Source organism: Geotrypetes seraphini, chromosome 3, assembly GCF_902459505.1.
Source record: "Geotrypetes seraphini chromosome 3, aGeoSer1.1, whole genome shotgun sequence".
Classification (NCBI taxonomy): domain Eukaryota; kingdom Metazoa; phylum Chordata; class Amphibia; order Gymnophiona; family Dermophiidae; genus Geotrypetes; species Geotrypetes seraphini.
In genome coordinates this window covers 213,674,625-213,746,713 of record NC_047086.1, presented here as the reverse complement: position 1 = coordinate 213,746,713, position 72,089 = coordinate 213,674,625, and the positions used below count along the sequence as shown (strand labels likewise).

Here is a 72,089-nt window from a genome sequence, read left to right as displayed (position 1 = left end):
CGTGACTTTTTATCACGCATTAACCTCTGCGCTGGCCAAAAACTACCATCTGCTCAAGTGGAGGCGGTAGTGGCCAGTGCGGCTGGCGGTTTAGCGTGTGCTATTATGCACGCTAAACTGCTAGCGCAGCTTGATAAAAGGAGCCCTAAGTTAGAGAATGACACAGGGAAAAATTCTGTTCTCGTCACTGCCCCGTCCCCGGACCACCATCCTCTTCACTGCCCCGTCCCCACCATCCCCTTCACCGCCCTGTCCCCATCTCTGCCGTCCCCTTCACCGCCCCGTCACAGTCCCTCTATGGCATTCTGGTATGCCTGGGGTTGGGGGGGAGCTATTCTGATGGGGGGAGATGGGAATGGTTATTTGTAGGGGATGAGGGTGGTAGAGAGAGAAGGAGGATATTTAGGGTAGAGGGTTGCTTGTTGGGGGAGGAGGGTTCTTGTCAAAGGGATGGGAGGTGGTGGGACATTGAATGCTGTGCTAGCTGGTCCCAAAAGTTATGTGGGTGGGCTTTCTGCATTTTATGCAGTCCTACATGCCTGGATACCACTAAATATTCCCAGCACCCACATAACTCCTGGCCCCACCCCCTGTACTGCCCCTGACCTGACCACTTGGGTCAAAGCTGGTGGGTGTCAATAGCACAGGCCAACAAAAAAATTTTTTTTCTTTGTGTCTTGGGTATTTTGACCTGTTCCTGGAGTTATTTGGGGCCTTGATTCAGAAAATTGCATTGGATATAAAGCATTAGCTCTATTTTCTAAGATATGGTTTAAAAAGACTTTGAATAAAGATGGTTCGTACATTGAATACGTAGCACATACAGTATGTTACCTGGACTTACCATGGAAAAACTGAATGCATGAATTTTTAAGATGGTCCACAGATCAGACAACTTATAAATGACCCACATTTCATAGCATCAATGAATGAAATTGAATCATGTGCCTGGTCTTCATTTGTTCTTGTGGTGAAAAACTTCCTTGGCAACAAGAAGGTAGACAACTACACACAATTAGTAGAGGATATGCTCTTTCATTTCAACAGGCTTAGTTGTAACATGAGTTTTAAAGTCCATTATCTGCAAAGTCACTTAAATCGCTTTCCAGAGAACTTTGGTGACTTAAGCGAAGAGCAAGGTGAAAGATTTCACCAAGACATAAAAACAATGGAAGCCAGATACCAAGGAAGATGGGATGCACATAAAAAAAAAAAAAATAACATAAAATCCTTTTATATACTGCGATACCCTTCAGTTCTAAGTGGTTTAAAAGGAATTAAGAAAACTGTACATACACAGTAGATCATAAGCTCATTTATAAAATTTATCAAATAAGTAAGTCTTCAAAATCTTTCTAAAAACCTGATAATGCTTTCCACAGTTTTGCTGCTTGATACGCCCTGGGCAGAAGGGAAAAAAAATCCCTCTTCAGTAGAAAGTATGTTCTCACCTGATGTATCTCTTGCCATCCATTTCCATCCTTGCAGCCTACTGTTGCGTGTTCATAAAGTAACAATTCACAGCAGAAGGGATCTTCTCCCACCATAGCAGTGTGATATAGAGGCGTCAGCCCATGGCTGTCTTTGTAGTCAGGGGAAGCGCCAAGTTCTAAAATAGTCTGGAATTAAAGTAGAAGCAATTACAGTTTAATAGCTAAACCATCACCAAATTAGTAAGTTCCTACTGTTTATGGCACCGTCGTCATCCTGCCTCACCATTTAATCTTTCTGTGCACACATGATGGCAGACTATTGTTGGAATCTTATGTGGGATTATCCTGGCAGATCCTACTCTTGGAAGTCTTACAAAAGGAGCTTCTTGTGTGTTGAATGACTGGAAAGTTTGTATTATAAACTTGTGCTTTTGGTATGAAATCAGTAGATTTTCATGTTGTACACTTTTTTTTAAATCTTTAATATGTTTCCTTCATGCTTAAAAGATATTAATTTAAACACTACATTAAAATATCCTGATTTTTTAATGGGCGAGCAGAGTGAAGAGTGGTATCTCAAAAACTAGAGCTGATAGGAGAAAACTGGTTTCATTTTCGGAATCAGCAGGCTAAATATACCCAGAAACAGGTCCAACATTTGAAGCATCAAAATGAATGTTGGCCAGTGTAATCACATACCCAGTGTCCTGGATCCCTGAGGAAGGCTATTACAGCCGAAACACAGACCGTGTTGGGTCTGCGCATATTTGCATTAAGAACTTTACAATCGTTTATATGAGAAAAGTGTGTTTGGTGGCAAATTATTTAACCATGAGACTAAGTGACTGAGACTATTGTTCAGTTGTATGAACTTACAAAGAATGGAGATTTTGATATATTTAGTTATTTGCATTTTGATTATGAGTGTGGATGAGTGTGTATTTTACAAGACTTCTACTCATATTTACATCAAGAACATCAATTCCACAGCTTGTTTTGGGGCTCTCTTTTTACTGTGGAATTACTGGGTTTCTATTGTGTACTACACTGTAAAACTACCATTATGTGAAACCCCCCCCCCCCCAAGAAACAGGTTACTAGTTCACTATTAATAATGTCTCATCTGGTTAAGCCTCCGGTGGTTACACTAGAGAGTATATGGGAAACTCTCCAGGCTGAACGACACAGTAACCAGATCTTCTTAAGAGGTCGCAGTTCTAGGAAGTACAGTGGGACTTAAACTAGATGGGACCAAAGAAGAATTTACTAATAATTTAAAACAGGTTGCTGAAAAGGTAGAAAATCTTCAAGAATTATCCTCTGGACTTATAAGGGATAAAAATCAGTTAAATAGAAAAGTGGAGCAACTAGAGAACTTTAATCGTCGCCTGAATATACGACTTGAATTTTCCTAGATCACAGGGGATTTCTCCCATTGAAATGTTTATAAAGTATCTTACTGAAGTTTTGAAATTCTCCCCAGAAGGTATACCACCAATAAACAGAATATATTATTTGCCATCAAAAAAGGAGTAGGAGTAAATCCAGAGACTGAACAACTGAATTTAAATGTTGGTGGACCTTTACATGTTACGGATCTCCTAGAAACTACAGTATCTGAGACTTCAGAATGAATGACGTTACCAGTCTAGTTTTTGAACAAGACGTAAATGCTATTTTTTTATTATACTTTCAAACCTCACAAATATTATTCTATGGAAAAAGTGTACATATACACTGATGTAGCTAGACAGATGCAGGAGCATAGAAAATTGTTTCTTATAATGAGACCTGAAATAGTGTCTTTGGGGGGTACATTTTTGCTAGCCTACCCCTGTGAATGTCTAGTTAAATATCTAGGGGTTAAATATGTGTTTTATGTTCCTGAACAGCTGCGAGCCTTCTTAGATCTGAAGAAGCTGGTGACAGGGAACGTTTAGTTAGAACCGTAATTAGAAATAATGAGATTCAATGCTGTTAAGCCAATTCCTGCTCCACTATATGAAAATTAAGTTTCCCGTCACTTTTGTTGGAATTTCTCCCTCCGTGATAGGGGTCTAAGAAGCTAAAAATTTGTTTTCTTATATTATATTGTATTATGATTTCTTTGTTTATTTCCTGCTGTATTACTGGCGCAAGAGCAAATTCTTGTAATATAATTTGAAATTTGATAAATAAAAGATTAAAAAAAATAATGTCACAGTGATATAGACTTTTGTCTGGGGAGCAATGTTTTGGGTCTATCATAAGCTCCACCCAAAGCTGCAAAACAGTTGTCAAACTCAAGGAAGTGCTGCAGATGATCTGAGACAGCCTGCCACAAGACCTGATTGACAACATTGTTAAGAACTTCTTAAAATGATTGAAGGCCTGTGTTAAAACGGGGGTGGGGGTGGGGGAGTGATGGACACTTTGGACCAAATTCTGTAAAGGACATCTAAAATTTAGGTATGATTTAGATGTCCAGCAGGAAAATGCTGAGCGCGATTCTATAATGCATAGACGCACTATAGAGAATCACGCTCAGCACCGCTCAGTGAGTCTAAACACGTCTAAATAGATAAACATCCTTTACAGAATTGCCTTTTAGGCGTCACATAGACATCTATGCAACGTCTATAATATTATCACATCTCATTATTAAGATGTCATTAGAGTGGTGATTTTATGCTGTTTTTCATTAAAATTGTTTGCAGTGAAATGCTGGCACTACTATTATATTTTATTTATCTTTAAATCCTTCCCTTTTTTTTTTCTAGTTTGCTTCTGTCACAGGGAGCAGAGAGTGATTTGAACCAACAATGTCAGGTTGCTAAGGCTGTAGCTTTAACCATTGCACCACATACACTCAGATAGTAAACTGCATGTCAATTCCAAAGCCAAGCTTATATCCTTTTGATTTATAAGCAGTCATTTCTCTAGGATAAATATCAAACATGTACTTTCAATACTTGTCCAGTTCTTCCTTTGGCCTCCATGTTCCTCAGAGTACATGAAAAAAAAATCTATTGCATTCTAAATCCTATATTTTTTAGTAAGATGACTGCTTGCAAAAGCAGGTCTAATTTTGAGTGTCAGTTGGGCGCTAGATAGGCTTCAGTTAGGTGGATGTGATTTAGGCATCACTTAGGCATGCTTGAGGCATCTTCATATAGGTAAATGGGGCTTCTATTTTTTATGTTTAATAATGCATTACTTAAGCAAAGCACATGAAAAAAAAAAATATATTGCATATTAAACCTCATTTCCAAAAGGTTAAGAAAAGGAAATACACTACTCACAATGGCTGCAGTAGTTCAGAGCTAGAAGATGTTCTGGTGCACAATCTTGACATCATTGTGACATCATCAAGATGTACCTAGATGGTAGAATGCCACAAAAAAAATAGTGCTGGGGCATCTGACCATCCTTGGGATTTGACCTCATGACCTTTGGAAGATGGAAGCAGTGTTCTTAACCATTGAGCCATAGGTGCTTCCTTTTAGGCAAGGGTTCCTGCTATGTGATACGATAAGTTTCTCTCTGGACCCTGGAAAGGACAGAGTGCAAATGTAAATGGCAAAGTCCACAATCCATACTCTCTTATGAGAGCAAATAAGAAGCTGTGAAGGTACTGGAGAGGGGAGTCTTAGGTGCTTCCTTTTAGACAGGTGTTCCTGCATGTGATATGATAGCTTAGGAGATCCTAGCCATCTCAGGATAAAAATAATCTTCCCTCTGGACCCTGGAAAGGACAGAGTGCAAATGTAAATGGCAAAGTACACAATCCATAGGCATGTGAGTACTCTCATAAGAGAGTACACAATCCATACTCTCTTATGAGACCAAAATGAAGCTGTTAACATATTAAGAAGGGGGAGGGGGGTGTTGTGTGGATTTGAACTGATAACCTTTGGAGGATATAAAATGTGCCTTTAACCATAGAGCCACAGGTGCTTTCGTCTAAGTAAGGGCTCCTAAGGTTTTTTTTTCTTTTTTGTGTCAGTCTGCCATCTAGATGCATGTTGATGATGTCACAATGATGTCAAGATTGTGCAACAGACACATCCACTTGCTCTGAAGGATAGCTATTGTGTGAGTAATGTATTTCCTTTTATGTTCTTAACCTTTTAGAAATGAGGTTTAGTATGCAATATTTATACTGTATATTTTTTCATGTGCTTTGTTTTAGTAATGCATTATTAAACATTTTTTTTCCTATTATTATCAAATAGGAGTCCTCTTTAGCCCATAAATAGAAGTTTAGTATGCAATATATATATATTTTTGATGTGCTTTGCTTATATAATGCATTATTAAACATATTTTGAGCTTAATATCAACCTGGAGTCCTCTATACCCCCCCAAATAAAAGCTCCGTTCATCTATAAAAGGACGCCTATGGCACGGCAAACTGACACATAAGTCACATACACCTAATTTGCATCTACCTAGCGTCTACCTAGCACCCAGTTCACGCTCAAAAGTAGACCTGGTTTTGCAACGCCTACATTTTAGGCATTAGGTAGATGGATTCAGGCATTGAGCGGCATGCGATTCTCTAAATAAATGTCCACATCGAAGCCACTCCCATGCCAAGCCTACTCCATACTCCTTTGGGCCAGATTGTCTAAACAGTGCCCTAATTGGGGATGTTCAGCCAATTTCTGCACATAACTCAAAATTGAATAATGAGCTTAATTGGCGTGGAATTGACCATGCCATTAAAAGCTCAAAAAAAAAAAAAAATTAAGATAGAGTTACAAGATTTCTTAATGAAAAAAAAAGGACACATGTCTTTGCCCCATTCCGCCCCCAGCCCCACCCACACAAACCTTGTCTCTTCTTCTCTGAGTATGGACAGCAGATGCAACGTGTGACATCATCATATTGCATCTGTGCGTGCTCAGAGGCCCTCGAGATGTGGTCCTGAGCTTGGGGCCTTCCAAGACCCAGACAAACTGCCAGGTTTTGGAAATCTGTCCAGACACCTGGACAGACCTCCAAAAAGAAGACATATCCAGTTTTTCCCAGACATCTGGTAACCCTAAATTAATAATTCTGCATGGAACTCAGAGCATCACCTTCTAACATCTAAGTCGAGGTGCCTACTCAAAAATGGGCATGGCTAGGGGCAGAGAATAGGTGTGGTATGATAATCGTCTGTCTTAGGCACTGGTAACTTAGGCCAGGAAAACCTTGGCCTAATTTATTTATATACAGGGCAGGATTAACCAATAGGCCCAGTAGGCACATGCCTAGGGCCCAAAATGGTCAGGGGGGCCCAATGAAAGAGGGCATCAACATTGTTTTTTCCAAACAGCGATGGGCCCCTCCAATCAGCAACGCACCCCCCCATCGACGGAAAGTAATACAAGCAAGCAACGCGGGTAAGAAAGGCAACAGGAATTGTAATTTTGCAAGTGGTGCTGCTTGCCCAAAGCTTCTCTCTGACGCAGCTTCCTGTTTCCGCCTGGGCGCATAGTGGGGTGAGGCGTGGCAGGGGGGCCCAGTGTACTTGTGTGCCTAGGGGTCCTCAACGAATTAATCCTGCCCTGTTTATATACCACTAAGTGGGTTTTATATTCAGGTATTTCATCATATTTCCCTATCTGTCCTGGTGGGCTTAAATTCTATCTAGTGTACCTAGAGCAATGTGTGTGGGGGGGGATTAAGTGACTTGCCCAGTGATTTCCTCCTATTGGTTTTAAAAGTATTACTCTGTAACTTCATTAAGTGTCTTCTAGTCTTTGTAAATCTTGATGCAGTAAAAAAAAATCAATCCACTTGTACCCATTCTACACCACTCAGGATTTTGTAGACATACTTTTGCATACATTCTTCTCCTCATCTTTCCTGTGCATTCTCCTTCCTTCCATCTCATCTATTCTTTGCTTTAAGTTTTTGCCCTTTCTTCCCACCTATCACTATGTCGTCCTCTGTACTGATTAGAGAGGCTACCTCACTTTCACAGAGTGGGTGATGGTGACAGTGGCAGCAGATTCAGGCCAGCACTAGAGCAGGAAGCTGGTCTTTGCATAAGCTATTTCTTAGGGTTCTGTGGTCCAGCCCTGTTTCTGTGGGGAAAAGGCCGATTCCGTGGCCATTGCAGCAGTCACAGAGCTGCAGAAAAGTAGGAGCTCCTGGTGCAGAGACTGTACTTAATGGAGAAATATCATATACTGGGATAGTAGCTGGTATCTAAAATTTCAATTTCTCTAAGAGGGATAATAATGCTAGCTGTCCTGCCAGTTGCTCTATGCCAGTCTTAGAAATCCTTATTCTTGACCTAGGATTTGTCTTCCATCCCAGTCCAAGAGTCCTGTCGTAGCACCGGTTTCTTCCCAAGGCTGCTCAGAGCATGAGTTGTGCTGCAGGGACTTGAGTAAACAACTGCATTCCTTTGGTTCTGTGGGACTGTGGTGTCCTTTGATTCCTGATTCCACACAGCTGCAGCAGTTCCCAATTCAGTTTTGATATTATCAAGGACAAATTCATAGCATGTACTTCCTCTCCTTCTGTTTATAAATCCAAAACTCACCCTATCAGTCTTCTTTATTTCATTTCTCCCTAATGACTGAACAAACAATAAAAAAGCATTAACAAAGAGAGAAGGAAAAAGGCTAAGTTGACCTGGCTTGGTGGCAGTGCTGTGCCCTACCATCCAGAGAGATTCCCATCTCAGGTTCAGTGCCAGGCTGGAGACTTTTTGGCCAGTTCTGTTTTTGTAGTTCCCAATCTTCCCCATGGAAATCAAAGCTCCAGGTCCCATAATTTATTTATTGAAAAGACTTATAGCCTGCTTAAAACCTAAGCGGGTTCTGAAAATACATGCATAGTTGGTTCTGAGGCTTATCCCATGATATCTCGGACAGATAAACTCATTTAACCTGTTACCTATAAACTTACAGTTCAGATGATCTTAAGGATTGAAAGCAATGGAAGTAAAACCCAGATGGATCAATCCATCCTCCTTTTTCTGGAGCCATATGATAACCCTACAACTAGCCTTTATTGGGTCAATAAAGACAAATCCCTGCTCATTGTGCTTTTTGGCTGTATTGTGTTTGGTGTGCTCTGTCCCTTTCTGTGCTGGTCAACCCTAGATCTAGGTCAGGGCACTGAGGAAAAGGGTGCTAAAATCCCAGTCTAACATCCATCCCTCTAGACATTTGAAGGTAGACTGAACTGGGATTTTGGCACCCTTTATCACTGGTATCCTGAGCCAGGGCCTTACCCGTTCCATAGGTTGAGCCAACCTTTGCTGAAGTCTACAAGGAAAGAGGGGTGGGGGGTCCCCAGCAGTGTGTGGAACAAAGGATCAAACCTCAGTTCTGTTATGTATTGGTATTATGAGATCTTAGAGAAACAGAAGACGACAACTTCCCAAACAATGGAAAGAAAGAACAAATAGTGAAGGAGACTCTGGTGTCCAATCACCTTTATTGTATCTCAAGACTCTGTCCAATCACCTTTATTGTATCTCAAGACCCCGACATGATCGTGTTTTGGCCCCAACTGGATCTGCCTCAGATTGCGGAGCTATATTTCAGAGGACTGCATATGGTATAGGCGTTCCATTTTTGTCAAAGGATTGGTGAAGGTATAATACATTGAAAAAACTTTCAGACTCCTGAGGCAGGTCCAGCTGGGGCCAAAACATGATCATGTCAGAGTCTTCAGATACAATAAAGGTGATAGGACACCAGAGAATCTCCTTCACTGTTTGTTCTTTCTTGGTATTATGAGATGCCACTTTGCCTGATATCATATGCAGTATTTTGTTTAAAAGAACCTGTATCCAGTAAATACTTTTATGTTAGAATACCATTGTCTTGCGTCTCCTTGAACTAGTAATAATGTATTTTGGGCTCTGAAATGGAAAAACTGCTTTTTTAAGTTCCCACTGTTTAAGTGGTAACTCAAAGTACGTTGCATTCAAGCACATTAGTGGCCAGGTTTAGGATCCAAGCTTGCAGCGTATGAAAGGAGCCACGAGGCATGTTCCACATCCCGAACGCCTGCCCCTCCAAACCAGCTGAGGACTGTTGCTGCAGCGAGTGAACTCAGTAAATCTGAAAAGGATAAGGGAAAGTTTTTCCTGGTAATTGTAAGAGAAGGTTTATTGTGCCACATCCCAGCCCTGGGCCTAATTAAACTGGGAGCTAAAATCAGGTAGAAACTACCAGGTCCAAAAGATGAGATTTCATGGGCAGTTGTAGGAATTTGCTCAGAAGCACTAGATGAGTTTTCAGATATTGTGAAGAAGGTGCCAGAAAAGTGAAGGCGTTAAAAAAAAATGGCAGCAAAATCTGAATATCAGAAAATTCCTGGGCCTTTTTTCACTGTGAAGTGTGCCAGTTTTCTCTGCGCTTTGTTTTCACTCCAGACTGGTGGTTTAAGAAAAAAAAAAAAAAAAAAATTATGTGGATTTGGAGGAGGCGTGTAAGTTAACTTATTCTATTCAGACTTTGCCAGTCGTAGCTGAGTGAATTAGCTTCGAGGAGGGTTGAAGTGCAGCTCTGACTGCATCAAGGACGAAATCAGGACATTGCTTTAACACTCTTGCAGTTTCTTACGGGTTGTAGCAGCCAGTCCTGGAATATGTATGAATCAAATGAGATGCGCTATTTGCAGGGTTGCTGACACCTGTCTAGGAGGAATTCACTGATATTGTGACTTTATTCTTGGTTTTCACTGGCAACAGCGCTGTAGCATAAGAATAGCCTTACTGGGTCAGACCAACGGTCCATCAAGTCCAGTAGCCCGTTCTTTCGGTGACCAGTCCAGATCAATAGTACCTGGCCAAAACCCAAGGAGTAGCAATATTTCATGCTCCCGATCCAGGGCAAGCAGTGGCTTCCCCCATGTCTTTCTCAATAACCGACTATGGACTTTTCCTCCAGAAAATTGTTCAAACCTTTCTTAAAACCAGCTACGCTATCTGCTTTTACCACAACCTCTGGCAATGCGTTCCAGAGCTTAACTATTCTCTGAGTGAAAAAATATTTCCTCCTATTGGTTTTAAAAGTATTTCCCTGTAACTTCATTGAGTGTCCCCCTAGTCTTTGTCATTTTTGACGGAGTGAAATATCAATCCACTTGTACCCGTTCTATTCCACTCAGGATTTTGTAGACTTCAATCATATCTCCCCTCAGCTGTCTCTTTTCCAAGCTGAAGAGCCCTAACCGTTTTAGTCTTTCCTCATACGAGAGGAGTTCCATCCCCTTTACCATCTTGGTCGCTGTTCTTTGAACCTTTTCTAGCGCCACTATATCTTTCTTGAGATAAGGAGACCAGAACTGAATGCAATACTCCAGATGAAGTCGCACCATGGAGCAATACAGGGGCATTATAACATTCTCAGTCTTGTTAAATTATTCCTAGCATCCTGTTTGCTTTTTTGTTTTCATTTTATTTTTGTCTGCCCATACACAAGACCAAATAGAAGATCCCAGAGAGCAGGAATTCAGGTTGGGGGAGAGAAGAGGGCTGTCAGGGATCCCAAAGATTGGCCATCCTGAAGAGGCACAGATAGGGTTACTAGATATCTGGGGAAACTCAGACATCTCGTCTTTTTAGAGGACTGTCTGGGTGCCCAGATGGACTTTCCAAAACCTGGTAGTTTGTCGGGTTTTGGAAAGCCCCAACCTGCTGGCTGCATCTGGAGGATCGCTGAACATGTGCGGCTGACATCACATGCATCCACACAGGCTCAGAGGCCCTCCAGACGCAGCCTGGAGGTTGGAAAAAAGACGAGGCTTTGTGGGGGCGGGCTGGGGGTAGAATGGGTGGGACTGAAGGAAGAGTGGGGTGGAGCTGGGGTCGAAACAGGGTAGGCTGAGAGCGGAATGGGGTGGGGCCATGTGTCCAGGTTTCTCTGTGGAAAAATCTAGTAACCCTAGGCATAGAGGAAGGCCATAGTGCCAAAGGCCCCTTTGAACATAAGCATCACGTAAACATAGCCATAAAGGAAGCAGGGTGAAAATTCCTTTTGGCCTGGGTTTTTGGGACCTGATTCTATAAATGGTGTCTAGATTGGAGGTACCTACTCGATTTCTGCATGGAACTTAACATTTTTTAATTGGCTTAACTGGCGTGATAATTGAAAATGCCATTAAAAGCCAATTAAAAAAAACAATTAAATTAATTTTAAGTTCTGTGTGAAAATAGGCAAGGTGCCTCTGGTGCCTACATGGTTAGGTTTGGAGTTTGGGTGTGGAAAGCTTTAGGTGCCTAACTTGATTTAGGCATCGGCAGGCATGATTCTACAAATGGTGCCTAAATGTGAATGACTTGGTAGGCACTATTTCCCTGGGTGCCTACAGATTTAAGCCCAATTTATAGAATCCTAGGCCAGAGCTCAACAAATTCCAGGTGTTAAGATATCACGGTAACTAGAAATTTGCTTTTGGTGCCTTAGATTTTATTTATTTATTTTTAAAAAGCTATTTTGCATAGTTACTGCTGCAAGTAAAATAGGGGCATCTTCATCTCTGCACTGTGTGGCTCGGAGTTACATGGTAAAGGATACAGAAACTTATGGGAAGGCCTCGCGATACTTGAGAACTCAAGACTAATACAATAGTTTCTGCATCCTGTAGCTCAAACTGGAAGCTCTTGCTCTGGCAGCCCCCTAAAGCAGAGCGAGTGGCTCTGCGCAGGATGCAGTGGCGTAGTAACAGGAAGCGGGGAGCAGACTGTCCCAGGCACTGTCTTGCTGGGGGCACTGGAACCTCTCCAACCCCCCTCCCCCCGCCATGTTCGCACTCTTCCCTTCCCCGTCCCTCATACCTCTTTAAAATCTTCATCAGCGCAATCAACTACTCTAGCCTGCTGCTTGCATTGGCATGGCTCCTTCTGAAATCATTTCCAGGTCACAGGACCAGGAAGTGATGTCAGAGGGAAAGCCGATGCCAGCACCAGCAGCAGGCCAGGGAAGCTGCTTGCGCAGGCGAAGATTTAAAGAGGGGCGGGAGTGTAGAGTGGGTGGAGCAGAAGGAGCAGGAGGGGGGTTGGTGTGGAAGGAGCGGAGGGCACAAGGGGGCGCCACCACCTCAGGTGCCTCCCACCTTTGCTATGCCACTGGCAGGATGCACAAAGCTCTGGCAACCTAGTAAAAAATACTGGGTTGGGAATGATTTTGTTTTGCCAGGCTATGCACAGTGTAGGGGAATCCCACCAGCAAACACACACAATGACTTAACCAGGGAGACATGAAGTGGAAGAAGGTTCACATGAAGAATAGGAGTGATTTTACTCTGTAGCCCATAGTGACTGAGCAACAGTAGCCAGTGGAAATTCTAGCAAATCTAGCATGTGTGATCGATTCACCTTTGAATGCTCCTGTATGCAGGACACTTTTCTATTAAGGCCCCTTGGCTGTCTTTAAATTCTGAGTTGTACTGTGTTGCACGTTCTTCCGGTTTGCCCAGCTGTTGGACTGCATTGTTATTATTTGTATGAAGGGGTGCCATAGCAGGGTAATTAATCAAAGAAGCCAATTAGCCAGGGCACTTATTTTCCAGCCTTAGCTGGCATGATCAAGGAGATGTGCTGAGTTGCATGAACAGCAGAAGGAGCAGACCAATCACTCAGAGCTTTGCTGACTGTGTTGTATTTTGACCTCGGAAAAGCTGTGCCACCATACGGCATATCGGACATTTGGGTTGCCAGCTGGCTTCATTTTTTTTCCATGACAGTTTGAACCAGTTCTGAATTTGGGCCTCTGTAGTTCCCTCTTTTCCGATCTTTGGACGAAGGGGTTACCTTCGAAAGCAAATTGTAAACTACATTAAGTTAGTCCAACAAAAAAGGTATTATTTTTTTCCTTTATGTTTTTATTTCTACAAATACTCAAAATGAGAAATCAGAACACAATTCCAGGCCTATAATGGGGTAAAAAACACTAGGGCATTCTCAGCCTCTCTGTAACATCTGGAAGTCAGTTTCTTAACCCTTGCTACCATGAGTATCTCCTGCAGCATCTCCCTTTGCAGCCCCTGTCTCTCACGGTCAGGTACCCTGCAATGTGGGAAACGGGAAGCTCTGCAGATCTGAGGTCATGTAGTCTCGGACGCTTTCTGTGCTATGGGAAATCTCGGACATCATCAAAGCCCATAAGTGCTTGCTTCCTTTTATTTAAAACAAAAACAAAAAATCAGAGGATATAAGTAGAAACTAGTCCCTCTGTGAGCAGCTGCTGAAGGACACATGAGGATCAGAATTATGTCAGGGGCTCCAGATGTGAAAAAAACTAGAAGCTTTAATCAAACTGCCCTTTTCCTCTCTCCCTCTGTCTTTATTTCTCTGTGTAACCACTGATTTATCTGATAAATAGCTTGGCTTCTGCACGTTAACCTTAGGCCAGCTATGATTTGAGAACTTCCATCCCAGTGGATAAATGTGCCTCCAGGAAAGGGCTGGGAAATACTGGAATGACACGAGGTAGGAGAGGATATTTAAAACAATTTCAATAAAATATGGCCTAGGTCATCCGCTATAATAAAACCCTTAGCGCGCATGCGCACTTCAAACTCCGTGCATCTGTGCTCCGTGCCACCCCATGCGCAGTACAGTAGAACTCTGCCTCTGGCGGTTTCATCATTGCCCTCCTTTGGCGACGCTGTGAGGCCAGATTCAGTGATGACCGGGCCTATCAAAGGGGGGGAGGGAGGGCGGATCGCCCTGGGTGGAAGCATGAAGGTGGTTTTGCGATCCCAAGACAGGCAGGAAGTTTAATCGTGGCTCTGCAGCAATCCCTCGCAGGCTCCTGGCAGCGCTGAAGATGAGGCAGCAGACCGAGAAGAGTAGAAGAGGCTTGGAAGAGCGGGGCTGGGAAGAACAGTAGAGGCCAGGAAGAGCAGAAGAAGCTGGGAAGAGCAGGGCTGGGAAGAGCAGAAGAGGGTCCAGGGAACGAGTTAGAAGACAGCGGGACAGACCCCAGCTAGATAGGCAGGTAGGAGAGAGAGAGTACACGGATGGTGTGGGCCACCACCACCTCGGCGAGCGAGGGCTAAAGGAGCCCTCCCCCCTGCCCCAAAGAAAGTGAAAGCGTGGAGGAGTGCAGAAGTGCGCGCTGGAGCTCAGTATCAGGTGGCGATCCAGCACCAAGGGTAAGAGAATGGGGTCCGGAGGGGAGACGGGACGCATTTGCCCGTTGTGTAGTTGGACAGGTGTGTGCAGGCAGCTGGCCACAGCTTGATTAAGGAAAGGGCAAGGGATCCCTTAGCTGGCATAGGTGGAAGGCGGCTTCAGTGAGTGTCTGGGCAGGGAGAAAGAAAGAAAGAAAGATAGACAGCGGGAGGGAGAGAGACAGAAAGAAAGAAAGATAGACATTGGGAGGGAGAGAGACAGAAAGAAAGAAAGAAAGATAGATGGTGCAGGGAGAGAAAAAGATGGACAGGAGCAGCGAGAGAGAAAGAAAGAAAGATAGACGAGGCAGGGAGACAGAAAAAAGAAAGAAAAAAAAATAGACGGGGCAGGGAGAGAGATAGAAAGAAAGAAAGAACGGGAGGGAGAGAGACAGAAAGAAAGGAAGAAAGAGACAAGGGGCAGGGAGAGAGAAAAAGACAGAAAGAAAGAAAGAAAGAAAAAAAAAGATGAGGCAGGGAGAGAGACAGAATGAGAAAAAAAGATAGATGGGGACAGGGAGAGAAAGAGAAAAAATATAGACAGGGGCAGGGAGAGAGAAAGAAAGATAGATGGGGAAGGGAGACAGAAAGAAAAAAAGAAAAAAGATAGACAGAGCAGGGAGAGAGACAGAAAGAAAGATATAAAGACAGCGGGAGGGAGAGAGACAGAAAGAAAGTAAGAGACAGGGGCAGGGAGAGAGAGAAAAAGAAGGAAAGAAAAAAAGACGGGGCAGGGAGAGAGACAGAAAGAAAGAAAAAAAGATAGATGGGGCAGGGAGAGAGAAAGAAAGAAAGATAGATGGGGCAGGGAGACAGAAAGAAAGAAAGAAAAAAAGATAGACAGGGCAGGGAGAGAGACATAAAGAAAGAAAGATGGACAGTGGGAGGGAGAAAGACAGAAAGAAAGGAAGAAAGAGACAGGGGCAAGGAAAGAGACAGAAAGACAGACAGACAGACAGACATCTATTCTAGCACCCGTTAATGTAACGGGCTTAAACACTAGTCCTTAATCATTTGCAATAACCTCAGACTTTTACCGGCCACCTCACCTAAACAATTTCACTTCACTACAAGGTTCTTCAGTGGGAACTGATTGGACCCTACTGCTTACTGAATGGTGATCAGTTCAGCCTGTTTTTCACAATTTCTTCAAAACATATTCTACACTTATCCTCTTCTACCCTGTTTCTGGAAACTTGCACCAGTCTATAAGAACCATGACCTTTAGCCAGATATATATTTTTATTAAGGATCAGATCCTCATGACTGAAAACCATGGTAACTGTTAATGTTTTAAAGCCAAATGGTATATATCATGCAAAATATATGCAAAATGCATATATCATGACAATAATTGCAAGGTGCAATCATTTAGATGTCATAGCTATTGTGAGTGTAGGCTTATTGCAAATTTATTCAGGATGATCTATTACAAATTTTATTGAAATTGGTCAAGATTTGACAGTTACGCTAAAAAAGCTTTGCATAGCTTTTTTTAAACATATACAGTATACAGTATATATCTCCCTGTGCATGCTTCAGGCTCCAAGTGTCTGCTAATCCAGAACATAGACACATCTCACTGTACCCTATTGCCTTAGTCTTTTGTTCTTTGTTGTTAATTGTTATGTGTCTTGTTTGCTGTTATGTATGTTACCTAGTAACCCGTTCTAGGCTCCTTGGGGAGGACGGGATCTAAATCAAACTAAACAATTAAATATATATCTATATCTATACTGTATATGTATATATATCAGTCTAAAGCAGGGTGGACAACCTCGGTCCTTGAGTGCCACAACCCAGTTGGGTTTTCAGGATTTTTCCCAATGAATATACATTGCTTTCATTGTATGCAAATAGATCTTATGCATATTCATTGAGAAAAATCCTGAAAACCTGCCTGGGTTGTGGCCCTCAACGACTGAGGCTGCCTGCCTCTGGTCTAAAGTTTCCTTCCAGAGACCAGGCAGCACAGATGGAGCTGCCAAGTTACTCAGTCCCAAGAAGGAGATTTTAGGCCTGTCCTGGCTTTCTTACAACCTCACTCTGATGTATTATAGAATCTACAGCAGTGATTTGGCTTGGGGAAATCCACTGCTTATTCTTAGGTTAAGCAGCATAAAACTGTTTTACAACTTGGGATCTAGCTAGGTACTTGGGACCTGAGCCAGATATGGGCCATTGTGACATCACTGATGAGGTTGGCTCTTGGGTGCTGGTGGAATGAGGCGTTGTGACATCACAACATGAGCTCTGGAATGTTGCTACTCTTTGGGTTTCTGACCTGGGTTGGCCACTGTTGGAAACAGGTTACTGGGCTTGATGGACCTTTGGTCTGTCCCAGTATGGTAATTCTTATGTTCTTATGATTTCAATGGGCAGAATCAGGGCCTAAAAATCCCACATTGTTTTGGGGTGGAAGTCCAGCACCAGAAGTGACTAAAAAAATCTTGTCTCCCTCCTGGAACTGGGTAACTTGGCATCTCTGCACTGATATGAATCTAGGCTAGATAGGTGTAGAAATCTCAAACATAAACTTTTTGTAAGGTGACATCTCTGTGGGTGGGCATTTTTCAGGACTAGGACACCAGAGATGCTTGGAGGAGCGTGTGGCGCAGTGGTTGGCTCTACAGCCTCAGCACTCTGGGGTTGTGGGTTCTAACCCCGCGCTGCTCCTTGTGACCCTGGGCAAGTCACTTAGTCCTCCATAGCCCCAGGTATGTTAGATAGATTGTGAGCCCACCGGGACAGAGAGGGAAAATGCTTGAGTACCTGATTGCTAAACCGCTTAGATAACCTTGATAGGCGGTATATAAAAAAAACCTAATAATAATAATAATAATAAAAGAGGTTGTAAAACCAAAATAATGACAGATAGAGTGGGCAACCTTACAGTCAAAACATTGAGGGGTACAGATAAGAATAGACGTGGGTTATAGGGATAGGAGTAGAGGTAGGTTATAGAAATAGTCCAGGGACCACTGCTCAGGCAAAGGGCCTGATGGGCCGCCGCGGGGAGCGGACCACTGGGCGAGATGGACCTCTGGTCTGCCTCAGCAGAGGCAATTTCTTATGTTCTTACGTCCAAAAACATATCAGGAGTTAAACCTTTTTTAGATGCATATAAGTGCCCCACAAGTGATCAAACTGACAAGTTGACCAGGAGAGCTCAGAACGGTATACACTAACTTATTCAGGTACTCAAGCATTTTTCCCTGTCTGTCCTGGCAGGCTCACAATCTATTTAATGTACCTGGGGCTGGGGTGGGGGATTAAGTGACTTGCCCAGGGTCACAAGGAGCAATGTGGATTTGAACCCACCACCTCAGGGTGCTTAGGTTGTAGCTTTAACCAATGTGCCACACTCCAGAGTGAGAGGGAATAGGATGAAGTTAAGAGGTGGTAGGCTCAGGAATCAGCTAAAGAAGTACTTTTTTTTTATTACAGTGCAATCAAATCTCTCTCATGAATATTCATTATGGATATCCTAAAGCCTGACTGGCTGGAGTGCCTCCAGGACCAGGTTTGGAAACCACTGATTTAACTCCTGGGTACAAGAATGCAAAAACAGAAAGATATTTAACTAGGCAGCAGATGAAACCACATTCCTGCTGCCTGTCTATATTACTGTGGCAATAGTAACACCTCCTAATGCCCTGCAAAGTCTTTCCACTTTTGGCAAAAATATTTCTTTCTTTTTTTAAGTTCAAATAATTTTTATTATGTTTGAAGCACACAAGAAACAAAAACAATAACAAAATCTCTACAGAATAATTGGAAACAAGAACAATTAGTAATAAAATCACATGTATCCAATCAACAGGCAAAAGTATTCCTAATTTTTGTCTTGGGTTTGGGGGGCAGCTAAAGTTTTGTAATAGAATGTGTGTGTTTTCACTTGAATCTAGGTGCAGTGGCTGACCGACTCCATCCGCATCGGTAGTACAACGACACAAAATCAAAGGCGTTGAAAACCAGTGAGGGAAGGCTTAAAAATAAATAACAATCCCCGCTTGCCTATTTCTTGACTCCAGTTTCCTCTTCAGTCTTATTTAAGTCTGCTTTCATTTTCAATCTAATTTCTTTCTTATCTTGTCATACCTTTCTCTGTAGAATTAAAGGAGCACACCTTTTGTTAAAGTCATAATCCTTTATTTTTTTTAAAAAAGTGCCTTCCTCAGATCCATTCTTCATCATCAGCCATCCTGCCTTACATTTCTCAGAGCTGCCATATTACCCAGTTACAGCAGGGAGATCTTTTTGCTCTTACATTCCAAAGCAGTGTGGTGTCCACATTTTAGAATGTGTTCCCCGAATTCTATAAATGGTGCCCAAAATTAGGTGTGTAACTGGCTGCACGGTTATAGAATAGGGTCAATTACCAGGAGCGGCTGAAAAGTTCTTAGCCCAACCAGCAAAGTTGGGGCAGTCACCATCGAGGGTTGTAAACTTAGTCCGATGATTTTCCACTTTATTTGTTCCGTATTTTTCCTACGGAACGAATAAAAGTGGAAAACTGCTGGACTAAGTGTATAGTCTTTGATGGAGACAGCCCCAACTTTATTGGTTGGCCTGAGAACTTTTTAGCGGCCCCTCGCATGTGCGCAACTTAATTTGCCAAGTAGCGCAAAATTGGCACTTAATTGATGGGTATTAATAATTGGCCTTCATGAGCGCTAACTGGTAATATTTTGTAGTTACATGCATAAATAATTTACACTTCTGTAAACCGAGCGCCTTATTTCTGTGGTATGCAACTCCAAAGGGGGTGTGGACCTGGGAGGATCATGGGTAGATCAGGTGTGGGCCATGCAATTAGACACAATATTACATAAAATACTGTCATTTATACGCTTAATTCCTACTGCATAGGCACAAGCATTTACACCTGTTGTGAGCTGGCGTAGATGCTCAGCGCAAGAATCCAGACTTACACTAGTATTCTATAACAGCAACTTTGCTTAGCGTGCATCATTCCAACGCCATTTCTTGAATTTAGACCTGTGTGTGGTAATAGTACAAACTGCACGTACGTGTGATGAGTGTTTCCCAAGTCAGTCCTGGAGTACCCCCTTGCCAGTCAGATTTTCAGGATATCAATGATCAATTTGCATGAGTGAGATTTGTATAAAATGGAGGCAGTATATGCCAATCAATCTCATGCATATTCAGTGTGGATACCCTGAAAGCCTAACTGGCAAGGGGGTTCTCCAGGACCGACTTGAGAAACACTGGAAAGTGATGTACATTTGGGTATTCTTCTGTCCCTGGACGGCTCACAATCTAATCTAATCTTCTATTTCTGTGTCACACATACCTAAGCAGGCTCAAGGCGACTTCCAAAGAGAAGAGAGAGGAGTGAAGAGATTAGGGAAGGAGAAAGGGGGAAACATGGGGCAAGGGAAGATCTGAGAAGTTTAAGTGTGAATGAGGCTGGTTTTCAGTTTTTTACGGAATGTGGTGTAGTTGGGTTCTGTTCTGGTCATTTCAGCGAGGTCATTCCAGGTTTTCACTTCAAGGAAGGTGAGCATGGAGTGAAAGATTTGCTTGTATTGGAGATTCTTTGTTGAAAGGAGGTTCAGTAGTATCATGTTAAGGGTTCTGTGGGAAGTAGACCATGCTTTTGAGAAAAGTTGGATGAGTGGAGCCACTGAGTTTCTGTGAATTATTTGATATATGATACACAAAGTTTTACATTTTATTCGTGATGGAATGGGTGGCCAGTGTAGTTGCCTGATTAAGGCTGATATCAAGTCGTATTTTTTCAGGTTGAAAATTAGTCTTACAGCTGTATTTTGTATGAGTTGCATTTTGTGGGTCAGTGCGCTGTTGATAACCATGTAGGCAGAGTTACAGTAGTCCAGCTGTGTTGGGATCATCGGCTGTACAATCAGATCAAAGTGATGTTGATGAAAGTACGGCCTGATGAGTCTTAGTTACTTCATGGTGAAGAGAGACTTTTTCAGAATATTAGAGATTTGGGTTTCCATGGTTGGTGTAGAGTCAAGAACGCAGCCTAGGATTTTGGAGGTTTTATTGACTGTAAGGGTGCGGCCCGTTCAGAGAGTGATGCTTGTCGGTGCTGTCTGTTGGGCTGTGTGGAAGAATAAGGTTTTGGTTTGGATTAGTTTTAGCTTGTTGAATATTGCCCAATTTTGGATTCTTTCAGTATTGGTTGCTACTTTGTTGGTGACATCTGACTGGTTGTTGTTTGTGGGGATGAGGAGCCGAATGTCATCTGCATAGGACATTATGCTTTCATCATCGAATTTGATATTTCCGAGGGAACTCATGAAAAGGTTAAACAGGATGGGGGAAAGTGGAGAACCTTGAGGCACCCCACAGAAGGCTTTCCAGGGTTTGGAGATCTCTTCATTCTTTTTAACGATGTATTCTCTGTTTTGTAGGAAGTCAGAGAACCATTTTAGCACTGTTCCAGTTATACCAATTTCTGACAGTTTTGTTAATAGAAGGTGATGATCCACAGAGTCAAAGGCAGCTGAAATGTCAAATTGCAGGAGTATTGCCTGACGTCCCGTACTGAGTAGTTGTTTGGTTTTTGTGATTAAAGTGAGGATGAGAAGTTCAGTGCTGTGTTGTTGAAGGAAACCCAATTGGGTCGGATGGAGACATGAATGTTGTTCGATGTAGATTTCAAGTTGTTTACGTACGTGGGTCTTGATGATTTTTGTAAGAATAGATATGCCAGCGATGGGTGTGTAGTTGGAGGTCATGGAGAGATCTGCCTTTGGATTTTTTGGCATGGGAGTATGTGCTATTTTTCCCCATTGTTTCTGGTAATTGACCTTGGTTTAGGGAGGTATTGAGAAGGTTTGTAACTATGGCAATAGAGCAGTGCATCACAAACTGTGTGCCGCATGAGATTTCAGATGTACCCCCAGATGCTGGGGAAGAGGAGATAGAATATAACGATATGGATAACATGGAACCGGCAATCTAAAGGGGGATTTCCTTGAAACAGCCTGTGGCGAAACATAGTCCTATGTTGGAATATGTACCGCTAGCCGTGTTTATAAAGATGAGTATTTATTAAAACTTTAAAAGCACTATTAAGCTCTTTACAAGAAGAATGAAATAATTTGAAATAATTTAAAAAGAATATTAGACTGATGAAGAGACTGGTGTTGTTGATCTGTGTGTGGAGATTGCTATACACACAGTAGCACCGCTGAGGTCTATGAATAGATTATTTTAGGTATTTATTCAACCGATGACTTATAAAGATAGACCTTAAATTAATTGATTTTGAGTGTTGAAGCCTTTTGGGGAAGAGGAGAGGCACCAGCGCTGGCTGACTACCTACAGGATGTGCCTCTCGTGGTGAGAGGCACATCCTGTAGCCAGTCAGCCGCCGCCAGTACCTCTCCTCCTCTCTGCGCCTCGTCTATTTCTGCATCCTCCACTGGCAGCTCAGGGTCCCTCTGGAGGGCCTCAGCATACTTCCGGGTGCCCTCGAGCCGCGGCTGCCACTGTAGTGTGCCGCGGCCCTCAAAGTTTGCGAGACACTGCAATAGAGGGCTAAGTGACAGGATCACAAGGAGCAGCAGTGGGATTTCAAATGGGCTTCCCTGCTTCTCAACCCTCTGCTCTAACCAATAGGCCTCCTTCTAGTTCTTGATTCCACTCACTGCAGATCCCATAATGCATCGAGATGGGGGTGCTGGAAATCCAGGACTGACCCTCTTGGACTTGGGCAACTTGACAGCCCTGTAGTTATCATTTAGATGCCTCTAAAAGTGTGTGTGTGTGTATGTTTAGGTGTGGAAAGTCCTAGAGGCAACAGCTAACATAACATTTGTATACCGCAATACCTTGCAGATCTATGCGGTTTAACATATTTGAGGGAAACTGAACAACTGTAGCAAATGATAAAGATTAATCCTACAGAAACTTTGCATAAAAGTAAGTTTTTAACAATTTCCTAAAATTCATATAAGCAGTTAGGGCAGAATTCTACAACAAACACCGAAAGTTAGGCAGAGGTAGCCAGCCACCCTACCGCTGCATAACTTAATTGATTTATTTGCCTTTAATCAACATGATAATTGATCACATCATTTAAAAGCACTTAAAATATAATTTTTTTAAAAAGATAGTGCCTCCACAAACGGAACCGCAAATATGGAGGTGCCTGTGGTGTTTAAGGGCAAAATAGGCATGGTTAACGCTGTGTAATAGATTAAGAGGTTTTCCTTCCCTCGTGCAAATATTATACCCCCGGGCAGCAGGAGATGTTAATCAAATATGGAACTACAGGTTCCAGCATGCACTAAGCTATGGAGCTCGAGTCACAGGGACTGGAATCACAGGAGAGAGGTATTTTTACCCAGGCTGGGTTTATTCTAGAAAGGTCCCCGAGGGAGAAAGAGGAGCTCTCAAGCTTTTTCCTAGAGATAGGTGGAGGCAGGCCTTGGGAAAACAGATTGATTCCTGCAGCAGTTTGGCTGAGGTAAGCCAAATTCATTGTATTTTGTCTGAGGCAAATGATAGCAAATAAAAATTATCTTTATATACAATTGTTTCTTGGCTGTATATGTGCTGACCTCTCTGGGCAAGCCAGGCTAGTCTACCACAGGCTGGAAGTACCCTTAGGCCTCAGTAGGCACCTCCTTAGTCACGATTCTCAGATAAGTGCCAGAAATATAAGCCTTGAAAACCCTGACCTACATTTCTGGCACCTATTTGTGACGTGGCCACAACTCTATAAATGGCTCCGCCACATGACTGACCGGTGATCGACACCCCTTTAGTGGGAGGTTGCCAATCACGGCGCCGTTTATAGAATCTGGGCCTCAGCGCTTTCAGACACTTTTAATTAAACATCAGCCAGCAATGAAGTCAAAAAAGGAAGAAGGACTTAATAATGTTTTCTTAAAGTTACCATATTTTCTGGTGAAAGACTATTTCCTAGTGCTGCTGTTGCATGAGAGATTTGCAGACAAGGAAGGTAATGCATGCAAATTTATCTCATGCATATTCATTGTGAACATCCTGAAACCCTGTCTGGTTAGGTGTGTCTCAAGGACTGAATTGAGAACCCTTACTTTAAACTAGAAAGCACAAATGTTGGCAAAGTCACATGTGCTGATTGGTTTTGTGTATGCATGTTGTTGGATTTTATGTCTTTAGAGCAGTGGTTCCCAACCCTGTCCTGGAGGACCCCCCCCCCCCCAGGCCAGTTGGGTTTTCAGGATAGCCCTAATAAATATGCATGAGAGAGATCTGCATATAATGGAGGTGACCCAGTAGAGGCATTGCTTATGTTCTTATATGTTCTTTGTAGGAAACTGGAATCAAAGAGACATTTACCTTGACAATACCTTTCTAAAATACACAGTAAACACAAGAAAAATGCAAGACTAGCAATACATGGAATCAGTGCTCTGAGGAAACATGCATTTTCAGCGAAGAGCCCTCATAGCCACCTTGAAAGTCAGGGCCATCTCTCTCCGAGTCTTTGAAGCTCTAGTTAATCTCCTTGAACCTGAAAAGCAAGAAAATATATGCAGTGAGATGACTTATTTTATTTCTTTCCCTGCAGTGAGTGCTCAGAGATGCCAATGGTGGCCCATTCAGACACCGAGATTTACCACCACCGTGAGTGAGTCTGAAGGCCAGTGTTTGAGGTTTTCAGTGCTGCATCAGAGATATAAATTTGGAAAGATCTGTGTGTTGTTTTGCTTTGCAAATGAAAGAAGCACCACAAAATGATTATTTAGCTTTTTTTTTCTACTTATAATTCTTCAATCCCATGTGAAAAATGGATGAAAAACACACAAAGATAAAGTACACACTAACAGTCCCTTTCCCTTAAGTTCCAAAATAATAAACAGAGCCAACGTTGCTCACCAAATACAGAATTAATGACCACAAATGAGAAAATGTGCAGACAACAATCAAAACCCTGCTTTTCAAAAAATTCATCCAAATATCTTAACCCCTCCTCTTTTACCTCCAGAAGATTCACCTACCTTCAGATAACCTTCCCCCAAATTACCCACCTTAACACCTTCCAATTAAACAAATACCATAAATAGATTGTAACCTACCCTCTCTAACTGCATTCCATATGTATTTTTCATACAGTTCTTCACTGTCAGTTTAATTTCCATCCTATAAGTTCACATAGAATTTTTCTTTTTTCAACCATCTTTATTTTCTCTTCTTTATTAATTTCCAGGTACTTTAGTTAGATTGTGAGCCTTCGGGACAGTAAGGGAATTTTTTAAGTACCTTCTTACTTCTCATTTATAAACTTAATGTATATTTTCTTCAAACCGCTTAGAACCTAACGGATGTAGCGGTATATAAGAAATAAATTACATTACATTACAACAAGCCCCCTCCATCAAACTGAGGCACTGAGAAGCCAGACTGCTCTGCTTGCAATGTAGTCAACCAGTGAATCATTAGAGAACCAAAAACATGTCTTGTACTGTGCAAAATGCAAACATGTAAGAGGGGGCCTTGGGCATGAAAGTAGTGACAAAAGGGGGGGAAAGGGAACGAGAAAAGGGGAATATGTAAGCAGAATGGGACAATTCATCACAGTGCACACCCAACCTACCTATTCTGGATCAATTAGATCAGGGTAAAACAGCACATTCTTTCAGTCATGACTGCTCCCAATGTTTTTGGAGATGAACGTTTCAGTTTTAAAACTCAGAACATTTGTAATAGATGCCAGCATTCCTTGCCAGACATATATTTTGGAAATATTGTACAGTTCTTCAAACAATGTGTATGCTAGAGATCTCATTTCTTATGGGGAGGGGCGACAGTTCCAGATGAATTTAATAGTTTGTTGCACTTACAGGGGTATTACACTTTTTAGGTTTAAACAATTTTTATTGATGCAAACAACATCAAATACAGTTGAAGACGCAAATGCTAAATACAATAATGATGCATCAAATATAATAATATAACAAACACATATAAATACTCTCTAGATCCCCTCCCCCTTCCCTTCACCACCCAATGGTACTCTCTACCCCATCTCGTCAAAACACCAATCCTACTAAATAAAAACCCAATTAGGATACCCAACTTAAAACTGCACTTCGACCTTTAGGATGTAATGTTTGTAAATATGGATCCCAGATCTGCAAAAACAGCATTTTTCGCTTCCTAGCCCTTCCAGCATCTCTAGCTTCCCAGATGGCCAACTGATGTAAATGGTTCCTCCAATGCCAAAACTTTGGCGGGTCAGGGATCGTCCAATATTGAAGAATACATTTTTTTGCCAATAAACTCATCTTCCTACACAGCGTCTTATGCCCCTTGGGTAAGTGTCCAAAAGCCTCCGGTAAATCCAAAACAAAATGGGTCGGAGAACATTGCAAAGATCTTCCAATTAATTCTGACATATAAGATATTACTCGCTTCCAATCTTTATTACACTTTTTTCATAATATTTCTGTTACAGAAAGAGGGGGAGGGGAGTTAGTAAAATCTCCCTTTACTTACTTGGTGCTCTTAAGGGCCTAGCTTGCTCCATGGCTCCTCTGTGTCCTTCTTGACAAAGCTGCAGAAAGGAAATAAAGTAGGGTTACCAGATGTCTGGGTTTTCGAGTTAGGCACCTAACTTTCAATTACGTCCAATTAATGCCAATTATGAGGTGTTATGTGCCAACTATTGGTGCCAGTTAAGCTTACTAAACAATTTAAGCTAGGTGCGCTGATGTAGACGTATAACTTTAGGTGGACTTTGCGGAATTTGTCAGTCTCTGTTTAGATGTTTTCTTTGACAATAGATGAATTTCCAATTGCTAGAATTAATTTTATATAATGTTGTTCATATCCAAGAATTAAAAGAGAGCAAGAATTAAAAACCAAAAAGTGACATAATCCTCTTTTTGAGGGCTCCATTGGGAGTCCGGGCAGATTTTGAAAAGCCATTTTGTCTGGGTATCCAGCCATTTTGTCTGGGTGCTCTGGTTCGCTGAAAGGAAGCCACCAGCAGCGTCAGTCAGCTGCATACGCTTCAGTGGCCTGGAAGCTTTGCCTCTTTGGGTACAGGAAGTTGACGTTGAGGGAAAGTTTCTAGGGCTGCTGAAGGCAGCATGTGCAGCGGACTAAAACTGCCGGCAGAACGAAGATTGAAGCGGCAGCCTGCCTTGGAGGAGAAAAGAAGAAGTACTCATCCCACGGCACGGTGAGACTGGAGGTGCAGAGCATATGAGCAACTGAGCATAAATGCAACTGATTCCAAATTGGGTTTTTTCCAGTCCAAACGCTCATGATCAGCATTTTTTTTTTCATATGAAGGTCTGTTTCATAATGTGCCATGAGTTCTCTTCTCCTGCCACACACTCTTGCCATGCCTACCCCCTTCATGGGACTGCCACCCCGCATTATCCCCCTAACTCCTACAAACAGAGCAATGTAACTATAGGGAAGGTAGGACCTGTCCCTTCGGATATTAGCCCTCTGATCACCCCCCACATGCCACCATTCTTAATGTAATAAGTCAACCGGAGCAAATAAACTGCTGGTGAAAAAGCCAGATATTTCCCCTGGGATTCCTACATTTCAATGTTGCACCCAATTGTGGGGAGGGAGGGGGAGGGGTAAAGGTCAAAGCCAAATTGGGAGGGAGGAAGGAAGGAAAGAAGGAAGTCCAGGGAAGGGGGTAGAGAGAGTTTCCAGGCCATGGGTTGAGGGAGGGAAGGGAAGCAGAGGAGAGAGATTCCATGCTACAGGGGCAGGGTAGAGAGAGATGAAAGAGAAGGAGACAGAAATGCCAATGGGGTGAGGGCAGGGAAGAAAAGGGAAGGATGAGTACAGAGAGATGTTGGACTATGGAGGGGGGGGGGGGAATGGAGAGGAGAGAGATACCAGAGCATGGTGGGGGCAGAAGAGATGGAAGGGAAGGAAACAGGAATGCCAGACCATGGGATGGGATTGGGTGGAGTGGGGTGGGAGAGATGGAAAGGAAAAAGACAAAGATAACAGACCTGGGGTCAAGAAAGGAGAGGAAAGAGATACCAAAGCTTTTTTTTTTTTGGGGGGGGGAGAGAGGAATAAGGGAGGGAGAGATGGAAGAGATGCCACACCATGAATTGGGGTGGAGAAGGAAAGGAGAGACATATCAGAGCATGGGAGGAGGGGGAGGGAAAGAGAAAGGAGAGATAAAAATGGAGAGGAGTGAAGCTGGAATAAATCATATAAAAAGGAGAGGGGACACAAGCTGAATGAAAGGGGAGAGGGTAGACAGTTTATGGAAGGGGCATAGAAAGAGGGCAGATGCCATATGGAAGGGGGGAGAAGGCAGACAGTTTATGGAAGGGGCATAGAAAGAGGGAAGATGCCATATGGAAGGGGAAGAAGGCAGACAGTGGATAGAAAGGGCAGACGCCGAATGGAAGGAAGAAAATGAAGAGAAGATGAGGAATTCATCAAGGGGAGCTAACTAATTTAGCATATGCTAACCACTAGGATGCCCACTATATTCCTAAGGGTATCTTAGGGTTTATCATGTGCTAAGCATTAGTGTGTTCTAAATCAGCACGCACCGTTTGTTAAATTCCCCCCTTATTTTCTTACTTCTGTTACTCTATCTTATCTTTGTATATATTCCATCTTTGCTTACACCCTTTGTTGTTTACTAAAATGTTTTATTGCATATTATGTTGACATTGTAAGTACTATGCCATACTTTGTATTGTTATTTACTGTTGTAATTATCTGATGACAAGCAGACAGTATAGTCTCACAAGTGGGTGACTTCATCCATGGAACTCTGAAATGGATAGTCAAAAAGTGTCCTGTAATTTTATATCTTTAAAACCACCATACCATGTGTATGCCTTCTTGCCTTCCCGGCTTGGAGAACCATCAGTTCTCAGTTTTCCACAGAGCTGAGAAACTGTTTCATAGAGTTTCTCTAAGTGCGTCAAACTTAATAGCTTCTTTTGTACATTCCTGTTTTGCTTTTCCCTTCAGTTAGTCATATTTCTTTATTAAATTTCTTTTTCTTTCATTTTTGTTTAAAAATTCTTGATTTTTTAAATCAAATTTTGTTTTTGGGCGTTTGTGCTATTGTCGGCCTGTTTTCAGGCTGGGAGTGCCAATGTTCTCATGGATTACTTTCTACTTGACCTCCCTGGACCATAGAGTCCTTTAACCTCATGTCAGCATTTTTACCTTCGATGTCCAAGGTTCCTAGTGGCTTCAAGGGGTGCACTCAGCGCCACAGAACCATTTCAGGTACAGCCCTACATAACTGGTGTGTGCAGTGCCTAGGTCCTGATCACAGACATTTCCTGCACGCTCTGCTCTAAATTACAGAAGAGGTCACTTAAAGCCAGGAAGTTGCAGTTTTCGGGTTAGCTTCACTTACATTGAGAATGGCTGGAGACTCTAACGTCGATACTCAACATCTAACAACTCTAGCATCGAAACAAACAGCATCGATAACTCGTTCCACCTCTGCTTCATTGGTGCTGCCTTCCCCAGGGGAACCTCGTAAAAAAGCTAAGAAGCATAACACATTTCCCCCTCCAGACATCTTCGCCATCGATGCACTCCAAACGTCAACACATGGAGACTAGATCATCATTGCTGCAATTGATGTCTTTTTTGAGGTGACATAATTTCATCTTTTAGTTCAGTCCTTAATTATGGGAATGCTGGATATTGTAACATCTTATATATGCCATATTCCAGGTTAATGATAAAACAACTATAGATGATACAAAACATGGCTTCTCTTTAAGTAAATATGATCATATTCTCCTGCATATTTAGAAACACATTGGCTTCCTGTGCAGGCTCGAGTTTTATTGTTTGCTATTCAGAGTTTTGTATGGATCAGCTCCAATTTATCTGAATGATCATTTTGTTATGAAAGAATTGGTAAGTTCAAGGAGAGTTCAGAATTTATTTGTGTATCCCCCAATAAAGGGGATAAAGAAATTTAAAATGTTAGAAAGCTTGCTATCCTTTCAGGCAGCAAAATTAGATGCAAATATCATTAGAATTTTATTTACTGTGTCTGGTTATAAAGCCTTCCAAAAGGAAATAAAAACTTTGTTGTTCAGGAAATATGTTAAGCAATATTAATTTAAATAATTGGTTTTTATATATAAGTTTTACATTGTGAATTCTCTGGAAATGACTAGCTTAATTTCTTTTTTGTAATCTGCCTAGAACTGAAAGGTTGAGGCAGAACAGAAATTAATAAATGTAATGTCTTCTCTGTGACGTGCCTCGACATCGAGGTCACCAACACCTTGACAACTGACTCAACCTGTGCCTATTGTACTCTTGTCAACCTTGGTACTGGCACCATCTCTTCAAGATCAGCTCAAAGAGATGTTGCAGAAAGAGCTAGCTGGGATGCTGTAGTTGCATTTGGTGCAAATGATTGCTTTGACACATCCAGTCTCAGCCCATTCAGAGCAAAGCCCAAAGACTACATCAAGGGACCATTCTCAGACACCAAAGTATAAAAGATCCTGAATGAGGAAACATACCTCATCTTCCAGAGAACACCTCTTCATCACATTCCCAACATTCATCTCAATGTTCTCCTCGCCCCTCTCATCCAGTTTGTGCCCCCTCTCCTCAACACTCATCTAAGCGTCCATCTCAATGCTTGCCTCAACATGGATTATCTTCTACACCTTTCTAACTCTGATCTCAAGACTATTTCAGTCAGAGTTCATCTCATTACTATTAATGCTTTTCATACACCACTGGACAAAAAGCCATTTCTGTACATCCTTTGGTATTCAGATTCATGAAAGGTCTTTACCAAACAAAGCTACCTTTCAAGCTTCCTCTGGTGACTTGGGGCCTTAATGTTCTACTTTCCACTCTGATGAAGCCACTGTTTAACCTACTCTTGACTTTATTCCTCAAGCATCTCACTTGGAAAACAGTACTCCTCATATCTGTCACATCTGTACACCGAGTCTTGAACTTCAAGCACTTGTGTCAGATCCACCTTATACAACATTCTACCATGATAAGTCAGTTCTTCACACTTATCTTTATTAATTTCCAGGTACTTTAGTTAGATTGTGAGCCTTCGGGACAGTAAGGGAATTTTTTAAGTACCTTCTTACTTCTCATTTATAATCTTAATTTATAAACCGCTTAGAACCTAACGGATGTAGCGGTATATAAGAAATAAATTACATTACATTACATTACATTACATTATCCTAAGTTCCTCCTGAAAGTCATCTCAGAATTTCATCTGAACCAGTCTATAGTTCTTCCTATCTTCTTTCCAAGTTCACATTTTCACCCTGGTGAAGCTACACCGCCACACATTGGACTGTAAACATGCTCTTGCTTATTAACTGGCTAGGATCCAAACTCAGCTATTCTTGTCATTCGATCCAAACAGGCTAGGAGCTCCTGTCTCCAAGAGAACCATCTTCACATGGCTAGTGGACTGTATCTCATTTTGCTATGCTTGGGCTGGGCTGACACATGAAGACTGTATCACTGCATTTAAAGTTTGAGTAATGGCGACTTCAGTAGCTCATCTATGTTCCTCTCCTATTGAGAACATCTGTAAAGCAGCCACCTGGTCCTCAATTAATACCTTTACATCCCACTCCCACTATTGTTTGTAGAATTATTTCATATGGATAGTCGGTTCAGCCAAGCAGTTCTACAAAATTTATTCTCCACTTAAATGCCAACTACCATCTAACCTTTTTGGTTTTGCCAGGCTCATGGTAGTTGTCAATAATCCTCTTCTCAGAGACATGATCTTGGCAGCTAAGGAGTCCCACATGTGAGAATATACTGTCAGCATGCCCTCAGAAAAAGCAGAGTTACTTACCTGTAGCAGGTGCAACCCTCCCATTTCCCATGATTCAAACTCTTACCCCATGTTCCCTGATCCCTGAACTGTCGGGCTGTAGCAGGTAAGAGTACGTATGCACGCATCTATGGACCGGCTACAGGTAACACGCTGTGACTCCCCCCCCCCCCGCCGCTGATCCTACCCGGCACACCAGTAACACGTTGCAACTCCCCCCCCCCACACTGCTGACCCTACCCGGCACACCAGAAACCTCCGTTGACCCTCCCAGCCGACCCACCGCTCGACGAACACAAACCTCCCGGCTCCAGCAGTGTCTGAGGCAGAGTAAACACGCTGCTTCACGTCCTTCTACTGCCCTAATTTCCTCTGCTGCATCCCTGATGACATCATCAGAGATGCAGCAGAGGAAATTAGGCCAGTAGAAGACCACGAAGCAGCGTGTTTACTGTGCCTCGGACGCTGCTGGAGCTGGGAGGTTTGTAGGCCGTCTAGCGGTGGGAGGGTCAGTTGGGAGGGTCAACGGGGGTTTCGGGTGTGCCGGGTAAGGTCGGCGCAGGGGGGTGGATTAAATGGAAACATGCTGCTCAGGAGGACGGGAGCAGGCTGGCATCGGGGGTGGGGGGGTTTAAATGGAAACATGCTGCTCAGGGGGATGGGAGGCAGGCAGGCAGGCTGGCATTGGGGGTGGGGGTGGAACACAATCTGGAAGATAATGATGGGGACATAGGAAGGAGGCACTGGGGGCACTAAGGACAAAAAGGAGCACTGAGGGCACTAAGGACATAGGATGAACTGAGGGCACTAAGCAGGACAGAGGCACTGGGGGCACTAAGGACATGGGAAGGAGGCACTGGGGGCACTAAGGACATAGGAACGAGGCACTGGGGGCATTAAGGACACAGTAAGCTGGCACTGGGGCACTAAGACACAGTTCGCAGGCACTGGGAGCACTTAGGCACAGGGGGCACTAAGGTAAGGACGTAGGATGGGGTACTAAGGACATGGGAAGAAGGCACTAGGGGCACTAAGGACATAGGAAGGGGCACTAAGGACATAGGAAGGAGGCACTGAGGGCACTAAGGACATAGGGAGAGACACAGACAGAAAAAATGACAGACAGACAGGCAGCGTGCAAGGGGAGAGAGACAAAGAAAAAAAAAAACCAGACAGAGAGACATCTTCTCTAGCACCCGTTAATGTAACGGGCTTAAAGACTAGTATATTAATAATACTTTTTCATCTGGAGAGGGGAGTTAGACAAGGATGTCTATTGTCTCCTTTGTTGTTTGATATTGTTCTAGAACCCTTGCTTTTGGCTATTCAACAGGTAAAGGAGATACAAAGTATTCCTTATGCAAGTCGGGAATATAAAGTTTCTGCGTATGCAAATTATATTTTGTTTCATTTGAGGAATCTTGAAACTACCATTCCACATTTACTAGATTTGATTGATAGATTTGGAAAATTTTCTGGATATAAAATAAATTGGAGTAAATCAAAGGTTCTTCCGCTGTTCAAAAGGATTATTTGACACATTCCCTTTTCTTTGGAAGGAAGAAGGTATAAAATATCTAGGCATTTGGATTCAGAAAATGTTGGAGGAGACAATGAAAGTAAATGAAAAATCCTTATTGCTAAAGGTCACAGAAATGTGTGAGAAATGGAACCCTTTACATCTGTCTTGGTGGGGGAGAGTTCAGACAGTTAAAATGATGATTTTGCCTGTGGTTTGTTACCAAATGGATATGTTGCCAGTTTATTTTCAGGGGTCCTTTTATAAGAAATTAAATAGTATTCTTACTAAATTTATTTGGCTGGGTAAAACTGCTCAAATTGCTTTAGTATCTTTACAAAAACCAATTGCAGTGGATGGGGTAAAATTTCCCAATTTTTATAGGTATCATCAGGCCTATATACTGTGTCAGGGTATGTATTGGATCCTCCCCGAGCTCTTGGAACATCTCCCGGATTGGTTATATTTAGAGTGGCAATTGATGTCCCCATTACGACTGTTTCATGCGTTGAGTATCAGATTACCCAGATATGTTAAGGATAATAGTATATTTGACACCTGGAAAACTTTAAAATTTATTAATAAATTAACAGATGTTCCGGTAGAGAAATCCACTTATCAATCCTTGTGGTTAAACTCCAAGATTCAAATAGGCAGATCTGGGCCCACCTGGAAGTACTGGATGCAGGCAGGCATACGTACACTAGATGATGTTCTATCAAATGGGGAAATGCTTGATTTTTCATGACTGCAATAAACATTTGGTATTGCAAAGGGGTCCTTTTATCAATTTGCGGTAGGGGTTTAACGCGCGTAATACTGCATGTTAAACCGCCTGCCGCGTTAGCCGCTAATGCCTGCATTGAGCAGGCGTTAGTTTTTTAGCCGGCCATGGGGGTTAGCTCGTGATGAAATGTCCGACGTGCTAACCCTGCTAGCGCAGCTTGATAAAAGGACCCCAAAATCTCAAAATTATAAATGGTTGCAGTTGAAGCAAGCCATTCAGAAGGGAGTTCCTGATTGGCAAAATCTAAAAAAATTATTACAGCTTGCAGGTCCTATGCTTCCAGATGGATTCGTTAGGGCATCAAGCTGCCCGGTGGTATAAATTAATATCTGATTTCTTGAATAAAAAACCAAAAAATGGTCTTAGAGATATTTGGAGCATTGAGATTAAGCAGTATATTTCTGCATCTCGATGGCCACGAATTTGGACTTGGAGGATGAGATGTACAAACATGTTTTTTTCTGTTACATAGATCTTTTTGGACCCCTGTTAGGTTGCACAAGTTAGACCGTTCTAAATCTAATAGATGCTGGCATTGCCATCTGGACATAGGGACACTGGATCATCTGTTGTTCTATTGTCCTTTGATACTTAACTTTTGGAGGTCAATATGGGGTACGATTAACAACATATTAGGATCATCAATTCCACTGTCGTATGAGGCGGTCATATGTGGAACGTTATTACATGTTAAACCCCCTATGGATCGTTATAAATGCCGCCTTTTTCTTGTCATGACCAGGATAGCCATACAGATGGTAACCCGAAATTGGAAGAACTATGACCACCTAAATTTTCCTTTCTGGTGGGCAAATTTGTGCTCCAGCTATAGATATGAAAAAATGAACGCTGATAGTTTGGGGCACAGTAATTTATTTAAACTGGTTTGGGGGCTGTTGGCATCATATATTACCTCACTATAGTAGGTCTTTCATTATGAGTCAGTTTTGGTTTATTTTCATACACATCCAGGAAAGGGTGTGTGTGTGTGTGGGGGGGGGGGGGTGCTATTTCTGTCCTAATTTTGACCTTTGAGTATGTCCACCTGAGGTGGGAGGAGGGTGGGGGGATATTTTTAATCTGAATAGGGTAAGGTTATTGGGATAGTCTATGTTTCTGTATTTTATTGAATAATCATTGGGTGGGTGGGGGGGGGGAGATAATGGTTGGTTATACATATTTGTAAGTTCAATGTGCTTATTATATGATATATATATTTGTGCATTGTACTTTTGAAGTTTAGAAAATCAATAAAGAATTTAAAAAACACCCCAAAATCCTCCTATTTGGCATCTTAGCTTTTTTACTGAACTGATCGTACTACAAGCTGATGTTAGGCAGGAAGGCACCAGCACGTATGCAGTACCACAGATCTTATAGATTTAAAGTGACAGTACACTTTTTGACTGTCTGTGCCAGGGTTCCGCAGATTGCGTCACCCACATCTGCCTGCTGTTCTCATATAACACCTGTTACAGGTGAGTAACTATGCTTTATCTATGTTTGACTTCTTTTTTTTTTAAAGTTAAAAGATACCTTTATTGATTTTCAAAATTTACACATAGATGTCCAAATACAACAGTATCAAACACACTCAAAACAAGACAATACCTTCAGTCACATATCCCCACAGCGAATTAGTGTTTTGGTGCCTAGTTTGCTGGCATAGTAGTTCTTTTTGGCCTCTGATATGTTGGTTTTGTATTTGTTTATTGCCTCTCGCCATAGTGTTCTGTGTTCTAGTGTTCCACTTTTTTGCCATTTTCTTTCCAGACGCCTGCATAGTTGTTTATCTGATCTCAGAGATTCATTGAACCAGGGGGAGTTATGGTTTTGTTTTGTGGGTGAGTGTGTTCAATGCGTTAGTAATGGCTTGGTTCCAGCTCATTAGCATAGTTGTAGTGCAGTCTGAAGGAGGGGTTAGGGTATTCTCAACTAAGTTCCAAAAAAGGTCTGTTTTTTCCTCACATGAGTTTTACTTCCTTTGTGGCCTTGTTGTTTTGGTTCTCATTTGCAAAGTTTAAGCAGAAGTTTAGTAGGTAGTGGTCTATCCATGGTGTTGGGGTCCATTTGGCGTTAGTTGTAAGGTTGGCAGGGGTTGATGCTAGTATGTCTAGGGTATGTCCTTTCTCATGGGTGGGACTTGAGGGTATGATCGTGATGTTAAAATCTTCAAATAGTGTTTTGAGTATGAAGACATCTTTGTTCTCGGTAGATTCGAGAGGGAGGTTGATGTCTCCGAGGATGAGTAGTTTAGTGTACTGGCATACTAGGTTCGTTATTATTTCACTCATTTTGGGGATAGAGCTTGATGGAGAATTAGGCAGTCTGTAGATTAATAGGATTCCAATTTTGTTGAGCGTGGAGTTGGACGTGTCTTTGAGTTTGCAAGCAATGTATTCTAGATCTGGGTGGGCTGCTGAGTCTAGCTTGGTGATGATGTTGGAGCTTTTGTATATTATTGCCAGGCCGCCTCCTCGCTTGTGTTTCCTAGGGAATTGTAGTATATTGTACCCTTGAGGGCGGAGGTGGGGCTATCTAGGTCCGTTTGCCAAGTTTCCACTATGAATGAGAGGTCTAGGTTGTTGATTGAGATTAGGTCATTCAGGAGAAATAGCTTATTCACTACTGATCTTGCGTTGGCATACATACAGTGGATGGGGGTGAGGGTATTTCCGTTTTTTGATTCGGCTGATTGTTTTACTGGATGTGGATTGGTGGGTGGTTTGAAAGGGGGTTGTTTTCTCTGTCTTTTGTTGTTGGTGTTTTTGTTCCAGAGTATTGGGATGGTTTTGTGGTAGGTTTGAAGGTTCTTTGAATTAATATTGGGGGGGAGGGGTGTCAAGGGGTCTGGAACTCTGTTGTTTGGGGTGCCATGAGGGGTGTGTTTTTTTGTTGGAGGATGCGTTGTGCACAGCTGTCAGGCTGGAAAGACAAAGAATTGGGAGAATTTGGGAGAGTGGGAATTTCATTTTGATGGATTGATGATCTTAAGTGGTGCCCGTAGGAGATAGTAAGCTCTCTTCTTTGTTTTGTGTGGGTGTGGGTGTATGGGTGAGAGAGAGAGAGTGGAGATAGGAAGGTAGGGGTAGTGGGATGAAGAGTGTGCAGTTCAAAAGATCTGTGCTGTTAGGGAGGTCAAGAGGCGGAGCTTGTCTCCCACACCAGCCCAACCTGTTCCCTGCGGCGGTGGTTATGTCGGTGGGGCAGCTCCCGCTGGCAATGGAGCTGCCCTGAAGAGAGAGCAGTTAGGAAGAGCCGAGTCGCCCTGAAGATGAAATCTTTTAAACAAAGAAGTTGTAGTGGTACCGTAAGGGCTGTTGGGGGGGGGGGGGGCGAGTTCGCCTCCCATGCCTGCTCCAACTCCTTCCCTTGTGGCTGCAGCTGTTGTAGTCAGCTGGGGCAGCTCCCACATCCTTTCACAAGCACCAAAAAAAAAAAAAAAAAGCTAAATCTCATTGCTTCAGAGCTTACCCTTCTGTATCCCCCCTTTCCTATATTACTTGCAGTTCCTTCCCTTTCTTCACCGTCTTGTCTCTTTAATTCACCTTCCTCCCCTCTACCTTAGAATGTAAGCCACTTAGACATTCATTTTCAATAAGCGGGATATTAAATTCCTTAATAAACTTTGAAATATGGCAGGAAGGCCATTAATGAAGATCTGTTGGGGGAGCATGGAAAATGCATGTGATCCTATGGGGAAGGGGGCGGAATTTAAGGGTTCCATGGTGTTGGTGAGGGGTCTAGAGAAATGTTTTTGCGTATGCTGAAGAAGGTTAAGGCATTTTTTCATCACCAACACTTTACAGTTTTGGTACAATCTATTATATTAGCTCGGTTGAATTACTGCAATGCAATCTACTTAGGACTAACCAAAGGCAACTTGCAAAGATTGCAATTGATACAAAACACTGCAGCTAAGTTGATCTTTGGGAAACAGAAGTTCGACCATGTATCCCCTTTGCTGGAAAATCTTCACTGGCTTCCAGTCTGTTTCAGCATTCAATTTAAATGTGCCTGTATTGTTTTCAAACTCCTATTTGGTATCTTTACATCTCTGGTTCCGTTAATCTGGAATGCTCAAAGGTCTAGTTTTTCGTGAAATATACAAAGATTAAAACTTTCTTTTCCTTCTTTTAAGGGAATAAGATTTAAAGGAAAACTGGTGAATTCCTACATGTTTAAATTAACGGAGGCTTGGAATGCAATTCCATTTATGATAAGAGACTCAAACTCCCTTCAACTATTTCATAAAACACTTAAAACATTCTTATTTTCTAAGCATTTAGCAACCCATTCTGTATAATTTCTTTACTGTTATTTTTTTAAATATTTTTATTGAATTTTCAAACTACAATTGTGCAACAAGTAGTTCATATACATATAATAGTACAAGAAAAGCACAATAAACTTTTCATACATTAATGTACAATTATATTTACTCCCCACTCTCTCACCTAATATTGAAATAAAATAAAAACCTTCAAGAAACTCTCCATAAATTCCCTTAATCTTTACTTTATTTTTGTTTTTTGGTTTATCTTTATCTTTACTTTTTCTTTTTAATCTTTTATCTTATCATTGTTGGTTCACCTTATGATTGTTAACAGAATCGAGCTCCATTTAAGAATTAGTTTAGTTTAGTTTTAACATTCAGTGCAAAGTTTTTCTGCCTTTGAATGAGGAGACTGTATTGTCTGTTGTGGATAACACACATCCTATAATGTGTTCCTTGCATTTTATTTCAGTGGCTGGTGTGAAGTCATTAGTTGATATTTGGAGTGTGCATTTCTTAGAGATGTGATATCAGCTGCTCATGTATCTGGACAGCCCTAGCTTCTTTGAAGTCGGTTATTAAGCCTATTAAAAAGGAAACTGCAGTTGTGCTGGTGATCAGCCTATTTCTGCATTGCCATTTTTGGAGAAGATGATAGAACAGGTTGAACTTGACCTTCTGCAGCTGCAAATTAGAAGCTATTGGTCTTTCTGGAAAGGTTTTAGGTTGGTTTCAATCTTTTCTGTATGATAGAACGTATAAGGTATTTGTAGATCAGGGAAGTTCTGATGAGGTTAGATGCACTAGTGAGGGTGCCACAAGGATCAGTGCTGTCCCCAGTATTATTTAATATTTCCCTACTTCCATTATGCCATTTGTTGAGAGGTCTAAATATTCCCTTTCATTTGTATGCAGATGATATACAGTTTCTGATTAGGATACAACATAATATTTCAGATTCAATGGAAGAATTGTGTGTTTATTTAAATATGACACACAGTTGGTTACAGGGTAATCGGATGACGTTAAATATGGGGAAAAACAATGGTTCTGCAATTATCAGATTTAACTTCCTCAGATGTCCCTAGATCTTTTGTTATTATTGAAAAGACTTCAAGCAGTTGATAAAATTTGAAGTTTGGGAGTGATGCTAGATTCAGGGCTAACAAAGAAATATCTAAAATTATCAAAATGTTTTTTCAGAGATTCAAAATCATTAAAAGATTGAGGGACCTTTTTGTCATCTTCTAATTTTTGAGTGGTGGTGCATGCCTTGATCTTTCCAATATTTAACTATTGTAATGGATTATTAATAGGAGTTCCCAAAAAATATTTAAGAGCCTTACAAATTACATAGAATGCAGTAGCTAGAGTACTCACAGGGACAGCAAAATATGAGCATATTATTCCTGTTTTTATGAATTTTCACTGGCTACCAGTCGAACAAGGAATCATGTTCAATCTACTTTGCTTAGTTTTAAAGCTTTAAAAGGCTTAACAACATCAATACTGGCTGCCATCTTGAAATTGTAGCAATCTTCAAGTGCTCTTAGGGCAGCGAATGCTTACTTGCTGGAGATTCCTTCTTTTCAGTATGTTAAGCTTGAATATTACAGAAAATATTTATTTCAAGTTGTGGGAACCAGTTTGTGGAACAATTTATCTACTGACATTCATGAAATATCTAATTTTCAAAGATTTAAGAAGGAATTGAAGACAACTTTGTTCCTGCGAGCTTATGATCCTACTGAGTGAGATCTTTTAGGAAGATATGTGAGATCTGTATAAGCATATGGCCCCTTCTGAGTAAAATTATTTAGGAAAGAAGATTTAATTTTATTTGTATTTTGAATCCATAACTGTGATAATTGCTATGTTTAATGTTGTCTTTGGCAATTAATTATTGCATATATTATCTCTGTTAAACCACTTAGAACCTTTAGATTATGAAACATAAACATGTAAATAAATAAATATGGATTAGATCTACTGTATGGCAATATGGTTTTTGATTAGGTCATGGATCAGAAACACTGATTACTTCAATGTTCAGTTGCCTTTTAAAAAGGATGGAGGTGAAAGCTAACATGTTTTCCCCATATTTATACAGTAGATATTTCTGCTGTGTTTTTTTTTATTTTTTATTTTTATTCATTTGTTACAATTTATAAATATAACAAACTCAAGAAAATCAACCAATGTCTTCATAAACATTTACAGAAGAAAATAAAATTCTTAAAGAGCCCACATTATCTGGCCGACACTGCCTTCCTAAAAGTAACAGAAATTTAGTAAAAGAAAAAAAACAACCACCAGTTTAAACAGGCAGAACGTGGCTTCTATTTCTATACTTTCCTTCAAAAATCCTCCCTAGTTACAAATAACCAAATAAGTCTAAGTTAATGTTTGAACCAGTTTATCTTTTAGAAAACCTTCTAACTGGACTGGATCCTCCTGTTACTAACCCATCACTCATCCCTTAAGGCAGCCAGGCTTTCACAATATTTCTGCTGTATTTGATTCAATTTTGTAGTTCCTCAGATTTTTATTGAGGTGTTTCAGGGAGTTAGGGCAGTGTTATGGTGATTTACCTCATTTTTGAAGGTTGGATCACACCAGATCTTTGTGGCACACAATGTATCTTGGTGGTTTAGAACAGAAGAGGAATCTCTCAGGGCTCTGTTCTTTCTGCTACATTATTCTGTTTATGTGGGTTTTTTGGAGCGGTTGGGAATTGATTTCTGTTTATTGGTAATATATAGAAATAAAACAAAAAAAAACAACCAAAGGAAATAAGGTAATACCTTTTTTATTGGACTAGCTCAATGCATTTTATGATGAGCTTTTGAAGGTAACCCTTTTTTTTATTGGAAAATATCTTGATGATTTCATTTTTTTTTAATGTCTCTTTGACCCCCGTCATTCTAAGATTGTGAAGTATTTTCAATCAGTTTCAAATTGGTTTTCATTGAATGCCCTTACAATTAATTTAAAGGAAACTGAAGCTTTGGTAGCTCATATTAATCAATTTAACTCTTCTCTTGGTGCTTTATGTTTGGATTATGTTTCTGAGCCTGTTCCTATTTGTAAATCTGTGATTCTATGCTAACTTTTGCTCACATATTTCTAAGGTGCTTTCAGGGAGTTTTATTGAAAGCTGCATGTTCCGTGTTTTGTGTCAGAGATGGAGGATTTTCGTCTTGCCATTCGGTTACTTATTATTCCTTATTTGATTATTGTAATATTCTATGTTGAGGCGATTAGTCAATTAGAATATAGAGGCTTGGTTAATTAGCAGGGGTTAACATATAGATCATATCTCACCTGTTCTGAGAGTTGCATTTAGAGGCTGACTGAAATTCGGTTTTGGTTGCAGTGCTGAAAACTGGCCCCCAACTTTTTTTTCTGCCTGGTTTTGGTTTCAACTGAAAGGTTATTCTATTTTTTATCTCTACTTTACTGTTGAAAATTATTAAAACCACAGAAAGAACAAATAACAATCTATCTGCAATGTAGCAGGTGGAGAAAAAAGCCTTAAAATAAAGTGACAGTCATAAACTTAGGTACACTTCTTCCACCAAATTCGTGGGTTTAGAACTCACGACTTCAGTTATTCATGAGTTTCTATATCCTGACCCACCCCTGCCTCCTGGACCTTTCAACATTTTACCTGGTGGCTTAGTGGTGAAGCAGGGAAGGAGCGATCTTCCTATGCTCCTGCCCCGTGCAGAGCCATCAACAAAAACGGCTGCCATAAGTTCCCGTGGTCTCACAATGGAAAGGGAGAAAGAGGAGTTCAGGTGTTGGATGGAAAGGGGGGGGGAGAGGCTGTCAGGCTGTCAGGGGAGAGGCTGTCAGGTGCTGGATGAAAGTGGAAAAGAGAGAGAGGAGGAGAAAAGGGGCAGATATTTGATAGAAGGGGGGAGAGGAAGCTGATGCTGAATGGAAGAAACGAGGGGGCAGATGATGGGTGAAAGGTGGATAGAGGAAGTCAGGCACTGGATGGAAGGGGCGGGGAGAGAGAGAAGTCAGGCGCTGGATTGAAGAGGAGGGTAGAGAAAGGGCAGACACTGGATGACAGAGAAAGAGAGAGGGGGGCAGATGCTGGATAGTATGGGGAGAGGAAGCAGGTACTGGATGGAAGGGGAGAGAGGAGGTCAGGCACTGAATGGAAGGGGAGGGAAGATAGAGGGATAAGTCATGATGGGAAGAGAGAGGGGGTGCAGACTCTGGATGGAATGGGGGAGAGAGGAGCAGATGTTGGATAGAAGGGGTTGAGTAAGTAGATGCTGAATGGAAGGGCAGAGAGGGGAAAACGGTGGATGGAAGGAAGAGAGAAGAGAGGGGTCAAGCACTGGATGGAAGGGGAGAGAGGAAGTCAGGCACTGGATGGGAGGTCAGATGTTGGATGGAAGGGAGAGAGAAAGAAGGGCAGATGTTGGATGGAAGGGAGGAAAGAGAGGGAAGTGGCAGATGCTGGATGGAGAGAGAGAGGGGCAGATGCTGGGTGGAAGATGAAGAGGAGAGGGAGCAGACGCTGGGAAGAAGGGTTAAGAGGAAACGGGAGCAGACACTAGATGGAAGGAGAAGACAGAGCAGGGGCAAATCCTGGATGGAAGTGGGAGACAGGGTCAAATGCTGGATGGGGGAGAAGAAAGAGGACAAAGTTAGTGAGAGACTGGGAAATAAGAGGTGAAATAGGAGAGCCAGATTGAGGGAAACAGAATCTCTGGTGGCAAGCTGTAGGTAGACAGAAAAAAAGGAAACTGTATACTAGGAAATAATTAAATCTGGGCAGAGGAAGAAAAATAAATTGAAGAATGCTGAGTGGAAAAGGAAAAGAAAGAACAGAAAAATGACAAATTGACAAGAATTCTTGGCAAGAGGAAAACAAGGAAAGCAGAAACAGAGTCTGGGACCAACATATTTAGAAAAAAATAAATGATCAGACAATAAAGATAGAAAAAAATGAATTTTATTTTTAATTTAGGATAAAGTAGTGTGGTAGCTGTGTTAATAAATGTTAATAAATCATGAAAATGAAAATAAGGTGATATCTTTTTATTGGATTAATTTTAATACATTTTTGATTAATGTTTAGAGGCCATACCCTCCCTTTCTCATGTCAGAACACGGTACCATAACTGCTGTATACTGTCCTGACCTGAGGAAAGATGTTTTAGCCTCTAAAAGCTAATTGTATTTAGAAAATATATTTAGTTCAATAAAATGGTATCATACTACCCAGATTTTGTTTTATTTGCATTTATTAACCTATAGTGTAATGATTATAATATATCAGTTTTTGAAATTTACTTCTGCAATCTTTATATTTTACACAGTACAGGGGAACATGCATTATTACTTTTTCTCTAGTGTTACACTGTGGCTTCTTGGGAGAGCATCAGGAAGGGGGGCAAGTAGAGTAGAATATAGGATTGAATTTAAAATTTAGGCACCTATAGATAACTGAAAAGCTAGGATGCTGCACTCCAAGCATCAATTCACATGTAACTGCCATTATAGCAGTTTCTGAGGTGACATTGCATATTTTAAAGTCATCTGTCTTGACCGCTCTGAAAAAAGCAGAATATAAATAATAGTTAGTTAAATTTTCTCTGCATACAGTGTGCTTTGTGTAGTTTAATTTTGTGGATATCATTATGTATCGTTAATAAGATTATATTGTGTGTATATGAAGAATGAATGGAAGAAATGGCATTACAATTAGTATTATTATTATGGGTCGGGATCTGGGGTGGAGCTTGAGCAGGTCTGGGGCGGAGCTTGGGCAGGGTTTAGGGTGGAGCTTTTGGGCTCCCTCAAACAAAAACGCATTCCACTGTCTATGCAGCAATCAACTGTGGAAGTGTATTTTGGGGTTTTGCCCCTTTTTTGACCTCCAGGTCTCTGAGCATATATTTTTTTCATATTTCAAATTTGGTGAACAGTGTCAAGCATTTAAATTATTGTTATTAACGCAGGGGAGTCACTTGTATTTTTGTATGCAGGGGACCATGCATTTCCTCTCCCTCCTCCCCACATTAGGCATCATACCTTTGCTAGTGGGGATGCTGAAGCCTCGCCAATCAAAGAAATCCATTGCCAAAGCTACCTCCTTGTGCTGCCTCAAGACTGAGGAAATCAGCAGAGTGCCTCCAGCTGCCGATGTTGGCTCTCTCTGAGCATGCTCAGTTCATACACAAACTAAGCATGCTTGCGGAGTACAATGTCAGTGCTAGAGGCATACTGTTGACTTCTTCACTCCTGAGGCAGTATGAGGAGGAAGGGGCAGGACAGGATTAATTCTTCGAGGGCCCCTAGGCACACAATTACACGGGGACCCCTGGCCCTGCCCCGCCCCCACACTGCCCATAAGATAAGATAAATACATTATTATAATTTCACAAATTTAGTCAATGGGCTCCAAACTTTATTAAATACACCACTAAGTCCCCTACACTCTGCATTAATTATTTCATATCTGTACAAAGTGCATACGTTCACCCACCAAAAAGTGTAACTTATTCTATCATGGTTCTTCCAGTTACTCGTAATCAATTGCATGGCTACATCTGTCATGCTGTTTCTGTAAGAAAAGCAGGGCCACAGTCCTTTGGATAGAGCTGAGGGCAAACAGGAACTGCCTCAGCCCATCCCGATGATGCAGATCTATCTGCTATTCCTGTACTAATACTCTGACATCTGGAAATATGAGATGGGAGAAAGAGGTGATACATACCTCAGGTCTGGGCTGAAGAGCGCCTGTCTGAGCAGGTAGAAGGTGGCACTGCCTAATCCCAGGCCTGTGAAGCTGATAAGTGGAATAAGCTGCAAGGGGATAGAAATAAATAATTAAATGTTTATCTGAGAAAGAGCGCGTAAGATGTTTTTCCAGAGTACCTGAGAACTGCCATCGGAAGGGTTGATTCCCAGCTGGCGGTGCTCAGCATTTTGCTGACTGCTGCAAGTATTATATCTAGAAATTCAATGCCAGGCCATGTCTGGGCTCCAGCATTGAATTTCTGGGTTTACAGAGCTGGTTAAGTGTAGGGTTACCAGATGTCCGGGGAAACCCAGACATGTTTCTTTTTAGAAAACCTGGGAATGAAAAATGCCTATACCTTGGTGTGATATATAGACCTCCCAGGCAACAAGAGGACAAAGACATGGAATTAATCGAGGACATAGAGACTATCACACTGCGCGGGGACTCAGTAATGCTAGGAGACTTCAACATGCCAGATGCAGATTGGAACACACTCTCCGCGACTACGGGTAGCAGCAAAAGAATATTAAACTCCATAAAGGGTGCACATCTCAAGCAATTGGTATTGGAGCCCACCAGGGACCAGGCGTTACTAGACCTAGTCCTCACCAACGGAGATAGTGTCACGGAAGTCTCAGTAGGAGACACACTGGCCTCCAGCGACCATAATATGGTATGGCTCAACCTCAAGAAAGGATTCCCAAAAACAGACACAGCAACAAGGGTTCTCAATTTTAGAGGCACAGACTTCAACTGCATGGGAGATTTCAACCATCAGGAACTACATAAACAAGCACAAACTGACAATGTGGAGGATATGTGGTCGTCTCTGAAGTCCATACTACACGAAGCAACAGACCGATACATAAAGACAGTAAGTAAACGCAGGAGAAACAAAAGACCCCAATGGTTCAGTAAAGAAATTTCAGACCTAGTTAAACAAAAAAAGACGCATTTATCGCCTACAAACATTTAGGCAAAGAGGGGGCAAAAGAGGACTATCTAGAAAGATCCAAAGCTGTCAAAACAGCAGTCAGAGAGGCCAAACTTCGAAAGGAGGAAGAGCTAGCACGGAAAATTAAGAAAGGGGATAAATCTTTCTTCAGCTATATCAGTGACAGGAAAAGAAACAAAGATGGGATAGTACGCTTGAAACAATCGGACGGTAACTTTGCAGAATCAGACTCTGAGAAGGCAGAATTACTAAACCGATACTTCTGTTCAGTGTTCACCCGCGAAGCGCCAGGAGCTGGTCCACAGCTTCAGAAGGGAGATAACCGGAAAGACCCGTTTCAAGATTTCAAATTTACGCCCAGTAGTGTCTACAACGAACTATCGAGACTCAAAGTAAACAAAGCCATGGGGCCGGATAACCTACACCCCAGAATGCTCAGGGAGTTAAGGGAAGTCCTGGCAGAACCATTATCTGTTCTTTTCAATCTTTCCCTAAGCACAGGAAGGGTCCCCTTGTCCTGGAAAACCGCCAACGTAATCCCACTCCACAAAAAGGGCTGCAGGACAGAGACAGCAAACTACAGACCCCAGTGAGTCTCACGTCTATAGTGTGTAAACTCATGGAAACACTGATCAAACAGCGTATTGACACAATCCTAGACGAAGAAAAACTGCGTGATCCACACCAACACAGGTTCACCCAGGGTAGATCCTGCCAATCTAATCTGATTAGCTTTTTTGACTGGGTTACTAGACAACTGGACGCCGGAGAGTCACTGGACGTGGTATATTTGGACTTCAGTAAAGCATTTGATAGCGTCCCTCATCGAAGATTACTGAACAAGCTGAAATCGATAGGATTAGGAGACATTCTAACTACATGGGTTGGGGATTGGCTGAGCGGTAGACTTCAGAAGGTGGTAGTGAACGGTACCCCATCCGAAGCGTCAGACGTGATCAGTGGAGTGCCGCAGGGATCGGTCCTGGGCCCGATTCTATTCAACATATTCATAAGAGATATGACGCAAGGACTTAGAGGAAGGGTATCACTGTTCGCCGCCGCCGCCAAACTTTGCAACATAGTAGGCAGATGCTTATTACCTGATAATATGACACACGACCTACTGCAGCTGGAACAATGGTCAAATACTTGGCAGCTAGGCTTCAATGCTAAAAAATGCAAGATAATGCACTTGGGCAAGAGAAACCCGCGTAGAACTTATGTACTAAATGATGAGACCTTGGTTAGGACCACGGAGGAACGTGATCTAGGAGTGATCATTAGCGAGGACATGAAAGTTGCCAATCAAGTGGAGAAGGCTTCCTCCAGGGCAAGACAAATGATGGGGTGTATCCGCAGAGATTTCGTCAGCAGGAGACCTGAAGTTATGATGCCGTTGTACAAAGCCATGGTGAGGCCTCACTTAGAGTACTGTGTTCAGTTTTGGAAACCACACTACCGAAAGGACGTGCTGAGGATCGAGTCGGTTCAGCGAACGGCCACCAGGATGGTCATGGGGCTCAAGGATCTCACGTATGAAGAAAGACTAAAGAAATTGCGGCTGTACTCACTTGAGGAAAGAAGAGAACGGGGAGATATGATTGAAACGTATAAGTACATCACAGGACGCATCGAGTCAGAAGATGATATCTTCTGGCTCATGGGACCCTCGACCACCAGAGGGCATCCACTGAAAATCAGGGGAGGGAAGTTTCATGGCGACTCCAGGAAGTACTTCTTCACCGAAAGAGTGGTGGATCATTGGAACAGACTCCCACTCTAGGTGATAAAGGCCAGCAGCGTGACGGATTTTAAGAAAAAATGGGATACTCACGTGGGATCTTTAAGAGAGTAAATTCAGGGGGGGGGATACTTGGAATGGGCAGACTTGGTGGGCTATAGCCCTTTTCTGCCGCTTTTTTCTATGTTTTCTATGTTTCTATGTCCTCTTTTTAGAAAACCAGGGCATGTCCTCATTTTAAAGGACTGTCCAGATGCCTGGAGGGATTTCCAAAATCTGGTAGTTTGTCTGGGTTTTGGAAGGCCCCAAGCTCGTGGCTGTGTCTGGATGTCCTCTGCAAATGTGTGGACGTTGATGTGATGATATCACATGCATACATGTCCTGAGTTCGGGGAAGATGTGTGGTTTGTGTGAGGGCAGGGCTGAAAATCGAGTGGGGCTGGGGGGCAGAGCAGGGCTGGGGGTGTCGTATTTTTTGTAAAGAGGAAACCTGGTAACCCTAGTTAAGTGCAATATTTAGCTGACTTTCACTTAACCAATCCACGTTGGAACCAACGACGTCAGCAGAAGGAACTACAACAGGACTATACTGACCGAGCAGTTTAAGATCCGGGGAGGAAACTGAAGCCGAGGACAAGGAAGATAGCCTTCTCAGAGATCCTGCCAGTACCGAGGGCGGATGCAAGGAGGCAGACCGAGCTGCAAGCAATAAACGGTTGGCTGAGGAGATGGTGCGATGAGGAGGGTTTCCACTTTGTACGGAACTGGACAACCTTCCTGGGGAAAAGCAAGCTCTACAGGAGAGACGGACTGCACCTGAGCACGGCTGGGACGAGGATGCTGGCACGCAACATCCAGAACGGCATAGACATGGCTTTAAACTGAGGACAAGGGGAAAGCCGATAGTTGATCCGACATCGACACATCAGACTAGAGTATCAAACAAGGATACTGAATCGGGAAAAGGCGATAGAGGACTCGAGACGGAGTGGACATTAAAAAAAAAAACAAAACCCCAAAGACGCGATGCAGGGGCCCAAGGAACTAATGAAACTAAAGAGCGCAAAAAGGAGGAAACAGCCGGAGCCAGAGGGACGTCCAAAAATGGGGAAGCAGGCTGAGGAAGAGATAGACGCACCACAGGAGGGGGATGAGGACGAAACAGACACACCGCAGGAGGAGGATGGACGGAATGAGGCTCGGGGACTGGCAGCCCATGAAGGGGTCGGCAGGAGCACCAAACCACGAGGAAAACAAACAGAGAAGGTAAACAACAGGGACTTAAATTGCCTATACACTAATGCTAGGAGCCTAAGAACCAAAATGGGGGAGCTAGAAGTTATTGCCAGTAAGGAGGACCTAGACATAATTGGAGTCACAGAGACATGGTGGTCCGAGGACAATAAATGGGATGTGGTCCTACCAGGGTACAAACTCTGTAGGAGGGACAGAACACATAAGAAGGGTGGAGGAATAACGCTATATATAAAGGACTCCATTCCTTCAACCAGGATGGAAACAACAGTAAGGGCGGATGGCTTGGAATCACTATGGGTAAAGCTGACAGGAGGAAATGGAGCAGACATAAAATTGGGACTGTACTATCGCCCACCAGGACAACTGAAGGCAAACGACCAGGACCTGGAGGCTGAATTGAGGCAGGTATGTAAAAGCGGAAGTGTGGTGGTGATGGGGGATTTCAACTACCCTGGGATAGACTGAGGCATTGGACACTCAAATTGCACGAGAGAAACAAAGTTCCTGGAGGCAGTGAGGGACTGTTTCATGGAGCAGCTGGTCACGGAACCAACAAGAGGAGATGCCACCCTTGACCTAATCCTCAACGGGCTAGGGGGGACCCACAAAGGAGGTGGTAGTACTAGAGCCACTAGGAAACAGCGATCACAACATGATCCAGTGCAAGCTAGAAATGGGAACATCAAAAGTGAAAAGAACTACAACAACAGCACTCAATTTTAGAAAAGGAAATTACGAGGCCATGAGGAAAATGGTGGGAAAGAAACTCAGCAACAGCTCAGGGAAGATGGAGACCGTAGAGGAAGCCTGGGCCCTATTCAAGGGCACGGTGCATGAAGCACAAAACCTGTAGGTTTAGGAAAGGGTGCAAAAAAAATCGAACCAAAAATCCGACGTGGATAACAAATGCAGTGAGAAAGGCGATAAGTGACAAGAAAACATTTAGAAAATGGAAAAAAGACCAAACTAAGGACAACCAGAAGGAGCACAAAAGGCACCAAAAGGACTGTCACCGAGTAGTTAGGAAAGCAAAAAGAGAATATGAGGAGAGACTGGCGGGGGAAGCAAAAAACTTCAAACCATTCTTCAGGTATGTGAAGGGGAAACAACCAGCCAGGGAGGAAGTGGGACCTTTGGACGATGGAGACAGGAAGGGAGTGGTTAAGGAGGAAAAAGAGATAGCTGACAGGTTAAACAAGTTCTTCTCGTCAGTCTTCACGAGAGAGGCCACATCCAATATCCCAGAACCCGAGGAGAACATAAACGGAGACCATGATGAAAAGCTGGTCCAACTAGAAGTAAGCAAAGAGGATGTTCTCAGACAGATAGACAGACTGAAGAGCAACAAATCACCAGGTCCGGACGGCATCCACCCAAGGGTATTAAAGGAACTGAGAAACGAAATAGCGGAAACACTACGCCAAATTTGTAACCTATACTTGAAAACTGGGGAGATCACAGAGGACTGGAAAATAGCCAATGTCACGCCCATCTTTAAGAAGGGATCAAGGGGTGACCCGGGAAACTACAGGCCGGTGAGCTTGACCTCGGTTCCGGGAAAGATGATGGAAGCACTGGTCAAGGACACAATCTACGAACACATAGAAAACAATGGACAACTGAAGGCGAGCCAGCACAGCTTCTGCAAGGGAAGGTCATGCCTCACGAACTTACTGTATTTCTTTGAGGGAATAAACAGCCAGGTGGATAAAGGGGAATCCATAGACATCATTTACCTTGACTTCCAAAAGGCCTTCGACAAGGTACCTCACGAAAGACTGCTTAGGAAGCTGTGGAGCCACGGGGTGCAGGGGGATGTCCACCAATGGATCAAACACTGGCTGGCAGGCAGGAAACAGAGGGTTGGAGTATAGAGCCATTACTCAGACTGGCAATGGGTCACGAGCGGAGTTCCACAGGGGTCGGTGCTGGGACCGCTCCTGTTCAATATATTTATCAACGACCTGGAGACGGGGATGAAATGTGAGGTTATTAAATTTGCTGATGACACCAAACTCTGAGCAGGGTTAGAAACACGGAAGACTGCGAAGAACTGCAAAGAGACCTAACGAGACTGGAAGAGTGGGCAAAAAAGTGGCAGATGAGTTTTAACATAGAGAAATGCAAGGTCATGCATGTAGGGAAAAAGAACCCGATGTTCAGCTACAAAATGGGAGGATCACTGCTAGGGGTGAGCAACCTTGAAAGAGACCTGGGGGTGATGGTGGACACAACATTGAAAGCATCAGCACAATGTGCGACAGCCTCAAAGAAAGCGAACAGAATGTTGGGTATCATTAAAAAGGATATCACGACCAGGACGAAGGAAGTCATCATGACGCTATATCGTGCAATGGTGTGCCCACATCTGGAGTACTGTGTCCAGTACTGGTCGCCGTACCTCAAGAAGGACATGTCAGAACTTGAGGGGGTCCAGAGGAGAGCAACTAAACTGGTAAATGGTATGGAAAACTTTTCATACGCTGACAGGTTGAAAATGCTGGGGCTGTTCTCCCTGGAAAAGCGGAGACTTAGAGGAGACATGATAGAAACCTTCAAAATCCTGAGGGGCATAGAGAAGGTGGACAGGGACAGATTCTTCAGACTGTGGGGAACCACAATTACAAGGGGTCACTCGGAGAAATTGAGAGGGGACAGGTTTAGAACAAATGCGAGGAAGTTCTTTTTTACCCAGAGGGTGGTGGACACATGGAACGCGCTTCCGGAGGTTGTGATAGGCCAGAGCACATTACAGGGTTTCAAGGAAGGTTTAGATAGGTTCCTAAAGGATGAGGGGATTGAGGGGTACAGATAGAAGTAGAGGTAGGTTACAGAAATGGTCAGGAACCACTTCACAGGTCACAGACTGGGCGTGATGGACCTCTGGTCTGACCCAGTGATGGCAACTTCTTATGTTCTTAACTATGATGAACTGCATAAAGATAGAACTGACTTATGTGGCCATATTTATTTTATTTATTCAATTTCCTTTACTGTTCTCCCAATGGAGCTCAGAACAATTTATATGAATTTATTCAGGTACTTGAAAATTTTTCCATGTCTGTTCTGGTGGGCTCACAATCTGTCTAATGTCCCTGATGCAATGGGGGGATTAAGTGACTTGCCCAGGGTCACAAGGAGCAGTGTAGTTTTGAGCCCACAACCTCAGGGTGCTGAGGCTGTAGCTTTAACCATGGCGCCACACTCTCTATATTAAGAGAGGTACTGGGGGAGGCAGCTGGGGTTCTTCCCTGCTGTGGTTAAAGGGGTGCTTATACAGGAGAGAGCAGAGTTCTCAAGCTGTGCTGAACAGGGAAGGCATGCAGAGTATGGCTCATGAATTCTTTCTAGGGGGAAGGCAGACGCCTTCATCGCGCCTTGACTGCTGTTTGTTTCCTGCCAGTTTTTGCTGTCCCCCCACTCTCGGAAAGAGTAAACTTGCAGACTGGAACTATTAGGTCCATCCAGGCACCACTCAATGTCCTTTTTTGTGTATTCTGCAAACCTGAAGTTGATCTCTGTTTTGTCCTCTGACCCCCAAGTTCTGTATATGGTGCCTTAAGTTATGTATGCAAATCAATGCACACAGCCGATTGGTGCGCACAACTTAATTGATTTATTGGCTTAATCGTCACCGATAATTGGCAATTAACACCTCATAATTGTCGCTAATTGACACTAATTAAAATTTACACACAAAACTGGGAAAGTATGAGTCTATAAAAAGTGTGCACCAGTTGCAGTGCATGAATTTGGAAAGGGGGCATGACCAGAGGTGGATCATGGATGTTCCTACAAGTTACGCGCATTGTTATAGAATATGCACACAACTTAGGCACAGGAGTTTAGGCCTGGTTTTAGTTTGGCCTAAATAGATGTGCCTAGAAGTTATGCAATGAGCAGGCACTTAGCGCAATTCTATAAAAAGCATGTGCACCTCGTAGAGTTGTGCCAAGCACTGTTCTTGTTGGTGCTGATTTTGGGTGCTATATAAAGAATCAGGCCCTCAGTATTTTGTAATTAGGAATCCTCTATGCTTACCCCCAAAACTTCTTGAATTCTCTTAGGGCCCTTTTTACAATGCCACAGTAGTGATGTTGCTGCGGTAAACACAGGAGCGGCTCAAGACATTCTGCTGCCTGAGGCGAGGGATGAGCTGGCGCCCTCCTCCCTGAACATCCAAAATGGGGGTGAGACAATGGCTGCCCCAACTATTAGGCTTTCTGCTTTCCCTCTTCTCCCCGCCCCGCAGCTACCTTCAATTTGTCATAACAGTTGCTGGACGGTGATGGCGATTCACAGAGCTGCCCTGCGGCTGGTCCCGGCATCTTCTCTCCACTACGGCCCGTCCTCTCTGACAACTTCCTGTTTCCACTGGAGAGAAGTGGAGAGAAGATGCCGGGACCGGCAGCAGAGTAGCTCTGTGAAACGCTACCACCACCGGACAACTTTTACAAAAAATTGCAGGTAGATGCGGGGAGGGGGGAGGGAATGGGAAAAAATGCCAATTGTGGGGGAGAAAGGTGAAAGCATTAGAGGCTGGAAAGGGGAGCGGCAGAGAGAACCGACCAGTAGGTAGGCTGTCGAGCAGCAAGATGCCGCTCCCTCAACAGTGCGGCCTGAGGCTGCCACCTCAGTTGGCCTCTTTATAGGGCCACCCCGGGTAAACACACTGAAGCCCATAGGAACTGAATGGGCTTCGGTGCCTTTACCACGGCAGCATCACGACCGCAGCTTTGTAAAAGGGGCCCTTACTGTTTTGGTTTCCATCAGCTCCGTTGGGAGGCTATTTTATACATTTTATATATTTTATATAACCCCTTTCCCCCCCCAAAAAAAACAGAAATCACAGTCAGAGTTCTAATTCAGATTTTTCATAGCAGCCTTTTAAAAACCAAACTCTTGAAGTGCTTTGAAACAGAAGGAGCTCAGCACAGCAGTACCTAAGCATGCAGCCATCTCTAGAGCACAGGGTCTAGCAGCTCCTGTCAGTTCCTTTCCTTCTTTAGGTCACCAGTAATCCTGAGGCCTTGGATCTGCCACAGGGGGCAGGCACTAATTATATAATAACATCAAAGCACTCATCTAATCATCATCTAAGGAAATGGTGCTATTTTTATTTTTTTGTCTCCAAGTCGAAGAAATTCTGTTGTTTTTTCTTTCTTTCTTTCTTTTTTTTAAATGTCCCCTTGTGCTCTATTGTCCCGCAGGGTGGTTAAAGTAATTTAAACTGGCAATCAAATTACAGGCAGATCTATCAATTAAGATCATTACAGAGTCGCAAATGGCTGGGCCTTCTGGACAGGTAATTCTATTACAGTAGTTCTAGGGAAACTCGGTAGTAACTCTAATTAAGGTCATTAAGAGAACCTGGATATCAAGCATCAGTGCCATTCTCCCCCCCTCCATTTTATGTACCATCATACTTTATCTAATATACATCTTCAGTCTAATTATTATGAGGTGTAAGCAGTACTCCTAGTTACTGTTCCCTCTAAGACAGTGTGTCACAAATTGTGTGCCATTCCATGTCTGTCACGAGACACCGACAGATTCCATGTCTGCCACGAGACACCGACAAGGACATGTCTGGGTCCGGATGACTTTTCAAAACCCAGCACTCTCCGGGTTTTGAAGTTTTCCAGGTAGCAGCAACATCAGGACGGCCTCTGCACATGCACGGATGCAGCACGGTGATGTCACGTGCCTGCGTGCATGTGTGTGATGTCATCGTGTCATACCAGTGCATGCGCAGATGCCCAGCTGATAATCGACCGGGTTGAGGGGCGGGGCTGGGGGGGGCGGAACGGGGCATGACTAGGGCAGAACGGAGCGGGCCTGGGGACGGGGCCATGGGTCTGGATTTTCGTTCCCGAAAATCTGGTAACCCTACCTCTGGAAGCTAGAGGTACGTCCTGTAGTCAGTCAGCCTGCGCAGGTGACTCTCCTTGCTGGCGCCTCTGCTCCTTCTCCTCACCTCTCCTTCTGCAGCACTCCCCACTGATGGTAATGGGAGGCTCAGGGCTGTGGCTGGAGAGCATCTGTGCTTGCGCGGACGTCGGTGTGATGATGTCACATATGCACGCGACATCATCACGTCGACGTCCGCGTATTGACGGAGGCCCTCCAGCCGTGGACCCGAGATTAGTGTGCCGCCGCTTAAAAAAGTTTGCGACACACTGATCTAAAGATAGGAATAACTACACTTCCCCCTCCCCATTCGCGGTTTCTGCACTCGCGATTTCACATAATCGCGATTTTTTTCTGGGGAAGGGGAAAATAAAAACACCCATATTTTTTACCTCCCTGCCGCCTTCCCGGCCTTACCTGGCGGTCTAGCGGGCTTTCAGGGCAAGAGCGATCTTCCTATGCTCCTGCCCCATGCAGATCGCCATGAGGAAATGGCTGTAGGGAGTTCCCGTCGTAGTCTCGAGAGACTACGGGAACTCACAGCAGCCATTTCCTGATGGCAATCTGCACGGGGAAGGAGCGTAGGAAGATCGCTCCTGCCCCGAGAGCCCTCTAGACCACCAGGTAAGGCCGGGAAGGTGGCAGGGAGGTGGGGGTGGGTCAGAGCCGGATAATTGCGGTATTTCGCCATTCGCGGTCCGGCTATGCCCGTATCCTCCGCGAATAACGAGGGAGAAGTGTAGTGAGATAATTAAATTTGCTGATGTCCACAAAGTTGTTCAAAAATGTTAAATCGCAAGAGAGTTGTGAAAAATTTCAGGAGGACCATGTGAGACTGGCGTCAAAATGGCAGATGACGCTTAATGTGAACAAGTGCAAAGTGACGCATGTGGGAAAGAGGAATCCGAACTAGAGCTATGTGATGCTGGGTTCTGTGTTAGGAGCCACTGCCCGGGAAAAGGATCTAAGTTAGAGAATGACACAGTGACAAAATTCATCACCGTTCCCGTCCCCGCGGATAACCGCGGGAAATAATCCCATGTCATTTTTTAGTGTCTATTTCAGCCTCAGTCCTTCTACACCAGCATTCTTCAAAGCAAAGCTTGCGGGTCAGTGGTTGTGGCCATTCATACTCTGATTCTTCCCTCTCTCCTTAAAGAATGATATGAAGATGGTTTCCCACGGTTATCCGCGGGGAGGGGAACGGTGATGAATTTTGTCACAGTGTCATTCTAAGTGTCATTGTTGAGGATATGTTGAAACCCTCAGCTCAATGTGTGGCGGCGGCTAAGAAAGCAAATAGAATGTTAGGAATGATCAGGAAAGGAATGGAAAACAAAGATGAAAATGTTTATGCTTATTGATCACTTGATATCCCACTAATGCAATAGGTCATAGCAGCTTACAATTTACACATAAATGCAAAGAAAGGAGCGCCAAAAAACAAAAGTAAAGATTACAACCGAACAAGAAACCAATCACACAATATATTTAAAAATGTGCCTCCAATGGGAACAGTAAAAAGCCATTAAAAAATATATGCTTTCAAAAAAGATTTAAACTTTATGATTCAAAACTGTTTTATTGGGTAAGCAAGGTAAAAAGACAATACATTCAAGGGAACCAGAAGGAACCCACAACATACAGCTTGCCCTTTTTTTAATACAAGTACAAATATATACCCCACCCTACAAGCCCCCCCATGTCCAGCGAAACAGAACCAAAACAAATGTACTTTATAGAGCTTCCCCCTCCCCCCAAAACCCCCCCAGCATAAATAGTAATCATAATGAAGAAAGGCCCTACCCCACCCCATCCCCAACAAAGTGTAATCAGGTAACATTGGATGCATAGCTGCTGAAAAACATCCTGCATTGTAAACTACTTGAAAAAAAAATACAAAAACCCCCAACCAAAATAAAATTTCCATATATGATTCATAAATGTAACTTGTTAAGGATCAAACTGCGAGATCTGGAAGGAAGTGCCTCAATATTATATTTCAATATGGACATGTGTCTCCAGCTTCCCAAGTCAATAAACAGTGTAACATATTTCTCCAGTAAAAGATTTAAACTTTAAAAACAACTGTTCTGCTCAAATAAAAGGTGGCAAATTATTCCATAAGAAAGGAGAAATTAAAAAATACGCCGATTTTCGAGTGGATTCATAATAGGCAAATTTGGGAGAGGGAAGGACAAGCCTATTAAAGCCAAGTGACCACAAAGCGCAAGACGGGGTATATGGTATCATAGCAGATGATAGATAAAATGGCTGAGAAAAATGAAGTGCTTTAAATGTTAAGACATAAAATTTAAAATTGGCATCTAAACTGAACAATGTAGGCGAATCAGTAAAGGAGTGACATGATCATATAGTTTGGCTTTGCAAGGAAAACAAGCAGTTGAATTCTGAAGTGTCTGTAGGTGACATAAGTTTGCTGACAAAATACTGCATTAAACTTTATTATAGTAATCAATACTTGAAAATGTTATAATCCAGTTGTGTCACTCTATGGTATGGCCACGCCTCAAACACTGTATAAGTGGAATTAGAAAAGGTTCAGAGAAGGGCAACAAAAATGATAAAAGGGATGGGATGACTTCCCTATGAAGAAAAGCTAAAGCAGCTGGAGAAGAGACGGCTCAGGGGTGATATGATAGAGGTCTATAAAATAATGAGTGGAGTGAAAAGGGTAGATGTGAATCGCTTGTTCACTCTTTCCAAAAATACTAGGACTAAGGGGCATGGAATGAAACTACTAAGTGGTAGATTTAAAACAAACCGGAGAAAATAGTTCTTCACATAATGTGTAATTAAACTCTGGAATTCGTTGCCGAAGAATGTGGAGAAATCAGATAGCTTAGCGGGGTTTAAAAAAGGCTTGGATAATTTCCTAAAAGAGAAGTCATTCTTGAGATGGCTTTGGGAAATCCACTGCTTATTTCTAGGATAAACAGCATAAAATCTGTTTTGCTACTTGGGATCTAGCTAGGTACTTAGGACCTGGGTTGGCCATGATTGGAAACAGGATACTGGGTTTGATGGACCTTTGGTCTGTTCCATTAGGCAATTTTTATGTTCTTGTCTAAACATTGCTTTGGTCATTTATCTCCTCTGCTTTTCTCAACTCTCTCCAGGGTCTCCTGTCTGTTACATTTCTTCTCTATTTCCACCATCCATCCTTCCTCTTTATCCTTATCTGTCTTGTCCAGTTTATCCCCTCTGAGTCCTTGCCCCTATACTCCTCCCTGTTTAGTATGAGTTCTCTCCTACATGTCTCTACTTTACTCTGTCCAGTATAACCTTCGGTATCCCGATCCCTCCCCTTTTGGCCAATATTGCCTCTCTGGACTTCAGCAAAGCCTTTGATAGCGTCCCACACCGCAGACTTTTGAACAAGATGAGTTTGTTGGGGCTAGGAGAAATATTAACTGCAAGGGTTAAGGACTGGCTCAGTGGCAGACATCAGAGGGTGGTGGTTAACAGTACTCCCTTTGAAAAGTCGGAAGTGCACAGTGAAGTACTGCAGGGCTCGGTCCTGGGTCCAATCCTATTTAATATCTTCATACAAGATCTGCTTCAGGGACTTCGGAGTAAAATTGCATTATTTGCCGATGATGCTAAATTATGCAACATAGTGTGCGGAGATACCATGCCCGACACTATGACACAGGACATACTTTTTCTGGAGCACTGGTCTACTATTTGGCAGCTGAATTTTAATGCTAAGAAGTGTAAGGTTATGCACCTTGGTAGCAGAAACCCATGCAGAACCTACACTCTGAATGGTGAGACCTTAACCAGAACTGTGGCAGAACGGGACCTGGGAGTAATCATTAGTGAAGATATGAAGGCAGCCAATCAAGTAGAGAAAGCCTCATCCAAGGCTAGACAAATGCTGGGTTGCATCCGGAGAAGCTTTGTCAGCCAAAAGCCCGAGGTGGTAATGCCGCTGTACACGTCCGTGGTGAGACCACATCTGGAATACTGTGTACAATTTTGGAGGCCACACTATTGGAAGGATGTACTAAAAATGGAATCGGTTCAGCGATTGGCCACCAAGATGGTCTCAGGGCTCAAGGATGTCCCTTATGAAGAACGACTAGGTAAGTTGCACCTTTACTCTCTCGAGGAACGCAGAGAGAGGGGTGACATGATAGAGACGTTCAAATACGCTACTGGCCGTATTGAGGTGGAAGAAGACATCTTCTCCTTACAGGCGACAAGAGGGCATCCACTAAAAATCAGGGGCGGGAAATTCCATAGTGACACTAGGAAGTACTTCTTCAATGAAAGGGTGGTTGACTATTGGAACGATCTTCCACTTCAGGTAATTGAAGCCAGTAACATGACTGACTTTAAGAACAAATTGGATCAACACGTGGGCTCACTTCAAAGAAGAACTTAGAGGGGAGGGTTTTTTGAGTGGGCAGACTTGTTGGGCCGAAGGCCCTTTTCTGCCATCATATTCTATGTTTCTATGTTTCTCTGCACCTCTGTCCCTATGCTTCATTCACTGCCAGCATCTCTTCTATGTCTCTGTACCTCCACATGTCCAGATTCTCTCCACTTTCTTCCTTTTCTTCTTCACACCTTTGACTCCCTTACCCTCTTTGATCTGGTATATCTTTCTCTCTCCTTTTGTTGCTCCAGCTTCCCACCCTCTCTCTCCCTCTTCCTTCTTCTCTGCCCCCTCTCCAAGTCCAGCATCTGCCTCTTATCTTCCCCTCTTTTATCAAGGTCTCTCTCTCTCTTTCTTCCTTTTGCTACCCCCTCTTGTTCCCTTCCACTTTGCTTCAGGTCTTCGCCTGGATCTGGCATCTGTCTTGCCCCTCTTCTGCTGGTCCTCCAAATGCTGCAGTGCCTCACCAGCCGGCAGAGGCACTTTGCCATTAAAAATGACCTCACTCTGGTTGGCAAAGTCTTTTTTTCCATGCATTCTGCCTCAATGATGCAACTTCCTGTGGATGGTTTATGCAGAGGAAAGGCTCTGTCAACTAGAAAGAGGCACCTTTCCCTGTTGCCTCTGCCAACATAAGAACATAAGAATTGCCGCTGCTGGGTCAGACCAGTGGTCCATTGTGTCCATCAGTCTGCTCACGCGGCTGCCCCAAGGTCAAAGACCAGTGCTCTAAATGAGTCCAGCCTCACCTGCGTATGTTCCAGTTTAGCTGGAACTTGTCCAACTTTGTCTTGAATCCCTGGAGGGTGTTTTCCCCTTTAACAGACTCCGGAAGAACGTTCCAGTTTTCCAACACTCTCTGGGTGAAGAAGAACTTCCTTACGTTTAGAGAGTGCCCTCTCGTTCTCCCTACCTTGGAGAGGGTGAACAATCTGTCTTTATCTGCTAAGTCTATTCCCTTCAGTATTTTGAATGTTTCGATCATGTCCCCTCTCAGTCTCCTCTTTTCAAGGGAGAAGAGGCTCAGTTTCTCCAATCTCTCACTGTATGGCAACTCCTCCAGCCCCTTAACCATCTTAGTCGCTCTTCTCTGGACCCTTTCGAGCAGTATCGTGTCCTTCGTCATGTATGGCGACCAGTACTGGACGTAGTACTCCAGGCGAGGGCACACCATGGCCCGGTACAACGGCATGATAACCTTCTCCGATCTGTTCGTGATCCCCTTCTTTATCATTCCTAGCGTTCTGTTTGCCCTTTTTGCCGCCGCCGCACATTCCGTGGACGGCTTCATTGACTTGTCGGTCAGAACTCCCAATTCTCTTTCCTAGGAGGTCTCTCCAAGTACCGCCTCAGACATCCTGTATTCGTGCATGAGATTTTTGTTACCGTAATGCATCACTTTACACTTATCCATGTTGAACCTTATTTGCCACGTCGATGTCCATTTCTCGAGCTTGATTATGTCATGTTGCAGATCTTCCCAATCCCCCTGTGTCTTCACTACTCTGAATAAGTACAGCATTTGGAAGGCTGGAAGGGGAGGGGAGAAGGGCTACACCGATGCTGGGTGCAGAGGGAATGGAAAAGGAGGGAGCGTGCAACTTCAGGTCAGCTGGTCCCTATCATTGGGTGGCCCTGAAAATTTTGCTGGGCTTGCTCAATGGTAACTACAATCCTGGTATAGATTAAACCCTGGACTTCTCTCCTCTTATTTACTAGGCAAACAGGTCTTCAGTACCCCAGCCACACTTCTCTCTCTTTCTCAGTTGTGGCTCTGTTTCCCAGTGCTCCCCTTGTATTACATCATAGAAACATAGAAACATAGAAAAAAGCAGCAGAAAAGGGCTATAGCCCACCAAGTCTGCCCATTCCAAGTATCCCCCTCCCCTGAATTTACTCCCTTAAAGATCCCACGTGAGTATCCCATTTTCTCTTAAAATCCGTCACGCTGCTGGCCTTTATCACCTGGAGTGGGAGTCTGTTCCAATGATCCACTACTCTTTCGGTGAAGAAGTACTTCCTGGAGTCGCCATGAAACTTCCCTCCCCTGATTTTCAGCGGATGCCCTCTGGTGGTCGAGGGTCCCATAAGCCAGAAGATATCATCTTCTGACTCGATGCGTCCCGTGATGTACTTATATGTTTCAATCATATCTCCCCTTTCTCTTCTTTCCTCAAGTGAGTACAGCCGCAATTTTTTAAATCTTTCTTCATACATGAGATCCTTGAGCCCCAAGACCATCCTGGTGGCCGTTCGCTGAACCGACTCAATCCTCAGCACGTCCTTTCAGTAGTGTGGTCTCCAAAATTGAACACAGTCCTCCATGTGAGGCCTCACCATGGCTCTGTACAACGGTATCATAACTTCAGGTCTCCTGTTGACGAAACCTCTGCGGATACACCCCATAATTTGTCTTGCCCTGGAGGAAGCCTTCTCCACTTGATTGGCAACCTTCATGTCCTCACTAATGATCACCCCTAGGTCGCGTTCCGCTGTGGTCCTAACCAAGGTCTCACCATTTAGTACATAAGTTCTACGCGGGTTTCTCTTACCCAGGTGCATTATCTTCCTTTTTTTAGCATTGAAGCCTAGCTGCCAAGTAGTTGACCATTGTTCCAGCAACAGTAGGTCATGTGTCATATTATCAGGTAATAAGCTTTTGCCTACTATGTTCCTCTAAGTCCTTGCGTCATATCTCTTATGAATAAGTTAAATAGAATCGGGCCCAGGACCGAGCCCTGCGGCACTTCACTGATCACGTCCGATGCTTCGGATGGGGTACCGTTCACCACCACCTTCTGAAGTCTACCGCACAGCCATTCCCCAACCCATGTAGTTAGAGTGTCTCCTAATCCTATCGATTTCAGCTTGTTCAGTAATCTTCGATGAGGGACGCTATCAAATGCTTTACTGAAGTCCAAATATACCACGTCCAGTGACTCTCTAGTAACCCAGTCAAAAAAGCTAATCAGATTAGATTGGCAGGATCTACCCCGGGTGAACCCGTGTTGGTGTGGATCACGCAGTTTTTCTTTGTCTAGGATTGTGTCAATACGCTGTTTGATCAGTGTTTCCATGAGTTTACACACTATAGACGTGAGACTCACTGGTCTGTAGTTTGCTGTCTCTGTCCTGCAGCCCTTTTTGTGGAGTGGGATTACGTTGGTGGTTTTCCAGTCCAAGGGGACCTTTCCTGTGCTTAGGGAAAGATTGAAAAGAACAGATAATGGTTCTGCCAGGACTCCCTTAACATCAGGCAGATTTAGCAACACCCAAGAGCTGGGCCTTACAACCTCTCTCTATCAGGATACATAGGAGCCAGCTTTTCCAAAATGATCTGGGGTGCTCAAAGTTTAGACATGGGAACTGGCATTAAGCATGATTCTATTAAGGGTGTGAGCTTTATAGAGCATGGCGCTTAGCACCGATCTTTTCTGGCGCCCATTTTTAAGTTATTTTTTTAGAATTTCCCCCTGTGTGCGCAAGTGTACACATGAATGTCAGTAGTCTATATAGTTAAATATGCAAATGGCATTTCAATTTAGGCGGCCTGTTATAGAATGAGGGGGAAAGCCTGCAAGCTGGTTTGCTTGCCTGGTTTTGAAATAGTGTACCTCTTGCTGAAAAGTTTGATTCCCTGCTGTTTCTGGGATAGAAAAATACATAGCCAAAATCTTCAAATAGGAGAAAAGAAACACTTTCATATGGCTGGATTCACAGTTTCTTCCGGGGGGGGGGGGGGGGGGCATGGAATTTATTCCTCATGGGGTTTCTAGGGAAGACTTGGTAGCGATTGCAGCTATTAGGAAACTTATATTCGAAATCCAAGGGGACACTGAAAAATGTAATTCAGTTCTAGAGACAGATTGGATCTGAAGAGAGCATGTTAGGTCAGTGTTATATTTATCTGGTGGTGGCTGACATGATAAATGGATCCTTTTTTTAAGCTTCTTTTTGTTACTATACTCTGTCATGCATTTGATATATGCATGGACATTTCTTTTAAGGCATTCACTGTGGTTTTGGGTTTGTTTGTTTTTAAAGAATTTTCAGTCTAAAGGGTCTTCTGCTTTCTGTTGTTGTTAACATAGACTTATAAAGAGACACTGGGGATGGGATAAAAGTATGTGGAGAGCAGGTTGCTTTGTTTTTCATGCAGCCTTAAAATCCCTTCTTTGAAGAAATATTCTCTTTGCCTTCATATCTCTGTTTTCCATTTCCTTCTTCTTCACCCTGGAAAATACAAGCAAGCTGCACGTCTGAGATTGCCTAGCCTGTTCCTGTCTAACTGCGGTGAGGAGCTGGTGGCAGTGGTTCATTACAGAGAGCCGGACTGCCCAGACACTGCACATCGCAGGTCACAATCATTTAACCAGAGGTCAACAGGCCGTGTACAAACTCAGATTGGGGGCAAAGCACAAGGGATTGGTTTAAAGAATCGGTCTTGTTTAGGGCAGGGGAGACCGAAGTCTTCTGCAGCAAGGAAAATGAAGGTGCTTATGAGGGGGGGAAAAAAGGAATAAAAAAAGGTAAACATGATTGAGAAAGGAAAATACTGAAACTAGATACAGAAAATTTGGCCTTGAAGCCATTTCTGTCCTGGGCTGCTTCTATTACATGGAAAGGAAGCAATGCCTTCATAATGCAGAGTAGGGATGCAGAGGAGAAGGTCAACAGAATCAAATAAAAAAAGGAAACACAGCTCAGAAGGTAAATAGAGTACAAGGAAATATATGTTTGTATAAGGAATTATTATATGCCACTGCATATTTCTGCACAGGTTGGAAGGCACATGTGGAAAGCAGAACATTTCAAAAGCTTGGGTGTAATCTTAGGAAGAATAAGCCTACAGAGGACCGGTCTCAAAGTTATTTTTGCCCAGTAAATTGGCCTGTCTGAAAATTTCCTTTCTCGGTCCACTTAAAACTGCCCTTGGGTTTCCACTGCTTGGGGGGGGGGGTGGGTGGAGTAATTCTGAAAAGGTTGCCAAAATGTAGGCACTGGAATTCTGCTTGATAAGTATATGTTCTACAACAGCAATGATTAGGGTTATCAGATGTCCAGATTTATCCAGACATGTCCTCTTTTGAGAGGATTGTCCAGGTATCTGGAAGCGTTTTCAAAACCCGTCGGCATGTCCGGATTTTGAAAAGCGTTGAGCTTGGAGGCCACGTCTGGAGGGCCTCTGCACTTGCATGGATGCAAATGCAATGCCCTTGGCCGCAAACGGAACAGGAGGGCAGGAAGACCAGTCTTGCTCCGTGCACCGGCTGGCTACCAGAGACCCAAAAGGTACATGGAGGAGGTGTGGTTGTCAATTTTGGCATGCAAAGGAGGCAGAAGGGATTCCTCCTGTCCTGCCCACCATGAGGCTGCCGAGGAGTCAGGAGGAGGGGGTGCATGGGGTTTTTGGGGGGGATTTTGCTGGGATAGGAGATGGGGATCCCGCATATCCTGGCCCACTGCTGAACCACTGGGTCCCGTGGCAGGCCTGTTGGAGGCCTGCAAGGCATCAGAAGGGAGGAAGGGGGACAGGGTGCAGAGCCTGACAGGAAGTGGGGCTGGATGCAAAGGATGGCAGGGCAGGGCATTTGAATATTAAGCCCCTGTCTTATATTCGAGTCAACCATTTTTCCTCCTTTTGGGGGGGGGGGAAATGGGGGTCTCGACTTATATTCGGATTGACTTATATTCAATTGCTTTTTCGGATTGGTAAAAGTGATTGCTTTTATTGTGCATCGAAAAGCAATGTTAGAACGTCAATCGCTCTGCTAGTTTACATCGCATTTCAATATTAATGACTTTATTTGCATGACTGGAATGGAGAATGAGTGATCGTGCGGAAAACCACGTGGTGAGCCATTCTATGCATCGTGTTGGCAAATCTGATCATCACTAAACCAGTCAAAACCGGTTTAGTGACGATCGTTAGATGATCATTCACTTAGTGCATCTGGGTCTGAGCCCTGAAAATAGCAAGGATGGATTAGGAGCAAGTATCATCTGAGTACAGGTCTTGCCTATCTCAGGGGGGGGAGGAGAAGACATCTTATAGTGGAACTTAGCAAGTAAAATGTAATACTATACTGGATTGTTGGTTCAACATTGCCTTGATAGTGAATGTGACTTGTTGGGCAAACTGGATGGATCATGCAAGCCTTTATCTGCCAAAATTTACTATGTTACTATAAGTTTACTTATAGTCAGATTGAGAAGGAGGAGTTCCTGGGATCAGGGAGAGGGACAGACAGGGAAACTGTGAAGGTGGATTCGATCTTTAAATCTATGGGGCACCCTTTACCAAGCGGCAGTAAGCAGTAATGCATGCTTACTGCTGCTTAAATTTGTGGCAATGTGCTAATTTCAGGCATGGCATGTACTAACCATGTGCTAAAAATCACTTTTTTATTTTATACTGTTGGGTTGTGTTTTGGGTAGAGAGGTAGGGCTAGATTCACTAAGGACACCGATTGTGTCCCGATCACTTTGCAACCCAATTGTTCCCTGACCCGATTCACTAAACTTGGCGCCGATCAATCTCCGATCCGATCCGCACATGCAAATGAGGGGGAATGGCATGCAAATGTACGTAGGCAGTGATTCACTAAAAAAAATGAGGAACACCGACTGGACTGGCCGATCAAAAATAAACAAATGCTGAGGACCAGTCGCTCAGGTCCTTTCCGACTGCCCTGCTCTCTGTCGCCCTGCTCCCTGCCCCGATTCTCTGCTCTTGCCGCCCTGCTCTCTGCCCAACTTGCTGCCCTGCTCTCCGCCCTGGCTCTTCTGCCCTTCCCTGCAGTGCAAGCCTGTGGTTTTAACCTGTGGGTTTAAAGCGAGTTAAAACCACGGGCTTGTGAAGTAAAAATGTGTGGACAATTGCCAAAACATAAAGTAAAAAAGTTTCCAGCTCTACCGGGCACGGTGGGCCAGCGCATGTGCAGACCATCTACAGGCAAAGAAGATGGTCTGCGCATGTGTCAGGATCGCTGGAGAGCAATCCGTGTGGTTGGTTGGGGACGTGATTCCGATCGCCCTCATTTGCATGAGGACGCTTTGTGAATCAGCCCCACGGCCACCGATCGGATTGCTCACAGATCAGATCGGATTCGTGGACTTAGTGAATCCAGCCCTTAGTGCGTTGCCTTCACGATTGCGATCGATCTTTTGGGCGCCCCTGCCATAGACTGTGTTTATTTTTATGACATCATTTTTATTGACTTAATAAAATATTTCCCTGGTTGAGGTTTTGACATCTCTTTTGCCTCTTGTTTTTGGTGTTTCTGCGATATTGTTAAGGCAAAATTCTTCTTTCCCCTTTTTGTTTGCATCTAGTTTACTCTTTTCGTCAACCTCTGCATTTTCATTTCAGCCACTTTCTAGGTCAGTGAAAGCACGGGCTATTTCATAAGAATTTCTCCTTAAGCAGAAACAGCAACGTCGCCGCTTGTTCTTACAGATGTAAAAGTGAAGTTGCCAAGATGATCAGTAATCTAAACTGACTTTGATCCCTATGTAACTTATTGTTTAAATAATGCCATCCCCTTGCATCACAGCACAGACTATCTAAGTCTGAAAGATTTCACTCTGTATTCAGAGTAGATCTTGCCAAACATTCATAATGTATTGAGGTTACAGATATGTGTATACACACCCTTTATTATAATGAATTTTTTATGGTGTGGGAAATTTCTAAGTTCAGGATTTGCATTCTGCAGACTGTCCATCCTCTGTAGTTTCAGAAAAAAAGTAGGGGTAAACCCAAAACAGCCTTTTTTGTTTGCATATAAAGAAATTATGAAGCTTTCCATGGATTTTGTCAGTTTATTTACATGTATCAATCTTGCATGTTACTAAAGCCATTCAGTGACAAGTCATCACCTCGAATCCTCTCTCTGCGCTTTGCAGAGGGCACAGCAGGTTGAGGAAGAGAAAAACCCCCAACATTTTATGAATATTAAAGGGTTTAAGGAGAGAAGCAGAAGGAAGGCAACTACTTTACCTTGAATTGCAAAGTAAGATTTGTGATCACCTTTTCAACACTGAACACATTTTAAGTCCCAAGAAATCATCAGAGAGGAAAAATGTTGAAGAGGAATAAAAAAAGATTCACATAAAACAGAAGAGTAACTAACCTATTTTATTTTACAACTAGGCATTTTTATAACCACCAATTAAATGATATACACACAGTTTTATTCTTGTTTTTTACAGAAGAGTAGGAGGGACAAATGCAGGGGAAGGAAAAATAGTTTGTGAAAGAAAAAGAAAACCCCCAGTAACATATATAGAGGAGTAAAAAAGCAATGAAAATTAATGGAAGGAAGAGAACAAGGTAGCCATAAAGTGAAAAAAGAAAAAGCAATGAACAGAGCAAAACAAAGGACACAAAAAGATGGTATCCAAAGTTTTAAAAAAGGCTAAAGGGATAATGAAAGATTTAAAAAAAAAAAAAAAAAAAAAAAAAGAGAGAGCGAGAGAGAAAAGACAACTAGATTAAAATGATGGAAAGAAAGCTAAAAAGTAATTTTCATCTTTCTAAAAAAGTAGAAAAAGGAGGCAAAAGCTGAAGGAGAAAAAGAAAAGAGAAAAATGGAAAGGATCAGCCAGCAAAATAAATCAGCCTGATGTGTTTCGAGTCCACTGAAGAGAGTAAAGCTTTATGAAGTGGAGTTAGGAGAGGTGAATAATGAGAACTCACTCCGGGGTATCTCTTCACCTGCCTGGACAGGATCCTCAGCATGATTCTTCCTCCTTTAAAACCCTCAAAGTTCTGTTTCTCTTCCTCTTGAATCCAACAGGTCTGTGACTGAGAAGGACGTCTGGTTCCTCTTGACCCCCCCCCCCCCTTTCCCACTCCTCTTCTCTCTCCATCAACTACTGCAGATTAGGGAGGGAGGGAGAAAGTGAAGGAAGGATAGGGCAGGATGGGGCAGTGTAAGACTGCATTTCTTTCTCTTTGCCACCAGTGGGCACTGCCTTGGTGTCCTCTGACATGTCCATGGCCACTTACTAACCTAAAAGTTACAAAATAATATTCTGGACTTTTTATCTTGTATTTAAATAATCATTTTGTGCAGAATTCAGTGACTTCTGCCCAGACAGGGTCTAGAATGGAGAAAAAATGATTGGAATAAAAGAATCCTTTTCCTTACTCTCTGAATTAATTTTGATTGAGTTATTCGGTGAAATGAGTTGTATCGCTCTTCATTAGGTTATAGGTAGTGCTGATGTTTTTACTAAACTTCCTTTTGCTAAAACAATGAGCCTGGGGATCAGTTAGAGGACGCAGGGCCTCATATGTTGTAGTGAGTTGGGTTTGCTGGACTCTTCTGTATGACAGCATACTGTACACCAGGTAAGAGGGCGTAGGGCAACCCTTAAACATTTTGTGGCCATGGCTCCTTTAGGGTGGCCACAGAAAGTGAGCAACCCCTGGAGGCATGGGCCAATGACCTCTCTATGGAGGGCCCACCCAGGTCACAACCCCAAACACAGGTTTGGAAAACTCTGGTTTCAGGTTGTTGTTTTTTTAAACCTAAATGTGCGTAACCACTTAAAAGATAGCCAATCCATACATGTTCTTATGTTCTTAGAGTACAATTCTGAGGGCTCCTTTTATGAAGCCACGTTAGCGGTTTATCGTGCGTAATAGTGCGCGCTAATGTGCCGGCCGCGCTAGCCGCTACCGCCTCCTCTTGAGCAGGCGGTAGTTTATCGGCTAGCGCGGGGGTTAGCGCGCGCTAAAAAATTGCATGCGATACGGCGGTTAATGCGGCTTCGTAAAAGGAGCCGCAAGTTTCCAAGTTTTATTAAAAATTTGATAAAACGCTTATATAATTTCTAAGCAATTTACATTAAAAAATGATATTAACAAAGAAGAGATATAAACAATACTAATGTTAATACTGACTTACAAGAGACATCAGGAGAAAAGGGGGAGAACTACAATTTTTAAAAGCAAAGAAACATTCAAGGTAAACACATTAAGGGAAGGGAGGGTTTTTAGCCTTATAAGGCTAATTTCTGGTATTTTAAAGAGTCCATCTATGTATCCCTGTTAATGGATAATAACCATTTCAGAACTTAATTCTGAAAAGCATCATTAAACAGAAATGCTTTAAGAACAATTCAAAATTAAAGGATAGAAAAAAAAGCCACATTAAAATATTTAAAAAAAGACTATATATTTGTGCCTCCTGCCTGGTTCCCATGCTCCCAGTTCATAGATACCTCCAAACACCCCAAAATAATTAATTCATAAGCAAATCTGGAAAAACTTTCCGAAATAAATAGGCTTTTAACTGGACTTTCAACATAGGCAATGGGGAAATATTAAGCACCATCAACGTGCGAATCACTCCACAACATTGGGCCCCAGTGGTGTAATAAGACCCCGGAGACCCTCCACCCCCACTAAGATACGGGCAGGAGGGAATCACAGGCCCTTCTGCCTTGACGCAGCCCCCCTATGACCGCCCCCCCTAACCTCCGATCGGCCCGCCAAACACCCCTCTACCTGCTGGCCCTCGAGACCCCCCATTGACCCTGCGACACCACCCCCGACCCTCGATACCCCCTTTTACCTTAAAAAAAGTTGGCCGGACAGATGGGTCCCAAGCCTGATTGGCCCAGATGCCTCAAGGCCTGCCCACAGGAGGGGCCTTAGGCGCCTGGGACAACCGGAATTAGCCCTGTTGCCTTAGGCCCCTCTGGTGGGCGGGGCCTTAGGCACATGGGCTGGGTTGGACCCATGTGTGTAAAGCCCTGCCCACAGGAGGGGGGCCTTAGGTGCCTGGGCCAACCAGAATTGGCCCAGTTGTCTTAGGCCCCTCCTGTGGGTGGGGCCTTAGGCACATGGGCCCAACCCATCCCATGTGCCTAAGGCCCCACCCACAGGAGGGGCCTAAGGTAACTAGGCCTAAGGAAACTTTGGTTATGGGTACTTGGACGATCAGGCTTTTTGATCGTCCAAGAACCCATTTAGGTCACTTTTTAGACTTTTTTTATTATTATTATTATGAGCCCCAAAATGTATTGATCATTACAAATCTTGAATCATATTTTGCACTAGTTTGCCGGTTCTATGTTGAGATAGCCTGTCAGGTATACCAGCAGTTTGAGAGAGATCTGTTGGTCAGTATATATATATGGGCAGGAATATAGAACCTGCTTTTTAAAAATAACCCTAATAAAGATAAGAAGAAAATAAGAAAGTAAAAGAAAATGACATGGTTGAAAATAATAAAATTAGGGAGTGAGGGAGGTAAGCCTGTGACGTGAACGGGAGTATGTGAAAATCTTCATGGTATAACCCGAATTGGGTACATAACTCCAGATTCTGAGAGTTTTTAACCCCTATAAAATAAAACCTTACAGTTCTATGTCAATTATCAGTGGTTTTGTGATGTTTAGTATATAATACATTTTGCACCAGAGGAATTTTTCTGGATGTTGTTGTATTCATAAATCTGTTCATATTGTTTGAGGATTTCATTGTCCCAGTTCCTCGTAACTCATTTCAGGTCTGGAGCAGATAGCAGAAGGTCTTTACTGCCTTCCAGAAGGTTGTGAGGGAATCCAGGGATCTGATTTGTGTGGGCAAATGATTCCATAGCTTAGGGATGAAGTACCGGTAGCTGTAGGGGTGTTTATGTGCAGTTTCCAGTTGAAGGGCTCTTCCTGAGGGAATGCTGAGTCGTTTCTCCGTTTTGGAACAGAGGGGGCAGTTGGCACATACGGTGTTATATATTTTGACACAAAAATTGGAAGATTCTCCTTATAGGCTAAGTATACCTAGAAAATAATGCAGTATTTTACCCGCAACCAATGTTATGGTACAAAGGGACTCACATGGTCAGACCTATGGTCATCGAAAATCAACTTCATAGCAGCATTTTTCACTAGCTGTAAACAGCGTACATCTTTCTTGTGAATCCCTTTAAGCATTGAATTACAATAATCTAAGCTGGAAATCACCAAAGCAGATAAAAAAAATCTGCAATACCTCTCTAGTAATCAAATGTTTAATTGATCTGATCTGTTTCAACCTAAAATAACATTTCCGTATCACAGTGGATATATGTGTTTGAAACGTCAGATCTGAGTCAAGAATTATGTCAAGAAACTCTGGCACCTGACTGGCTGAATAACCTCAGGTATTTTATTGTATCCTCTTCCAAAATGGTGAACAAAAGCACTACAATTCAATATATGGGAATCTGATGCATCTCATTATAAAGCTATACAAAGTTTGAATTTGTATTAGAGGGAACCTGATTCAGTGGTCATGTAATTGCACTTCTTCCTAGCATTTTTCCATTCAATTAAAAATCCTGAGTCCTAATTCTGCTTCTTCTAGCTGTTTATCACTGTATACTCCGCTGTCAGACCTCCTGTTGGGTCTGTAAGCCTCTCAGCGCCTTCTCACCGATTAGGCCAAGCTGGCCTGGGAATCAATTCTCTTTGTACAAGGCCAAGGTGACCATGATAGGAGGTAGCTTCCTGCTGAGTTTAGCACCCTGAAACCCAAAAGACTCCTTTAGCATAGGTTTACTGAAGAGCAACTGCAGGGCTTTTTATAAGTTTGGGGCTTTTTAGTTTCCTCTTGAGCCAAGAAGGGAACAGTCACATAGAGTGAGGGATTCTATTCTTATATCATGATTATATGACGTTCTTTTCCTTTTTAATTGATGTACACCGCACTGATGTTGTAACGAAGAGCGGTATATAAATAAACATAAACATAACATACCTCAGCTAGCAGCAAGCTCCACATTTTTCTCTTTCTTTCTTAAAGAATACAGAAGGGCAAGTTGGGACTCTGCAACACCCCCTGATATCATTTTGGAGACAGCATTAACAAAATAAATAAAAAATAAATAAATTTATATATATATATGAATGAAGTGGACTTCAAAAATAGTAGTTAATCTACAAAGAGGTGCATTTAGATGAATTTTATCAAGGTATAGAAGAAGCATTTCCTTAGTCAAATTAGATCGAAGGATTTTTCCTTGATCCTTGCACTCCCAGTATTAGAATTTGAATGCAAATTGTGATTATTATTAGATTATGTGACTTGGAAAATTAGTTTGTCCTTTTCTGATGGCTTGGTCCC

At 43.0% G+C, this 72,089-nt stretch overlaps 1 long non-coding RNA gene across 1 annotated transcript; it reads right to left on the bottom strand.

The window, feature by feature from the left end:
- Positions 1-18,644: 18,644 nt before the first annotated feature.
- On the bottom strand, positions 18,645-67,773 carry LOC117358120. Its single transcript, XR_004538944.1, has 4 exons — positions 67,671-67,773; positions 44,675-44,763; positions 26,037-26,094; positions 18,645-24,051 (listed from the first exon to the last, which is right to left on the bottom strand). It is a non-coding gene; the product is annotated as an uncharacterized LOC117358120 (long non-coding RNA).
- Positions 67,774-72,089: the final 4,316 nt, after the last annotated feature.